Consider the following 72,089-nt stretch of genomic DNA (forward strand, 5'->3'; position numbering starts at 1 on the left):
TCAGAGCTGGATGTTGCATGGGCCGCTGTTCTTGGCTCTGGTGCTTGGACTGTGGAAACCAGCCTGGTGTCCAGGCCTCAATCTTCTCAGGGAAAACCCCCCTGCAGCCAAGGGATTCCTTCTCACTCTGCCTGTCACCCATGGGAGCTGGGCCAGCCCCTCTCTTGACCTCACTCTTCCTGCCAGTCTCCAAGTGGTTTCTGCCCTTCCTTGTTATGTCTCCTCCTCAGCTGGACCTCAGTTGGTAATTCCAGGTGAATACTCCCCAATTTAGTTTTATTTCCAGTCTGGCCTAGGGAGGAGGTACAAGAAAGATCTGCCTACTCTGCCACCATTTTCCCCTCCCAAAAACCCTATCCACATTCATCCTTCTTTTCTTTCTTACTAACAGAACCCAAGTTTAGGGGTGGATGTGTCCAGCCAAAGTACTTACCTCCCCAAACTTATTTACAGAGAAGAGTGGTCATGTGACCCCACTTCTTGCCAATAAGATATACTCAGAAGTTCCTGGGTGAGGTTCCCAAGAAGCTTTTAAAAGGAGAAGACCTGGTGGGTATCACTGCTTTTGCCATTCCTTCTTTGTTTTCTTCTTGGCTAGAATGTACACATGATACATTTAGACACAGCAACCGTGTCATGAGCAGAGCAGGAGGATCCCTGATGGCCTTGTGGAGCAGCTATACTAGACTCGCACTGCCTATCTATGGACTTCTTGTTGCTTTTGAAAAAAACAAATCCCTATTTGGCTAAGTCACTGCAATTAGGTTTCTATTATATGCAGCTGACAATAATTTTAAATGATATACCCATGACACTAATTAAAAAAAAAAAAAAAAGCAATGTAATCCTTGTGTAACCAGACAACCAAGGAGTCCAGGCTGCCTGTCACTACTTGAGCCAATTAAATGAGACAGGGTTAAATCATACGTGAGCATTTATTCCAATAATGCTGGCAGTATAGAAGAGTAGCAGGTCTTCCACAAAAATCTGCTCTGCACCCCCCCCCCCCCCCCCCCCCTGCCATAAGCCAGCTGCTTATATTGGGTAGGACAGTTTACATGGGGAAGTAGGAATCACAGGCCTGGGGAAGTAGGCAATGGGGGCTGGGGGCAGAACTCCATTATTTTGGGCAACAAGGTTGTTAATCTTCCCATGATAATAGGCAGTTCTTGAATGAAAATGGACTGCATTCCAAGGTTGACTCCCAGGTGTTGGGGGCATACAACTCCCAGCCAGGTTAGAATGTTCCTTAATCAGAATAAGGCAATCATGGTTAACAGAACATGATTAATATTTCTTATAACTATAGCTAGTCTCCAATATTCTATTTTTGCCCCTAAAACTTGCTTCAGAACCAACCCTCTCCTTATAAAAAGATAGATGTTTTTAGTGGGTTTTCATTTCAATCAGTTTATCAAAGAAACAAACATGTACAGGCAAATAAGTTTTTAAATATACACTTTCTTCTTGTTCTATACTTAGGAATCTAAGTTCCCTAGCTTGGTTTTAAGTTTCAAAAAAATTTCTGGGTGTTTTTTCCCCACAACTTTTCTTCTAATACATTTGGAAGAGGGCATAGAGGGGATAAATGGTGATGAAAAAAATTAAATTAAAAACCAGAAACAACAAATATTCTTGAAGAATTTGAACATCAACTGCATTTAAAGTACTATCTAAATCTAAGAAATACAGGAATTAAATAACACAAGTCCTCTGTTCTCAAATAGCTCAAAATAGAGTAGAGAGTACAGACATATTCAAAAACTTGTTAAATACAAAGCAGAATGACTTATGGTAAAGTGAGTTACAGGGAACATGCTTAGATCATACAGGGGACAAGGAATAATATTACAAAAATATTTCCCAAGAAGCAACCAGATGTCTCTGTCCAGGGTATGATGGGGGCCGGAAAAAAACACTTTTTCACAGCAGATAGACTCTCACCTCAGTTTAATTGGTTGTCTGACCTTGGTCAAGTCACTTCCTTTCTAGGACTTGGACTTCAACATTCTCAATGAGGAGTCTGGACTAGGAGACTCTACAAGATCACCTCCAGTCCTGATACTTGATGGGTCCGTGGCATGGAGTTTCTGTTACTAAGCCTCATCTTGCATTCTATAAGCCTGAAGCTTGAGTTTCTGCCTTCTAGGTGGCTCTGATGTATTTTTTTAAATTGAGAAGCTCATTCCATGTCAATAAACATAACACTAATTCACAATTTTAATGCCTTTGTAGTAGTATATTGAGTATGTACTCAATTCATTTAATCAATCCTGTTTCATTCGTTAGATTGCTTCTGAATTTGCTTTCATGAATACCTTTGTACCCACATAATTGTGCCTTGTTCAATTATTTTCTAAGAAAAAATTCCCAGAAGTGAATTCTCTAAGTCAAAGAAAAGCCTTAATTTTAAAGATTTTGTACATATTGTCAGATTTCTTCCAAAGAGATTGCTCCAATTTACACTCTCAATAGGAACATATGAAACCCCATTTTCTCATAAATTCATCAACCTGAGTATTATCTTTTAAAAAAATGTCAGAATTGGAAGAGGGAAGATGGCAGCCAGCAGGATGGCAGTGAGGAATAGAGTATAAGTGAGTGAGGGAGCAGAAGGGGAGTGTGTGGACATGTGTGGTGTGCATGTGTGTGTTTGTGTGAGTGAGGGACAGTGAGACCCTGCAGGACATTCTGGAGCTGGAGAACTGGGCTCTCTTAGATGGAAAGCCCGGCTACCACTGCAATCACTCCCAGGCGGCCATCTCTGACAGAAACCATGCCATCTTAAAAAGGAAAGCTGCTGTAACTAATATCCCAGCCTCATCACCATCCAGACTGGCCTCAGACACCACCCTGGACCCTACAGCCACTCCGGCCAAAGACCTGCTACCTCAGCTACAGACCCACAGTCACCTCGACTCCAACCTCCCCAGATGTGGGCTCCTGTGAGTCCCAGAGTGTGTTCCCCTCCTGCCGGCCACTATGTCATTCCTGAGCATCCCACCAGTGATTCTTGAACTGTGCCCCCCTGCCCGCCAAGCTTGCAGCATCACCCCAGCCCCACATGTACTGCTAGCAAGCCTGGGACTGCACTCCCTGACTGCCAAGACAGTGGCATTGGCCGTGGCCCCACACTTCCTGCAGGCAAGCTTCTGACTGAGTTCCCTGCCTGAAAAGCCTGCAGTGTCAGCCTTGGCCCCCAGGCAAGCCCCTGTCTGCATTCCCTTCCCACCAAGCTGTGGTTTGGGCCCTTGCCCTACATATCCCACCAGTGAGCCTTGGACTGGTGATAGCAAGAATGGGGAGACAAAGAAACAACCCACAAAGGAAAGAAAAGGAGAAATCGCCAGAGAAAAAACTAAATGAAATGGAGGTATGCAATGTGTCAGAAAAAGAATTCAGAGTAATGGTCATACAGTTCACAAACCAGATGGATGCAAAAATCAATAACTTATGTAAGAATAAGGAGGAAATAAAAAAAAAGTTATATAACTACAATAAAAAACACTATGGGAGGTTTCAACAGTAGACTAGAAGAAGCAGAGGACCGAATTAGTGAGTTAGAAGATAGGGCAGCAAAACACACCCAATCTGAACAGCTATTGTAGAAAAAAATTAGAAAGCAGGAGGAGAGCCTAAGGGAGCTTTGAGACAAGATGAAACAAAGTAACATATGTAGGGGTGCCAGAATGACAAGAAGAGGAGCAAGGAATAGAAAACATATTCAAAGAAATAATAAGAAAATAACTTCCCTGATTTGGGGGGTGGGGGGGAGTTACACAAGCATGGGGAATCCCAAACAAGAGGAACCCAAAAAGACCCATGTCAAGACACATTGTAATTACAATGGCAAATGTTAATGACAAAGAAAGAATCTTAAGGGCTGCAAGAGAGAGACAGAAAGTTACCTACAAAGGAACTCCCATTAGACTATCAAATGATTTGTTAACAGAAACACATCAGGCCAGAAGGGAATGGGATGAAGTATACAAAGCATTGCAAAGCAAGGGACTGAATCTGAGAATATCCTATCCAGCGAGGCTGTCATTCAAAATTGAAGGGGAAATAAGGCGCTTCACAGACAAAAAAAAAGGCTAAGGGAGTTTATCACTACCAAACTGGCAGTGCAAGAAATGCTAAAGGGACTGTTGTAAAAAGAAGAAATAGAAAGGTCAGAGGGAACACAGGCATAAAGAATAAAAATGGCTACAAACTAGTACCTATCAATGATAACTGTAAATGTAAATGGATTAAATGCTCCAATCAAAGGATATTGTGTGGTGGAGTAGATAAGAAAACATGACCCATACATATGCTGTCTACAAGAGGCCCAACTCAGAACAAAGACCTCACACAGACTGAAAGTGAAGAGATAGAAAAATATCTTTCATGCAAAAGGAAATTTAAAAAAAAGAAAGCTGGGGTGGCAATACTTATATCTGACAAAATAGACCTTAAAGTGAAGGTCATAACAAGAGATAAGGAAGGCCCCTTCATAATACTAAAGGGATCGATACAAGAAGAAGATATAACTCTGGTAAACAAATATGCTCCCAATGCAGGAACACCCAAATATATATTTTAAAAAAAAACTTCTGGAAGACATCAAAGAAGAGATTGACAGCAATACAATCATTGTCAGGGACTTTAATACCCTATTGACATCACTGGATAAATCCTCTAGACCAGCAGTCGCCAACATTTTGGACCTCACGGAGCACCAGTAATCCGAGGACCACCGGTTGGTGACCACAGCTCTAGATAAAAAATCAGCATGGAAACAGCAATCTTAAATGACTCACTAGATCAGATGGACTTAATAGACATCTTCAGAACAGTTCACCCCCAAGCTAGAGAATATACATTCTTCTCAAGCACTCAGGGGACATTCTCAAAGACAGACCACATACTGGGATACAGGAAAAGTCTGTCCAAATTAAAAAAACATTGAAATCATATTAAGCATCATCACAGATCACAATGGCATAATGTTAGAAAGCAACTACAATAAAAACAATCAAAAAAATTCAAACACTTGGAGGCTAAATAGCATGTTATTAAACAATGACTGGGTTACCAAAGAAATCAAAGAAGAAATTAAAAACATCCTGGAAACAAATGACAATGAAAACACAGCAATCCAAAATCTATAGGACACAGTGAAAGCAGTCCTGAGAGGGAAGTTCATGGCAATACAGGCCTATCTCAAAAACAAAACAAAAAAACCACAAAAAACAAAAGACAACAACAACAAAAAAAACTTTTAATAAATTAGCTAACTCTACAACTTAAAGAATTAGAACAAGAGCAGCAAGAAAAGCCCAGAGTGATCAGAAGGAAGGAAATAATAAATATCAGAGCAAAAATAAATTACATACAAACACAAAAAAAGTACAAAAGATCAATAAAACCAAGAGCTGGTACTTTGAAAGTATAAACAAGATTGATGAACCTCTAGCCAGGCTCACCAAGAAGCAAAGAGAGAGGACTCAAATAAACAAAATCAGAAACAAAAGAAACAAAATAACAACAGACCCCACATAAATACAAAGGATTGTAAAAAAAAAAAAAAAAAATACTATAAACAACTCTAATCCAACAAACTGGTCAACCTAGAATTACTGGACATATTCCTAGAAAAATACGACCTGCCAAAACTCAATCAGGAAGAATCAAAAAATCTGAATAGGCTGATAACTATGGAGGAAATTGAAGCAGTCCTCAAAAACCTTCCAGGAAACAAAAGCCCTGGGCCCAACAGCTTCACAGAGGAGTTTTACCAAACATTCAAAGAAAAACTAAAACCTATCCTTTTCAGACTATTCCAAAAAATTCAAGAGGAAGGGAGGAAGGCCCAATTCCAAGCTCTCTCTATGAAGCCAGCATTACCCTAATACCAAAACCAGATAAAGACACTACAAAGAAAGAGAATTACAGGCCAATATCTCTGATGAACATAGATGCTAAAATCCTCAACAAAGTCCTAGCAAATCGGATCCAGCATTACATTAGAAAGATCATACACCATGACCAAGTGGGATTTATTCCAAGGATGCAAGGACAGTACAATATCTGCAAATCTATAAATGTGATATATTATATAAACAAAATGAAAGATAAATGTCACATAGTCATATCATTCAATGCAGAAAAAGCATTTGACAAAATCCAACATCCTTTCTTGATAAACACCCTCAGCAAAGTGGGAATACAGAAATCATACCTCAACATAATAAAAGCCTTATATGACAAACCTACAACCAATATCACACTCAATGGACAAAAACTAAAACCATTGCCCCTAAGAACAGGAACAAGACAGGGATGCCCACTTGCACCACTCCTGTTTGACATAGTACTGGAAGTGCTAGTCATAGCAAATAGACAACAAGAAGAAATAAAAGGCATCCAAATTGGAAAAGAAGATGTAAAACTGTCATTATTCGCAGATAACATGATATTGTACATAGAAAACCCTAAAGACTCCATCAAAAAACTATTAAGACTTAACAAATGAATTCGGCAATGTAGCATGATACAAAATTAACACCCAAAAATCTATGGCTTTTTTATACACCAATAATGAACTTACAGAAAGAGAAATTAAAAAAAAAATCCCATTTACCATTGCAACAAAAAAAAATTAAGATACCTAAGAATAAACTTAATTAACGAAGTAAAAACTGTACTCAGAAAACAGAGGACATTGAAAAAAGAGATAGAAAAAAAAATAAACAAATGAAAGGATATATCGTGTTCATTGATTGGAAAAATCAACACCATTAAAATGTCCATGCTACCCAAAGCAATCTAGGTTCAATGCAATCCCCATTAAAATACCAATGGCATATTTCACAGACCTAGAACAAACACTACAAAAATTCATATGGAATAAAAAATAAATAAAAATTTAAAAAAGACCTTGAATAGCTGCAGCCATCCTGAGAAAGAAGAAAAAAGCAGGAGGGATCTCAATACCAAATATCAAGATACATTACAAAGCCACTGTCCTCAAAACTGGCTAGTACTGGCAAAAGAACAAACATATAGACCAATGGAACAGAACAGAGAACCCAGATATTGACCCAAGCCAGTATGCTCAATTAATATTTGACAAAGGAGGCAAGAGCATACAATGGAGTCGAGACAGTCTCTTCAATAAATGGTGTTGGGAAAATTGGACAGATACATGCAAAAAAATGAAACTTGACCACCAACTTACACCATACACAAAAATAAACTCAAAATAGATAAAGGCCTTAAACGTAAGATGAGAAACCATAAAAACCTTAGAGCAAATCACAGGCAGCAGAATAGCAGACATTTGTCATAGCAATATCTTTACCAATACAGCTCCTAGGGCAATGGAAACTAAAAAGAAAATAAACAAATGGGACTACATCAAAGTAAAAAGCTTCTGCACAGCAAAAGAAACCATCCACAAAACAACAAGAAAGTCCACTGCTTGGGAGAGCATATTTGCCAATGTTATCTCTGATAAGGGTTTAATCTCAAATTTTCAGGGAACTCATACAACTTAACAAAAGGAAGATAAACAACCCAATCAAAAAATGGGCAAAGGACCTTAATAGACACTTATGAAAATAGGACATACAGAAGGCCAAGAGCCATATGATTCTATGCTCAAAGTCACTAATCATCCGAGAGATAAAAATCAAAACAACAATGCAGTACCATCTCACACCTGTCAGAATGGCTATCATCAACAAATCAACAAATGACAAGTGCTGGCAAGGATGTGGAGAAAAAGGAACCCTTGTGCACTGCTGGTAGGAATGCAGACTGGTGCAGCCACTGTGGAAAACAGTATGGAGATTCCTTGAAAGATTAAAAATGGAACTCCCATTTGACCCAGTAATCCCACTTCTAGGAATATACCCCAAGAAATCAGAAACACCTATCAGAAAGGATATATGCACCCCGATGTTCATAGCAGCACAATTTATAATAGCTAAGATTTGGAAACAGCCTAAGTCCCTATCAGCAAATGAATGGATTAGAAAACAGTGGTACATCTACACAATGGAATATTATGCTGCTATAAAAAAGAAGGAACTTTTACCATTTGCAACAGCATGGATGGACCTGGAGAACATTATGCTAAAAGAAATAAGCCAATCAGAGAAAGATAAATATGACATGATCTCACTCATTTGTGGAATATAGTGAACATAAACTGATGAACAAAAATAGATCAAGAGACAGAGAACCATTGAACTGACTATCAAACCTCAGAGGAAAGGCGGGGTGGGGGTGGGGGGTTAAGAGATCAACCAAAGGACTTGTATGCATGCATATAAGCGTTACCAATGGACACAGTCACTAGAGGGGAAGTGAGGGCAGGTGCTGAGGAGAGGTCAATGGAGAAAAAAATAATGTAATGGCTATGTATGGGCTGGGGGGGGCGGGGTACTTGAAATATCAGGGGAACCACTCTGTAAAATATATGATTGTCTAACCACTATGTTGTGCACCTGAAACTAATCTATAACAGTAAAAGCATAATATGCTACTTAGACTGGGCGTCCTTCTGGGCTACCTTCTGGACAAAGCTGGGGCTGTGAGGGAAGCTGAGGTCCTGGGTGCCAGAGGGAAGCTGGTGCTGGCAGCCAGGGGAAGGAAGGCCTACTCTTGCATGAATTTCGTGCATCGAGCCTCTAGTACAGAATAATATTGAATGTGAACTATAATTTTTTTAAAATATATTTTATTGATTTTTTACAGAGAGGAAGGGAGAGAGATAGAGAGTTAGAAACATCGATGAGAGAGAAATATCGATCAGCTGCCTCCTGCACACCTCCTACTGGGGATGTGCCCACAACCAAAGTACATGCCCTTGACCGAAATCGAACCTGGGACTCTTCAGTCCGCAGGCCAACGCTCTATCCACTGAGCCAAACCGATTTTGGCAATATAATTTTTTTTAAAAGATGAAAAATTGTATTATATGTTTTTCATCATAATAAAAAATATTTCTAAGATCAATATCAAAGATATTAATGCCTATGTTTTCTTCTAGGAGTTTTATAGGTTTCATGTCTTATATTTACGCCTTTAATCCATTTTGAGTTAAATTCTGTATAGGATGTAATAAAGTGGTCTGGCTTCAGGAAAAAAATAAAATAAAATAAAAATTGACAATTTACTGACAAAATGGTTTTATTATTTAATTTGTATTTCCTGGATTATTAGTGGTATTATATATTTTTCATAAAATCATAGTTCTTCATTAGTGAATTGGCTAATTGTTACCATTGCCTATTTTTCTGTTGGTACCATTTATGTTTTCCTTATTGATTAAAATATTAATATTTTTTATATATTACATTTTATAGCTGTTATATTTTATAGCTATTTTAAAGCTACTAACCCATTATTTATTACAGACGTTACAAGTATTTTCTCTATTTTACCATATTGTTAGGCTCATTTATGGTTCCTTAATTGAACAAAATTGTTTAATTTTTACCTAGATCAGGGTTAGGCGAACTTTTTCTGTAAAGCAAAAACTTAAAGCTTTGTGGGCCATACAGTTTCTGTCACAATTACTCAGCTTTGCTGTTGTCACATGAAAGCAGCCATTGACAATACATAAGTAAGTAGACGCAGCTGTGTTCCAACCAAAGTTTATTCACAAAAGAACAATGGTGGGCAAGGTTTGGCCTTCAAACTGTGATTTGCCAAGCCCTAATGTCGAGTAATTTATACATCTGTTTCTTTATTTTTCCCAAGATGGTTCTGGTGCTCAGTCCTTCTAACTTCAGCCATATCTTATCTTAATTCAGACCTGCATTTTGAAGAGTGGGTTACGAAAGCTAGCAGTGCACTTTCTCTATCATTTAGTCAGTGCTGCTTTATTCAGAGAACCAAATACTGCCCTGGGTCTAGGCATTCCCTTCTATTGTGTCACTTAATGAAATAAAAATACAAGAGCATCCCTGGTTTTGTATTTATTTTGAATTTGTCTAAAACATATTTTAGAAAAAGAGTATTTCCTGTATTTCAAAAAAATATATATATATGGCCCTCTCTAAATTATCTGAATTTCTGTAATTCACTGTTTTATTTAAATACATGTGGCATTTGCCATCATTTGATAGGTTAAGTTTGTCAGATTGGCTCTTTAGAGATGCATATATTCTGTTTGGTATTCCTCTCATAATGAGGAAGATTACCAACAAGTAAAATATGGGGCTTTGTTAGCCTCTGATTTGAATTATTGGATTTCCTCTAAGTATATTGAAGTGAGAAAAAAAAGAGAGCATCATACTTTCTCTCAATTATACTGTTCATTTTTATGTTACAAAAATTATAAATTACTGAAACATGAAGCACAAGTATTCAAAAGAACCAAAATCACTAAATTTAAATTGATAACACACCACTGAAAGTATTCTTTGAAGAAGAAAGATAAAGAAATAGTAATGATATAAGAAACACAGTTAATATTTTTGAGCATATACTATGCATTAGGACTATGCTAAGCATTTATCAGTCATTAACTTATTTAACTCTGACAATCTACAGTATGTTTACTAGTATCACCCCTATTTCATAGACAAAAAAAATCAGACTTAAAGATATAAAGTTTCTTGCTGAAGTTCACAAAGCTAGTGGCAGAGCCTGAACTTAAAACTTAGTGTGACTAAAGTCAGGGTTCATGCTCTTTAAATTGCTTTTGTCAATAATTCTACATCACAATTCTTAAAAATTGATCTCCTTCCCCACTCCCAATAACAGGAGTAGTAATAGCAGCAGCAGCAGACACTTATACAATGTGTGATATGTGCCAGGCCTTGTTGTAAGAGCTATTCATGTACTAACTCTATTTATCCTCCTAAAGACTTTTAATTAAGTATCATGACTATCTGCATTTTTGTAGGGACTGTATTCACATTGAGACACAAATAAGTTAAGTTAGTAAATTTCAGATCCAGGATTAAAGCCCAGGCTACAGAACCCATGCTATTAATCACACCAATTCAGTTACAGGATTATTAGGAAATCACATAAAAACAGCAATGAATTCAATGCCATAGCTATTGATGTTTTTCACAGAAATAGAAAAAACAATCCTAAATTTTGTATGGAACCACAAAAGATCTCAAATAGCCAAAGAAATCTTGAGATAGAAGAGCAAAGCTGGAGACATAACACTTTCTGATATCAAATTATACTACAAGCCCATAATAATAATAAAATCAGCATGGTTCTGGCATAAAAACAGATATATAGGCCAATGGAACAGAAAGGATAGACCAGAAATAAAACCCTACATATGAGTCAACTAATCGTTGACAAGGGCACCAAAAATACACAATGGGGAAAAGGCAGTTTTTTCAACAAATGATGTTGGAAACACTAGATATCCACCTGCAAAAGAATAAAATTGAACTCTCCCATCATACACAAAAATCAACTCAAAGTGGAATAAAACCTTCAATGCAAGACCTAAAACAATGATACTCCTAGAAGAAAACATAGGGGGTAACCTCTTTGGCACTGGTGTTGGCAGTGTGTGTGTGTGTGTGTATCCTATCTAATAATAGAGAAACATGGTAATTAACCATACCTCCGCTACCCTTCCCATTGGCTAATCAAAGTGATATGCAAATTAACTGCCAACCAAGATGGCGGCCAGCAGCCAGGCAGCTTGAAGCGAACAGGAGGCTTGCTTGCTCCAGTGATGGAGGAAGCCAAGTTCCCCGCCTGCCACTGCTGGCCTCTGAGCTTGCAGTTTAAGAAACAACGTTACAATTATAGAAGCTAAAAAAAAAACCCAGAAACCTGCTTTCAGCCAGCCGGGCTCTCAGAGCTGGAGTTGCAACAAAGTTTCAAATACAGAAGGTAAACCAAGCCCAGAAATCTGCTTTCAGCAGCCAAGGTCTCAGAGCTGGAGCCGAGCCTCAGAGCTAAAGGCGGCTCTGAGCTCCTGTGACAGCCATAGAAGGTAAATAAATCCCAGAATAAAAAAGAAAAGGAAAAAAGGAGAGGTTGGGAGCTTCAGTAACCTGCCATCCTGAAAACGGCCCTCAGCCCCTCACCCAGACTGGCCAGGCACCCCAGTGGGGACCCCCACCCTGAAGCAACAAGATGGCGGTGGCTAATTTGCATACTGAAGGCAGGTGGCAGCGGGCAAGGCTGTCCGCAGTCCTGGGACCCAGATCTGTGACCCTGCCGGGCAGGGGGCAGTGCTTGAGGCTGTCCACAGTCCGGACCCGGATCCATGACCTGGCAGGCGGGGGGAGGGGCAGTGCTTGAGGCTGTCCCCGGTCTGGGACCTGGATCCATGTCCTCCCGGGCGGGGCGGCAGTGCTCGAGGCTTTCCGCAGTCCCAGGACCTGGATCTGTGACCCTGCCAGGCAGGGGGCACTGCATGAGGCTGTCTGCAGTCCGGGACCCAGATCTGTGACCCAGCCGGACGGGGGGCAGTGCTTGAGGCTGTCCGAGGTCTGGGACCCGGACATGTGACCTGGTGGGCGGGGGGGGGGGGGGGCAGCACGGGAGGCTGTCCACAGTCCGGGACCGGATCTGTGACCCTGCCGGACTTGGGGCAGCACTTGAGGCTGTCCGGGGTCTGGGACCCAGATCCGTGACCCTTCATGGCAGGGAGGCAGCTGCACATGGGCGGATCGGCCAGGGTTGGGCAGGGCAGGACACCTGGCTTCTGCCCAGCCCCAGTCACTCTGTGCAGGTGAGCAGCACAGAGAGCCTCTGGACAGGGGAGGCAGGCCGGCGGAGGGCGGCCTGTACTCCCACTTGGCGGTAGTGACAGCTGTGAGCAAGCCAGAGCCTGCAGGCTGAGCTGAAGTAGAGCCTGCAGGCCATCAGCGCCCAGGAGTGGCTGCGCAAGATCCGCCTCCTGGCCCAGAAGGTGCAGGATCGCAGGGACAGCCACCATGGCGGGCCAGACTGACATCCTCCTGGCTGCACCACGGGGGTTTGCGGATCTGCAAAGCCAGAGGCCTCCGGTGTGCACACACACCCCTGGCGTGCGAACATCCCCCAGCACACTGTCACCCTCCCACACCTGCAATAGTTGCAAACCAAGGCGTGCACAAGTTCCCTCCGCCTCTCCACCGCACTTCCATCAACCCGACATGCCTAACACCCCCACAGGATGTGCACACATCCCCTCTGATGAGCTCACGTCCTTTGGAGAGTGTCTGGGTGTTCTGGGTGCTGAGGGTGGGCGCCTGTGAGATGACAGTGAGAGGGCGAAGTGGTGATGCCCTGTTCCTACGGCGGCCAGTGCAGCTATGAGATCACCTCTGGGGGGTTAATGCAGGTGCTGAGACAGGAGCAGGTGCAGACGGACACACCTGGTGGGTGTGGGCGGCCCTCTCTGAGGTGCCTTCGGTCAGCGTTCAAGATCAAGAGCCCAGAGGCAGAGAGGAATTCCGTCCTCTCAGTGAAACAGTGGGATAGTCGGGGCAACTGTAGAGAGGAATGGGCACTTTGGGTGCCAGCACCCATGAGCGAAGGCTGCCCTGACTGAGCCTCGCTTGCTTGGGGCCTAGCACACTCCTGCCGGGCAACGGGTGACAGGACATGCTTTTCCGAATTAATGAGAGTGAACATTGATTCTCCTGCTGCCCACGAAGGTGGAAAGTGAAGTGGGGAGACATGTTGGGCATGAGCAAGGTTCCCTGTCTGGGGGTTCCAAATCTGCTGTTGGTTTATTTCACCACTGACTAGAGATATACAGGATGTCCCCCTAAAATGTATACACACTTTGAATACCTACTAATTCCAATGGTTTTAAGCATAAGAAAGGAACAACAATGGAGCTGTTATCTGTTAAAAGTGTGGGCACAAACAGGTAGTTGGACATTTCCTGAGGGGTCTCAGATTGGAGAGGGTGCAGGCCAGACTGAGGGGCCCCTTCCCTGCCCCACCCCAGTGCATGAATTTTGTGCACCGGGCTACTAGTATATATATATCACACCATGCCCTAATCGGTTTGGCTCAGTGGCTAGAGTGTCGGCCTGTGACTCAAGGGTCACAGGTTTGAATCTGGTCAAGGGCATGTACCTTGGTTGCGGGCACATACCCAGTAGGTAGTGTGCAAGAAGCAGCTGATCTATGCTTCTCTCTCATCGATGTTTCTAACTCTCTATCCTTCTCCCTTTCTCTTTGTAAAAAATCAATAAAGCCGAAACTGGTTTGGCTCAGTGGATAGAGGGTCGGCCTGCGGACTGAAAGGTTCCAGGTTCGATTCTGGTCAAGGGCATGTACCTTGGTTGTGGGCACATCCGTGGTGGGAGATGTGCAGGAGGCAGCTGATTCAATGTTTCTAACTCTCTATCTTTCTCTCTTCCTCTCTGTAAAAAATCAATAAAACATATATTTTTTAAAAATCAATAAAATATTTTTTAAAGCAAAAATAAACAAGTGTGACTCTATCAAACAAAAGTGCTTCTGTGCAACAAAGGAAAAAAGCCACAAAATGAAAAGGCAACCTATGGCATAGGAGAAAATATTTGCAAATTACATACCTAGTAGGGTTAATAGCCAAAACACAGTACATAAGGCACTCATACAACTCAATAGCAAAAATAACAAATAACTCAATTTTTAAATATAGGCAAAGGACCTGAATAGTCTTTTTCCCAAAGGAAACATACAGATGACCTACATGTACATGAATAGATGCTCAATATCACTAAGCATCATGGAAATGCAAATCAAAACCACAATGAGATATCACTTCACATCTGTTAGGATGTTCATTATCAAAAAGACAAGAGATAACAAATGCTGGCAAAGATGTGGAGAAAAGGAAACCTTTGTATATTATTGGGGGGAATGTAAATTACTATAGCCACTATGGAAAACAGTATGGAGGTTCCTCAAGAAATTAAAACTAGAACTACCATCTGATTTAAGACACCCACATCAGGGTAACTATCCAAAGAAAATTAAATCAGTATCTCAAAGAACTGTCTGCACCTCCATGTTCATTTGCAGCATTATTCACAATAGCCAAGATAATGAAAAAAAACCTAACTCTCCATCAATGGATGAATGGATAAAGAAAATTTATACACAATGAAATATTATTTAGCCATAAAAAGAACCCTGCAATTTGTGACAATATGGACAAACATAGAAGACATTATGCTAAATAAAATAAGCTGGTCACCAAAAGACAAATACTGAATGGCATCTTATATGTGGAATAAAAAAAAAAAAGTCTAACTCATAAAACAGAGTAGAATGGTGGTTACCAAAGGATGGGGCTGGAGAAAATGGGGAGATGTTGGTCAAAGACTTGAAACTTTCAGTTATAAAATGAGTAAGTTCTGAGGATCTAATGTACAGCATGGTGATAGTTAACAACACTGTATTATATACCTGAAGTTTTCTAAGAGAGTAGATCTCATATTCTTACCACAGAAAAAAACAACAAGGTAACTAAGGTGATGATTGTGGTAATTTCACCACAATGTACACATATAAGTCATCATGGTTTTGCCTAAGAAAAACCATCACATTGTACAACCTTAGAAAAAAAGAAAACCACTAACCACTATCAATCACAGCTTAATTTATCTCATTGATATCAGGAAGCTGAAGCTGGCAAATCATGTAAAAATTTTTAAGATCGAACCCAATCATTAATTTTCATGGCAAAAACCCTTGCAAACAACTTTCTTTCAGTCTTAGAACCTCTTTGGGCAACGAAGGTCCCCCGACTTCTAAATAAAGGGTATTGTGTTGCCTTCTTAGAAATCCCCATCATTGCTTTGACAACCAAATGTTCTTGAATTTTTTATATTTTATATGCAGATAAAAATGAGAAACACAATCCCTGCACTTAGATTTGTGCTAGCAGGCAATCCAGTGATTTCCAGGTTAGAATTATCTTCCTTCCAGAAAAGAATCATTTCCCTTTCTTTTAATCTGAGCAATTTTCCCTCTGAAGTTGTCACTTAGATTGGTGCAAAAGTGTGTCCCTTGGGAATCATCAATTTTTGACTCAACCTGCTTTAACAAGAAAACTTTCAAAATAATGTGGGCTTATTAGTTGATAACTTTTTATAACACTCTTAAAATGAACGTAACAGCCCTAACTGGTTTGACTCAGTGGATAGAGTGTCGGCCTGTGGACTCAAGGGTCCCAGGTTCGATTCCGGTCAGGGGCATGTACCTTGGTTTCGGGCACATCCCCAGTAGGGAGTGTGCAGGAGGCAGCTGGTCGATGTTTCTCTCTCATCAATGTTTCTAACTTCCCTATCCCTCTCCCTTCCTCACTGTAAAAAAATCAATAAAATATATATTTTTTAAAAAATGAACATAACAGTTTAAAACAAGATAGAGGTTAGTCCAGCCCCATTTCAAGTTTGCAATCTGGAGAGGAGAGGACTGCTTTTTAAGATACCAACTGAGCAATCATTGCCAGTTAGTTGTTGCCCTGACACAAGTTTAAGAAGTATTCTAAAACCTTCATTGCAGCCTCTTTTGTCTGCATCACCCCTGCCATCACTAAATATGAATCTACTCAAATCTCTGAAGAAGCTAGGGCTATTCATAAAGGACCATGTTTCTGACTTTGCCAAGTTTCTTAAAATGAGACCTAAGACAATTATACTGGGACTAGAGACCCAGTGCACAGATTTGTGCACAGGTGGGGTCCCTCAGCCTGGCCTGTGCCCTCTCGCAATCCGGGACCCATCTGGGGATGTCAGACTGCCAGGTTTTGGCCACTCCTCTGGCCTATGGGGATTAGCTGAATCCCAGCAGTCCAACATCCCCCTGAAGGATGTAGCAGTGAAGGATGAAGCAGCAGGCAGCTGGGGAGAAGCCCCAGCTGGGGCTGGGTGCAACTCCACTGCTGCTCATCCCGACCCCGCTTCACCTGCTGTCGCCGCCACCACCACCCAGTAGCACTGCCACGGAGGTGGGTGAGGCTCCTGCCGCCGCAGCTGCACTTGCCAGCTGTGAGCCCGGCTTCTGGCTGAGCAGCGCTCCTGCTATGGGAGCACACTGACCACTAAGGGGAAGTTTCTGCGTTAAGCATCTGCCCCCTAGTGGTCAGTACACATCATAGCGACTGGTCGTTACAGTCGTTATGGTCATTACAGTCGTTCAGTCGTAACGGTCACTTTGGCTTTTATATATAGAGACTAGAGGCCTGGTGCATGAAATTCATGGACTCGGGGAGGAGGGGTCCGACCCTCAGCCCAGATTTCGAGAGGGCACAGGCCAGGCCAAGGGACTCCACTGGTGCACAATCAGGGCCAGGGAGGGACGCGGGAGATTGGCCAGCCAGGGAGGGACCACGGGAGGGCTCCAGGGCATGTCTGGCCCATCTTTCTCAGTCCCAATTGGCCGGGCCCCAGCAGCAAGCTAACCTATCGGTTGGAGCATCTGCCCCCTGGTGGTCAGTACATGTCATAGCGACTGGTCGACTGTCTGCCCCCTGGTGGTCAGTGCACATTATAGTGAGCAATTGAGCAGCCTCAGCATATCATTAGCATATAATAATTTGATTGGTTGAATGGATGATTGGATGACCAGACACTTAGCATATTAAGCTTTTATTATATAGGACTAGAGGCCCGGTGCACAAAAATTTGTGCACTCGGGGCGGGGGGGGGGGGGGTCCCTCAGCCCAGCCTGTGCCCTCTAGCAATCTGGGACCCCTCAGGAGATAACGACCTGCTGGCTTAGGCCTGTTCCTGGGTGGCAGAGGGCAGGCCCAATCCCTAGGTGCAGCCCCTGGTCGGGCTCAGAGCAGGGCTGATTGGGGAGTTGGGGTGTTGCCCCCTGTCATGCACAGAGCAGGGCGGATCAGGAGGTTGTGATGCCACCCTCAGTCACGCTCAGGGTGGGGCCGATTGGGGGGGTTGGGGCACCGCCCCCTGTCACACTCAAGGCAGGGTCAATGGGGAGGTTGCGGCACCACCCGTTGTGACGCACAGAGCAGGGCCAATCAAGGGGTTGGGGAGCTCCCCCCTGTCATGTACAGAGTAGGGCCGATAGGGGAGTTAGGGCACCGCCCCCGTCACCCACAGAGCAGGGCCGATCAGGGGGTTGGGCACTGCCACTGTCACACTCAGGGCAGGGCCGATGGGGAGGTTATGTCTCTACCCCATCACACTCAGAGCAGGGCCCATGGGGGGGGGGGGGGATTGGGGCGCCGCACCCTGTCACACACAGAGCAGGGCCCATCAGGGGATTGGGGCGCCTTCCCCTGTCACGAACAGAGCAGGGCGGATAGGGAGGTTTTGGCCCTGCCCCCTGTCACACACAGAGCTGCAGGGTGATTAGGGGGTTTGGGTGCTGCCCCCTGTCACGCTGATCTCGGTGCTGGGAGGCATATTACCCTTTTATATAGGATAGAGGCCTGGGGGCCGGCTGGTTTGCCCTGAAGGGTGTCCTGGATCAGGGTGGGGGTCCCCACTGGGGTGCCTGGCCAGCCTGGATGAGGGGATGATGGCTGTTTGCAGTTGGTCACACACCCTTCAGGGTGGGGGTCCCCACTGGGGTGCCTGGCCAGTCTGGGTGAGGGGCTGAGGGCTGCTTTCAGGCTGGCGGTTGTTAACTGAAGCTCCCAACCGCTCCTTTTTTTTCTCTTTTTTTATTTTATTCTGGGCCAGCTTTAGCTCTGGCTCTAGCTCTGAGGCTTCATATCTGGTTTGTTTGCTGTTCTATAATCAAAACAATGTATAACTTCAGCTCTGAGATCCCAGCAGGCTTAAAGCTGGTTTCTGGGGGTGTTTTTAGCTTCTTATTTGCAACATAGTACATAGTTACTTAGAGTTGCAACTCAGAGGCCAGTAAGTCAGGCGGGGAAAGTTGGAGTCTGCAGTCCCTGGAGCAAGCAAGCCTCATGCTCGCTTCCAGCTGCCTGGCTGCCTGGCTGCCTGCCGCCATCTTGGCTGACAGTTAATTTGCATAAGGATATGCTGATTAGCCAATGGGAAGGGTAGCGGTTGTACGCCAATTACCATGTTTCTCTTTTATTAGTGTAGATTAGAGGCCCAGTGCACAAATTCATGCATTGGTGGGGTCCCTTGGCCTGGCCAGCAATCAGGGCCAATCGGGGGGGACTGGCTGGCTGGGGGGAGGGGCCTCAGGAGGTTGGCTTGCTGGCTCACCCCCCATTGGGGCCAACTGAGGGGGCCAGCGGCCAGGGGGAAGGCACTGCAGGAGGTTGGCTGGCCGGGGAGAGGGGAGGTGGGAAGTTGGCCAGTTGGCTGCAGGAGGTTGGTTGTGGAAGCACACTGACCACCAGTGGTCAGCTCCTGCATTGAACGTCTGCCCCCTGGTGGTTAGTGTGTGTCATAGCAACTGGTCGACTGGTCGTTCAGTCATTCAGTCATTTGGTCACTTAGGCTTTTATCTATATAGACTAGAAGCCCATTGCAGGAGGATTCCTGCAAGATTAGGGCTTCCTTGGGCCGATCACACCGCCAAGCCCCTCCACCCAGGGCCGCAGATGGGGTTCCCAGCTGGGGGCAGGGCTTAGGCAGCACACAGGGGCCCGGATGGCGGCTTGTGCTGGCCCACCCTGCCTACAGTATGCAAATTATCCGCCATATTTGTTGGTGGTTAATTTGCATATCACACTGATTAGCCAATGGGAGGCATAGCAAAGGTACGGTCAATTACCATGTTTGTCTATTATTAGATTAGATGAGGTACTGTCAATGTGAGGGTCTAAGGAATGCCCAGAAAGCTGTTAAAATGCTATTTCTGGGTTTGCCTGATGTTTTTGGAAGAAATTAGCATTTGGTTCAGTAGACTGTGTAAAGAGATCTGCCCTTACAGATCTGAGTGGGTCTCATCCAATTCACTGGGGGACTGAGTAGAGCAAAAGGGCAGAGGGAAGGAGAAGTCAGTCTCTTCTGGAGCTGGGACATCCAACTTCTCCTGCCCCCAGACATCAGAGCTCCTGGTTCACAGGCCTTTGGGTTCTAGGACTTATACCAGTGGTCCCCTGAGTCTCAGGCCTTTGGCATGAGCCAAGGAGTTACACCATTGGTTAGCAGGCTTTCAAGCTCAGACTTAATTAAAGCAGGGGCTTTCCTGGTTCTTCAGATTGCAGACAGAAGACTGTGGAACTTCTCAGCCTCCATAAAGGTGTGAGCCAATTCTTATAATAAATTTCTTTCTCAAGATGATAGATAGATAGATAGATAGATAGATAGATAGATAGATAGATAGATAATGGATAGATAGAATCTTATTCTGTTTCTCTGGAGAAACCTGACTAATAGAGTCACTATGAGGAATGGTTGGAAAAGGAGTCTTTGATGAGAATCTTAGTTCTGTCACAAGAAGAAGTTACTGTTCTGACTGTGGCCTATTCCCTCACCCCTTCAGCCAAAGCCTTTGACAACTACACAGAGGAGCTGCTGCGAGGCAATCACTGCAGCTTTGTGAGAATGAAGCTGTCATTCTCTTGGCTGACAAAGTATAACCTGCTAAGCATTCCACCAAATAAGTATGCTCCTCAAAGGTGCTAACCACTCTATTATCTCGGTTTCCACCTTCTGGATATAAAGGCCCCAAAAGCTATTTCAATGAGATCTCTCATCAATTCCAACATGTCAGAAAATCCAATAAGAAGAGACACTGAAATTTATGTTTTTATTTAAACTTTGCTGCTAAACAATTACATTCATCTTATTTATAACCATCTACTGCAGTTTATAAGTTATTAGCCACAGCAGATTATGGGGGTTTTGAGATAAGAGAATAAATGAGTCCAAGGTAAGAAGCTATGTAAGCAGCATAACCAGGGGATGTACGACTTGCTGGTGTCACGTGTGTGTGAATGCATGTGTGTTTCTTTTTCACTTTAGGGAAAGGAGAGCGTAGCTATGGAACAGGATGCTGTGTTATTTACTGATATCTACTTCGTACAAGGCAGTCTGCTAGATACCCAAGGGCTGCACAGAAGCCAAGGCAGCAGCACCCTTTCAAGAAGCTGAATATCCATCTGAAAATAACAGTAATACCACAAGACAGAATGTGCTAATTGTCGAGGAAACATTGGGTAGTAGATGTTGTTGGAGTTCAGAGGAGAAAGATGTGTTCTGCTGGGTGACCAGGGAAGGCAACCTAGAGAGGATGCATTTAATGAGTCTTGATTATGGATAGCATTTGGGAGGCAAGGACGTGGGAGAGAGGACATTTAGAAGAGAAACCATCTGAGCAAAGGCACAGAGCTGGGAGGGCCAAAGGTGTGCTGGGGAAGAGTGATGGCTCCACTGGGGCCAGAGAGAATGAGAAGATAAGGCAAGAGGCCAGAAAGTGAGGAATCAGAATGCTACTCTTTCTTGGAAATGATGTGCTAATTGGTGCTGATCTAGAGTACCTGTCAAAATAGCTTCATGCTGGGAGGTACTCTGGGGGAAACTTCCTTCAGGAGCCTCCTTCACTCTCTAGCTCCTGAGTGACATTGGGCACCACACAGTCCCAGCATTACTAATTGGTTCCCTGGTGCCTTTAACGAGTGAATGGGAAATTAAGATATCATCCACCCTAGCACAGGGATCTTAAATAGGAATTCCACTTTCCCCTCTTTCTTCCTCAGTACTATTTTCAAAAATAAAAGCACTGAGAAGCCAAGAGAGAAAGAAACCTCAAAAAGTCTGCCCTCACAGAGATGTAAAGTACAGCATAGAGAACATAGTCAGTAATATCGCAATAACTATGAATGGTGCCAGGTGGGTACTAGAAATATCGAGAGAAGCACTCTGTAAAAAGTGCGTGATTGTCCAACCACTACACTGTTCGGCTGAAACTAATACAGGATAATATTGAATGCAAACTATAATTAGAGGGGGGAAAGTCTCCCCTCATGCACAAGGAACAAACTAAAACAGTTTTGGCACTACCACTGCAAGGAGAAACTTCATGCACTAAATTGAGCTCCTGTTCTTTGCCAGGCATTTGTGTAGGCCCTGAAGACAGAGCAGTGAACGAACCAGACAGGATCCAAGGCCTCATAGAACTAACAAACCACTGAGGAAGGCAGATATTAAATAAGGGAAACATGGAGGACAAGTTTAGGGAGCTATGAGGGACTACACCAAGTGGGTTCAGGGAGTGCGTGTCTAAGGAAATGACTCTGGGCTGAGATCTGAAGGAGCAGCCAGCATTGGCCAAGTGAAGATGAAGTTGGGAGTGAAGGAGATCCCGTTGCCCTTCATTCATTCTTCACCCTCTATGTCCAGAACCCTCCTTTAGTTATCTGGACAACTTTTCTCACAGTGACCTTGGGCTCTAACTTATTCCCTGAAGGATGAGAAGCATATGCAAATGAGGTGAGTGTGCAAATATTTTTTTCTCCTCATAATACATAGGCACTGTCCAGATCCCAAGGTGTAGCTCAATTGGTGGGTCTTGAGTATTTGCAGATACTGAGAGGAAGCTTTACATATGGTTTGGTTCACAGTTAGCTTGGGACAATGTTAACTTAAAACCACCAGTGACCCCTGAGCCATCTAATATAGTGTCTTTGTCCTCAGGCCTCATCCTCCTCCACTGTGGGTCACATCCTCTCTGACTGGTTTCCATGGCACTGTATCACTCCTGTTCAAAGTCTCTGGCACTTCTTCCTCACCTGCTGTTCCTGTGCTATGTCATTTGGGATTAGGTTTGGCTGCAAGCAACCGAGACCCACAATAACAGTGGCTTAAACAAGATAAAAGCTCATCTTTCCCCAATGTCAAACCTGGGAATCAGCAACCCAGGGGCTGGAATAGCAGATCTAGAGCCCTGGCCCCATGCCAGCCTCTACTGCTCCATCCTTAGGGTGTAGCACCCATACTCATGGCCCAAGGACACTGCTACAACTATAGTCCTTTCTATCAGAATTCCTGGAAGCAGGATGGAACATGAGACAAAGAATAAGGGGACAAAGGGCAAGTGCCAAATGCCTGTTAGGTTCCTGAAAGCAACAACATGACACTGATTCTTAAATCTCTTGGCTAAAACTTAGTCCCATGGCCATGCCCAGAGACAAGGGAAGTTAGATACATAGTTTTTATTTTGACAACTCTGTGCCCAATTAAAAATGTGGGGTTATTATGGAAAAGGTAAGAATGGATAATAATGGAAACCACTAGTCTCTGCATACACCCACAGATGTGGGCACCATGAGAGATTCTAACTGGCCCTCCTCCATAACCCCATACACAGCAGTCTCATCCAACTCCGACCTGTGTGCCAATGATGCCCATATTCCTCATTTCTTTAATTTTCTCCACAGCTTAACCACTGTATTTCTAACTATTGGTTGCATACCTAGATACTTATAGACCTTAAACTCAATACCTCCAAACTGTAAATATTTTTTAATTAACAAAATATTTATTGAATACTTATGTGCAAAGCATAATACTTGACTGTATGAGACTAAAAGTTGGGTGAGACACAATTCACAGTAGAGTGGGGCAGTGCAATGAGGAGTACCTGAGAGGCAGGCAGATAAAGGGCATGGATGCTGGTGCTAAATCCAGGTTCCAATGTAGACATTGCACAATTCACTTAGCCCCTTTTTGCTTAGCTTTCTTCTTCTGCATTATGGGAATAATTTAAAATATTTATCTCTGAGGCCAATTTTATATTATATCTTAGCAGAATACATGTGTATGTTTTTAAAAGTTATATCAAGGATAGTCTTTTTTTCAACTTTACTGAGGTAAAGTTGACAAAATTGTATGTATTTAACGTGCAGAATGTAATGATTATATATATACTAAAGGCCTGGTGCATGGATTCGTGCACCGGTGGGGTCCCTCGGCCTGGCCTGCCGGGATTGGACCAAAACTGGCTCTCCAACATCCCCCCCACATTGTGAGACCCCCTCCTGCAAGCCCAGCCCCCAGAAACTTGATGCCCACTGGCTCTTTCTTCCCTCCTCTCTGGTGCAGGTGAACCAGATTCAGGGCCGACAGTGGACAGTGCCCCAGCAGCAACCTAACCCACGGCTGATTCCATGAGGAATTGGGCTCCCTCCTATACTGGTCGGAATGTCTGCCACTGGTGGTCATTGTGTGTCATAGCTACTGAGAGAATGGTAGAACAGTCAGATGGTCACTTAGGCTGTTATATATATACTAGAGGCCCGTTGCACGAAGAGATTCGTGCAATAGGCCTTCCCTTCCCCTGGCTGCTGGCACTGGTTTTCCTCTGGCACCTGGGACCCAGGCCTTCGCTCAAAGCCTTCAGTCTTCATGGCTCCGGATGGAGCCTTCAGTCTTCGCTCCGCCACTTCGCCCCTACATATGCAAATTAACCACCATCTTTGTTGGGTTAATTTGCATACTCTCCTGATTGGCTGGTGAGCATAGCAGAGGGACAGTTAATTTCATGTTTGTCTATTATTGGGTAAGACTAGAGACCCGGTGCATAAAATTCATGCACTGGGGAGAGGGTCCCTCAGCCCGGCCTGCACCCTCTATACTCCAGGGCCCCTTGGAGGTGGTCTGACTTCCTCTTGCAATCCGGGACCGCTGGCTCCTAACCGCTCATCTACCTGCCTGCCTGATCACCCCTAGCTGCTCCCCTACTGGCCTGATCACCCCTAACTGCTCCCTGCTGGCCTGATTGCCCCTAACTGCCTCTGCCTCACCCCACACCTGGAACCCAGGATTCCCTCCTTTGACCAGTCACAGGTACCCAGGAGCTGGGCTTCCCTCCCTCTGGACAGCCACAGGCACCCAGGACCTGGGCCGGCTTCACCCAGGCCGACCGCAGCCACAGGGGACCATGGGCGGGCAGCTTTGCCCGGGCTACAGCTTCAGGTGCCTGAGACCACGGGGCAGGTGGCTTGTCCTTTTCCCTGGCCGCAGGCACAGGCACTGGCACCCAGGACCACGGGGCATGCAGCTTGTCCCTCGTCCCTCTCCCGAGCCACAGCCTGGCTGATCCCCATTCCTCTCTCGTGAGCTCATTTGTGCCTGGCTGGTCCCCATTCCACTCTCCCCAGTGTTGAGTGTCTGAGCCATTATGGCGTGATGGCATGATGACCATTTGCATATTCGCTCTTTATTATATAGGATGTTGTAAAATGGGTACCACAAACCACATATCCATCACCTCACATAGTTTCCTTGTTGTTGTTTTCTTTTTTGAGGTGAGAACATTTGACATCTATTCTGTTAGCCAATTTGAAGTATACAATACAGTGGTGTAAATATAGCCACCATGCTGCACATTAGACCCTCAGAACTTATTTAACTTATACCTTAAAGTTTGTACCCTTTGACCAACATCTCCCCATTTCCTCCACTCCCAAACCCCTGGCAACTACCATTCTACTCTCTGTTTTTATGAGCTCAACTTTTTTTTTTTTTTTGTAGATTCCACATATAAGTGATACCATTCAATATTTGTCTTTCTGTGTCTAGCTTATTTTACTTAGCATAATGTCCATGTTTTTGCAAATGGCAAGATTTCTCTCTTGTTATGGCTTAATATTATTCCATTGTTTATATATACACCTCATTTTCTTTATGCATTGATGTGTTGATTAACAATTAGGTTGTTTCAATATCTTGGCTATTGTGAATAATGTTGCAATAAACATGGACATGCAGATAGCTTTTTTAAAAAAGTTATCTTTATTGTTGAAAGTATTACAGATGCCCCCATTTTTTCCCATTGACACTCTCCTCTCCACCCTACCCCTCACCTCCAGCCTTCACCACACTATTGTCTGTGTCCATGGGCTATTCATATAAGCATGTAAGTTCCCCAGTTAATCTCTCCCCTCCCACTTCCCTACCCTAGCCTGCCCTCTGAGATTTGTCAGTCTGTTCCATGCTTCTATGTCTCTGGCATTATGGAAAATAATGTGGAGTTTCCTCAAAAAATGGAACTGCCATTTGACCCAGTGATCCCACTTCTAGAAATATATCCTAAATAATCCAAAACACCAATCAGAAAGAATATATGCACCCCTATGTTCATAGCAGCACCATTTACAATAGCTAAGATCTGGAAACAGCCCAAGTGCCCATTAGTAGATGAGTGGATAAAAAAGCTGTGGCACATCTATGCCATGGAATACTATGCAGCTGAAAAAAGAAAAAAAAGGATCTCTTATCCTTTGAGACAGCATGGAGGGGCCTAGATTGTATTATGTTAAGCAAAATAAGCCAGTTAGAGAAAGACAAGTATTACATGATCTCACTCATATGTGGAACCCAGTGAACAAAATAAACTGATGAACAGATAGGTTTTTGAAATACTGATTCCATTTCCTTTGAATGTATACCCAGATTACTAGATTATATGCTACTACTATTTGTGGATCCTCCATACTGTTTTGCATAGTGACTGTGGCAATTTACATTCCTCCCGATAATGCACAAGGGCTCCTTTTTCTCCATTCTCTCGCAAACTAACACTTGTTATCTCTTGTTTTTTTATAATGGCCATTCTAACAGGAAGTGACAGTTCATTGTGTTTTTGATTTGCATTTCCCTGATAATTAGTTGTGTTGAGCACCTTTCCATGTGTCTTTTGATCATTTATATATCTCCTTTTAAAAAAGTCTATCCAGGTCGTTTGCCTATTTTTTTAATTAGGATATTTATTATTTTTGCTATTCATTTGTATGAGTTCCTTATGTATTTTGGAATTAACCCATATCAGATATATGTTTTTCAAATACTTTTACCCATTGCCTAGATTGCCTTTTCATTTTCGTTTATTGTATTCTCTGCTGTGTGAAGCATTTAGTTTGATATAGTCTGACTTGTTTAATTTTGCTTTTGTTGCCTATGGTTTTGGTGTCATATCCAAAAAAATCATTGCAAAAACCAGTGTCAAGGAACTTTTCCCTTATGTTTTTTTCTAAGAGTTTTATGGTTTCAGGTCTTACATTTAGGTGATTAATCCATTTCAAGTTAATTTTTGTGAATGGTGTAAGATAGGGGTCCAGTTTTATTCTTTGGCAAGTGGATATTCAGTTTTCCAACACCATTTAATGAAGACACTATGTGTACCATTTTATTGTTCTTGGTGCCCATGTCAAAGATTAGCTTGGCATATATGCATAGATTAATTTCTGGGTTCTCTATTCTGTTTCATTGGTCTATGTGTCTATGTTTATGTTAGTGCCATATGGTTTTGATTACTGTAACTTTGAAAATAGTTTGAAATTAGGAAGTGTGATGTTTCCAGCTTTGCTCTTCTTTCTCAAGCTTGCTTTGGCTATTCTGAGTCTTTTGTTGTGCCACATGAATTTAAAAATTTTTTTTTCTATTTCAATGAGCAAGTCTTTGGAATTTTTATAGGGATTGCATTGAACCTGTAGCTTGCTTTGGACAGCGGGGATACTTTGACAATATTAATCTTTCCAATACAATAACACAGATTATATTTTCATTCATTTGTGTTTTGTTTAATTTCTTTCATTAATATCTTACAGTTTTCAGTGTACAGGTCTTTCACCTACTTGATTACATTTAGTCCTCAGTATTAGGTTGGTTTGGATGTTATTTTAAATGGAATTTATTTCTTAATTTTTCTTTCAGATAGTTATTAAGGTATAGAAATTCAAATGCTTTATGTATGTTGATTTTGTATCCTGCAACTTTAGCAAATATGTTTTCACTTCTAAGAGTTTTTTGGTACAGTCTTTAGGATTATCTATATATAAAACCACATCATCTTTAAATAGATTATTTAATTTCTTCCTTTCTTATTTAAACACCTTTTATTTATTTATTTATTTTTGCTTAATTGCTGTGGGTAGAACTTCTAGTACTGTATTGAATATAAGTGGCAAGAGTAGACATCCTTGTATTGTTACTGGTCTTAAAGAAAAAGCTTTACACTGTTGAGTAAGATGTTAGCTGTGGACCTGTCAAATATGGCCTTTATTATGTACATTTTCTATACCAAATTTGTTGAGAATTTTTAATAATGAAAGGTGTTGAATTTTGTCAAATTCTTTTACTGAATTTACTGAGATGATCATATGCTTTTTATCTTTTACTAGAGACCCGGTGCATGAATTCATACATGGGTAGGGTCTAGCAGGCCCACCCCAATGGGGGCCAATCAGGGTCAGGCCAGTAGCGGGAATGGGACATGGGAGGTTGGCTGGCCCTCCTTGCCCCCAACTGGGGTAGGGGTAGCCAATCAGGGGTGGGACTGGCTGGGGGGAGGGGCCGCAGGCAGTTGGCCCGCCAGCCCCACCTCTGATTGGGCTGTTTGGCCGCCGCAGTGCACGTCATAGCAATCGGTCATTCCGGTTGTTCCGTCATTCTGATAGCTTGGCTTTTATATATAGAGATTCCAATTAATGTGGTATATCACATTTATTGGTTTGCATATATTGAATCATCTTGATCCCAAGCATAAATCCCAATTGGTTATGGTGTTGATACTTTTAGTGTGCTGTTGAACTTGATTTGCTAGTATTTTGTTGAATATTTTTACATCCATGTTCATAAGGACTGTTGGCCTGTAATTTTTTTTTCTTATAGTAGCCTTGTCTGGCTTTAGTAACAGGGTAATGCTGGCCTTATAGAATGAGTTTGGAAGTGTTCTCTTCAATTTTTGAAAGAATTTGTGAGGATTGGTGTTAATTCTTCTTTAAAGGCAAAATATAAATAATTAAATTATTTCCCACATTCCCTCTGTGTTCTCCTGTGTTCCTTTCTTTTATGCATTGCCATTCTTTCCATAACCCACAGTCAAATCTTTATTTCCATATGTAGCTTCTTCCCCTCTAACTCCTCCACATGGTATCTGTGACTAAGCCGCTATTATCTCTTGTCTGTACTCCTACAACAGCATTTTGGCAGTTTTCTTACCTCAGAGGTCATTCCCGCCTCCAATCTCCCAGACTTATGGCTGTCTGATTAATAATTGTGATATCTAGAATGAGTTGTTTCCATTTATTACTCCAAAACATTAAAATGTCTTCCTATGACTTACAATGAAACCTGTACTCCTCAACTCAGTGTTCAGCACTCTATAAAATTATGCTAGACTCTCTTCTACTTAGCACAGTTGAATGTTAACTATGTGGCAGACTTTATTCCAGGTGCTTGGGATCCATCATGGAACAAAACAGATACACACACCAAGCTTCCACTCTGTGGAATTTATGCTCTAACTTTCCTCTGTTTTGCCTCAGAGTCCTCTTCACACATAATTCCAGGCAAACTGAATCACCTTCAGTCCATGCAGGGCATGTCCTTTGCTCATGCTTTCTGCTCTTTCTGGAATATTATTTTGCCTTTTTCTTTATAGCAGTGGTTCTCAACTGGTGTAATTTTCCCTTTAAAGCACATTCAATAATATCAACAATACATTTTTGGTGGTACAACGGATGAGATCTCACTGGCATCACACAGGTAGAGGCCTAGCATGCTGTGAAATATCCTACAACATACAGAACAGGCCTCACAATGAAGAGCTATCTGGTCGATAGTGCCCAGGTTAGAAAACACTGCTCTTGAGCCAAGTTACACCCATCCTTCAAGGTGAGCTCAAATTTCACTTTCATGAAATGTCCATGATTCTTTCTCTCATTCCTGTTTACTGGAACCTTCCTACACCCTGGCTGAGTGACCCCCCCAACACCCAGGTAGTTTTTTAGTGGCATCATCACTTTTCATAGGATAAGGGTAGATTTATGCCTGGTTCATCTGAGTTCTCAGAGACTAGCCTGGAAGCTTAGTCCACAACAAAAGGAAACTCAGATATTTGTTAGATGCATGAACAGAGAATACCCAATGTCTATCTCTTCTCCCGGACTTCAGTTCCTAAGAATTCGGCAGCCTGAAAGTTCTTACTTCAGAGGGAAACGGATCTTCAGGCCCCTTCCAGACATACCTGGCATTGAGCTGCAAGAAAGACTGCCTCTATCAGCCTGAAGGGAAGGAGCCAGTGGAAAAAGAAACTGAACAAACACAGCGATAAATATGACTGTGTGCAAACAGAGGTTCCCTACAAAAATAATTGAAAGCAGGAAGGACCTGTGGTTGGATGGGAGCTTGCCCAGTTTTGTAAGTGGGTTAGGACAACTGTAACTTCAGCTGTCCTCAAAGTCCCAGTTCTAACAGTAAAGAAACCAGGAGCCACATGCAGCCACACCCAGGGGCTGGCTCCCAGCCAAGGGGCTTTGGGCTGTCCTGGACCATCTCCCATGGAAGGCCTGAGCACAGACCCACTGTTGCTGCAAGGTTCAGGATTGTGTGTCAACCATCACTCATCAACTCAACTTTTTCTGTCCAAGGCCTTGAGTTGTCTAGGAGACTTGCAGTGTCCTCGCAGGCCCACAAAAGTGCTGAATCTAAAGAAAATGGCCCAGTTATCTCAGGCTCTTCCTAAATCCAAATGTGCCAGCTTCAGCCTTTTCCTCCTCAAGCTGCTCAGAGCAGGGAGCTCTGCTATGCACCATTTTTTTTTTTCATCTGGCTGGCAGCTGAAATGGCAAAATGGTCTATACTGTCCCAGCTCTGAATCCCTGAAAGCAGGCACAAGGGAGCTTTGGGGCTTTTGCAAAAAGAGTGATTGAAGTCAGGTTGGAGGAGAAGAAAATGGCTCAAAGCTCCAATCAAAGCCAAAGCCACAAAGCATTTGGTGAGCACTTTACTGCTAGTCCTTTTCCACTTGGGAGTATCTGCCACTCATAAAACTTAATGCAGAATGGACCATATAATTAACAAAATAGCATAACCAACCAACCAAGTTAGTTCTCTCATTCATTACCTAATCCTTTGTTTCCAATCCTGTGGTGAGCTAGGATATTAAGAGAGGATAGCAGGAAAAAACCTGCTGATCCCCACTCCCCACCCCTGCCCCTTACCTGAGATTCTGGAGGCTTGGGCTGGGAGAGGGCGTGCTTTCCAGAGAGGGAATGTTGGTGTGGGGCCAGGCTCCAACTTTAGCCTCTAAATTGGCCTCTCAAACAGAAATACAATACCAACCACAAATGTAATTTTACATTTTTCTAGTAACCACATTTAAAACATATAAAAAGATTAATTTTAACAAAATATTTTATTTAATCCAATATATCGAAAATATTATCATTCTAACATATAATCAATATTATTGATAAGATAATTTACATTATTTTATCATGCTAAGTCTTTGAAATTTATTCTGTATTTTACACTTATAGAATATCTCAAATTGAACTAGCTACATATCAAATGCTCATCTATAGGACAAATCGAGAAAAATTCAGCATTTTTACAAGGTACCAATTGGTGCCTCAGGCACTAATGTACCATGTATACAACAGGGAAATAGCACCTGAAATATAATGAGGTAGGAATGTTATTTATTTATTACTAGAACTCCCTCCAAAAGGATTACATACCACATATGCTTGGGAGATATTTTTTGAAAAGCTTGTTTTAGAAAACATGAGTGCAGGAGTTAGAAGTGAAAAAACCCATGGAGAATGTTGGGGTAACAGTGAATTGATGGCTGAACTTCAGCCTCGCCGATTTCACTGACACTTGAAATTGAAAGCAACATTTCATTATTTTTCTAGAACCAAGACAAAGGGCACAGAAAGAGATAACAACAGTGACTCATTTTATCACTGGAAATTTTGTAACAACTTTAATGTTTAATGAGAAGTAATTAGGGAAATTGCAAATATCCCATATAATAAAGAGGTAATATGCAAATTAACCCTCACACCATCACAAAGATGACTGCGCCCACAGCAGAGGCAGGGACCTGATTCTGGGTCCTGCCGCATGCCCCAGACTCTGACAAGAGGAAGATTATCATATACATTTTACTAATTTTCTTTCATCTCTGACATTTCTATAATAGAGAATGGACAAATAGCAATATTAAAATATTTCCTCTAATTAATTCCCTTTTAATGTTCATGAATTTCATGCGCCGGGCCTCTAGTGTGTATATATATATATATATATATATATATATATATATACACACACACTGTATATATATACTGTATATATATACATATATGTACATATATACTATATATATGTACATATATGTACATATATACATATCCATGATTGAAATACTATTTAGAAACAGGATGTACCTAATATAGAATTATTAAGTGGGAGAGAAAAGCAGGATTGAGTCTAATTGCTTGTACAGCTGAGTTCTATGTTTAATAAGTGCAAAGAAAAGAAATGCACCAAAATGCTGCCATTGTTTTTACTAGGAAGTAGCATTAAGGATGTTTTTTCTAAACTTTCCAATGTTTTTTTTTTTAATATGTTTTTATTGATTTCAGAGAGGAAAGGGAGAGGGAGAAAGAGATAGAAATATGAATGTTGAGAGAGAATCATTGATCAGCCACCTCCTGCTCACCCCCTACTGGGGATGGAGCTGCAACCCAGGCATGTGCCCTGACTGAGAATTGAACCTTGATCTTCTGTTTCATAGGTTGATGCTCAACCACCGAGCCACACCCAGCCGGGCTCCAATGCTTTTTTAATGAACACATTACTTTGAGGATTAACAGAAAGGTTATAAAATAAAAAAAACAATATCCAATGACTCACTTGCCAGAATTCCTCTTTTTGTGTAACTACTTAATTACATTTGTGTAATTGTAGTGTGTGTACTACATAGAGGTGCAAGAGTGTGTGCATGTGTGTGCATGGGTATATGTGTATCTTTCTGAGCCATTTCTGAATCTGATCCCATACTAATGCTCAGTAGACATGGGGAAAGGCAACCCTCTTCCACTCTAATATAATTATGTCTTTGAATTTTGTTAAATTGGATGAAATAACCTTTCTATAGCCATTCTGGACTTATTTCTAATCCTTACATCTCCAATTGCTTTTTGAGAGACATCGCTCATTAACATTTCAGCTAAGTGTAGAATGGTTTTCCCCTTCTCTTTATGTGTAAATAAGACAGTAAATCACCTTTGATCTCCAGGTTCTCATCCCAGAGGCAAAGAACTGGAGATGATTATACAGTCAAAAAATTTAACCACATTACTGTCATGGCATCTAATTAAATCAGGCTGACTGCACAGCTTTTTAGAGGGTCATTTTCCAATTGCCTATTTCATATTATAGGGTTAAGAGAGAGAAAGCTGATGCTGAATTCAAAGAAATTTTAAAGTATTCAAGAAAATAATCACCAAGAAATGATTAAAAAATGTTTAATTGTTAAATATTTTGACTGCAACATATTCAGCTAAGAGACCTAGGCTAAAAAGATAAGAGTTTATCAAAGAAAACCATATATGTGGGAAATCTCTTTTTCCAGCAGTATGGCAGATTGGATAACCTGAGCAACCCACCCAAATAAAATAACTCAAATACTGGATAAGAAATCTTTTGAAACCTTTTTTGAACATTAAGCTTGTGTAAAAGTAAAGTATATGCTGATCTCCAAAGTGAAGTGAATCCAGGAACTCTGAAAGTGCCAAACCCAACGTCCATCCTGGAAATGTTTGGCAAAATCTGGAATCCGTGAGCTTGTATTTTAATGACTGCACCAGGTATGGGGGGAGGGGGGCAGAGGGAAAGCCTAGAGCACACTGAAGGTGGGAATGAAAATGGGGTTCTCATAGAAAGCTGGGCTCCAAAGAACTTTACCAACAGTGAACCCCCACCAAGACCGGCAAGGAAACTAACTGCCTCAATCCTAGGATGAGAAAGAGTAAAATTAATAATCTCCTGGCAATTGTTAACCACAGTTGAACTTCATGTGGATTTGAGTTCCTGTTACTTATATATTCTGAAAAACCTCAAGAGGAAATTTTAACTTGAGGTGGTCAGAGATTGGTAGTGCTCCAAAGTGACTGGTGAGGAATAAACCCAGGCCTCAAAGAATCTCCATAGATAATAAAAATAAAAAAATTAGCAGTTCACAATAAAAAATAACAAAGCACAAGAAAATAAGGTACATTCTAATGCATTTAAATAATAAGTTACAGACAAATCCTTGTTCGCTGTGAGGGAAAAATCTGGCTTAAAAAAACACTGGGAGAATCTCGTGCCAACAACACTGAATTGATTAGAAAAAACTCTTTCCCACAAAAAATATTTTTCCCAAGAAAATAAAAAACAGATGTGAGAGTATGGGGAATGTAAAATAATAAGGATATATGTTTAATGTGCTCATGGGACATCCAAGTGAAGATGTCCAGTGACATCAGAAAATAAGGGACTGAAGCTCAATTGAGGAAGGTTGGGACTGGAGACATGGCTCTAGGAGTTGAGCGCATAAATAAAACATGGAGGCCAAAAGGATTCAGCACAATATTTTTAAGAGCTGAAAGAAACAAAAAAGCGGTCAACATGGAATCCTATACTCAGTGAAAATATCCTTTAGGAATAAAGGAAAAATCAAGACAAAAAAAACAAAGAGAATTTGTCACCAGCACACTTATCTCAAAAGAATGGCTAAAGGAAATTTTCTCAATAGAAAGGAAATGATTAAAGAAAAAAACTGGAATATTAGAATAAAAATATAAGAATATAGTAAGACAAAATATGGGCAAATACAATAGATTCTGCTCTTTCTGAGTTTCCAAAATTATGTTAGTCAAAGCAAAAATTATAGCACTGTCTGATATGATTCTAAAAATATTTGTAAAGCCATTACAAATTTGTCAAGGAAGCAAGAAATTATGGAGATTTCTAAAATTCATATCTTTAAATAGAGGTTAATCGACATGAAAAATTAAAAGGTCTTATCATCTGTCTACTCAAAATTCTAGAAGAAGACAATAGGGTAATAAGAATGTTCTACCAATAATAGCTGAGAATTTTTCATTATTGTAATACATTAATTTTCATGTATAGGAAGCCTAACAAATATATTCTCAGACTTATTATAGTGCTATTTCATAGCATATTTAGAATAAGATCTTAAAAGGAGAGCCAAATAAATCATCAACAAATAAATAGCAATTAATAAATAGCTAACCTCTCATAGAAACAATGGAAGTAAGAAGATAATAGAATAAATATATTTAATAAGTCAAAAGAAAATAATTGTTGACCTAGAATTCTATAACCAAAAAACTGCCAGTGAAGAGGAAAACAAACTATTGAGATAAAAATTAAAAGATTTGTCACCAAGACATTCTTGCTGACTTAAATACTAAAGGATGTTCTTCAAATAGAATAAAAATGATCACAGATAGAAGACCAGAGATGCAAGAAGGAATAGTGAACAAATATTTGGGTGAGCATGTAGGTGAATTAAAGCAAGCATTGACTTTATCAAACAATAATGATAATAAGTGTGCTAAAACAGGCCAGAAGTAAAACATTGAAAATTGTAGTATATGAGTTGAAATGGAGATAATAAGAGTTAATGCATTTCAAGGTCCTTATATTAGTGAAAAAGAGTAAATAATGTAAAAATACAAATACTTAAAATTTAATTATGGAAAATAATAAATCAGATAAATGCTAACAAAAACTCTGAAGTAGCTATATTAATATCACAAAATATAGAATTTATGGCAAACAATAAATCAGATAAATGCTAACAAAAACTCTGGAGTAGCTATATTAATATCACAAAATATAGAATTTATGGCAAAAGGCATTTCTAGTCATAAAGAATGTAACTTAAAAATTATTAAAAGCCTCAATTAACCACAACTACACAATTTTAAATTCCTATGCAATGAATAACATAGCCTCAAATTATATATGTAGAAAGTGACAAATCTACAAAGAAAATTGACAAGCCCACATTTATAGTGGGAGATTTTATTCTCCTTTCAGTATTTGGTAAATTAAGGAAACAAACAAAATCAGAAAGGATATAGAACTTGGAACAGCACAATAAATAAACTTGTTCAAATAGATAGTATGTAACATTCAAAAACATGAAGCACTTACGAAAATTTATCATATGCTATACCTCAACATATTTCAAAAAATCAGTATTATACAGATCAAATTTAATGATCATTTAAACTATGAATGAATGACACAAATAAGATGCAATTACATGCTGTTTACAAATTTAGAAGTAAAAGGATGGAAAACTATACCATGAAAACACTAATTGAATGACAACTGGAGAGGATCTATAATAATAAAAGCCTAAGCAAACATCACAACCGAACGGATGACCGAACAGGCTGTGTGGGGTGACTAGGCTGCAGGGGGGTTAGTGAGGGACAACCAAAGGACTGAGCAGCAGGCTGCATGGGGTGACCAGGCCCACAGGGGGGCAGTTGGGGGCAACCAGGCCAGCAGGAGGGGCAGTGAGGGGTGACCAAATGACTGAGTAGCAGGCTGTGTGGAGAGACCAGGCTTGCAGCAGGGGGCAGTTGGAGGCGACCAAACCACCAAACAGCAGGCTGCTTAGGGCGACCAGGCCCACAGGGGGAGTAGTTGGGAGTGACCAGGCCGGCAAGGGAGGGCAGTAAGGGGCAACCAGGCCGGCAGGGGTGGGCAATTAGGAGTGACCAGGCCAGTGGGGGGGGGGGGGCAGTTGGGGGCAACTAGGCAGGCAGGGGGGCAGTTGGGGGTGACCAGGCCAGCAGGGGGGCCAGTTAGGGGCAATCAGGCAGTCAGGCAGGTGAGCAGTTAGGAGCCAGTGGTCCCGGATTGTGAGAGGGATGTCTGAGGGGTCCCAGATTGGAGAGGGTGCAGGCTGGGCTGAGGGGACCTCCCAGCCCCGTGCACAAATTTTGTGCATAGGCCCTCTAGACTATTAATATTAGACAAAGTAGTATTTAGGGCAAGATGTTTTACTAGATAAAGAGAGACATTTTATAATGATAAAAAGATAAATGAATAGGACAATACAGAAATCATAAATTCGTATTCATATTAAATACTTAGTTTCAAAATATAAAAAGCAAACAACTGAGCTAAAAGGAAAAATGGATTCTCTTTTTCAATCATAATTGGAGATTTTTTTCATGAGTATACAGTTTAATGGATTTACAGAAAGTAAACACACCCTGTTCAGAAAGAGAACATTACCTGCACTACAGAAGCTCCCATCAAACTCCTACCCAGTCAACTCTCCCTCCTTTGATTTTTTAAATTGACTTTATTTCTTAGAGCACTTTAGGTCCATAGCAAAATTGAATGGAAGGTACAGAGATGTCCTATATACTGCCCCTTTGCTCCACACATTCGTAGCCTCCCACATTATCAACTTCCCCCATCAGAGTGGAACATTTGTTAACAAAAGATGAACCTACTCTGATGCATCATTGCCACCCAAAGTCCATAGGATTAAATTAGGATTCATTCTTGGTGATGTATATTCTATGGGCTTGGACAAATGTATAATAAAGTGTATCCATTAACGTGTCATACAGAATAGTTTCACTGCCCTCCTCTCCCCCCCCCACCCCGCCCCCCACCGAATCCTCTGTGTTCTGCCTATTCATCCCTCCCTCCTCTAATTCCTGGCAACCACTGATCTTTTTTTTTTTAATCTTTATTGTTGAAGGTATTAGAGATGCTCCCTTTTATCTCCCCATTGCCCCTCTTCACCCAGCCCCCACCCCAAGCCTTCACCACCCTAATGTCTGTGTCCATAGGTAATGCATATCCTATCTAATAAAAGAGAAACATGGTAATTAGCGTACAACCGCTACCCTTCCCATTGGCTAATCAGGGCGATATGCAAATTAACTGCCAGCCAAGATGGCGGTTAACCCCCAACAAAGATGGCGGATAATTTGCATATGTAGGCACAATGCTGGGAGGCGAAAGGGAAAGGACGGAAGAAGCCCCCTGCCACTGATGGTGATCGGAAACCCAGGGGGGAGCTAAGAGCCGGGGGCAGGGCAAAGGTGGCCCCCAGGGCCGCCTTTGCCCTGCCCCCAGCTGTGATCAGAGAACCAGGCGCCTTTGCTGCCCCAGCCAGTGATAGCGAGAAGCAAGGGTGGAGCTAGCAATGGGAGCTGTGCAGGGAGCCTTGGCCAAAGATGTTAGGACTGGGCAGGGGTGGAGCCTGCAATCATGGGGAGCTGGGGGTCCCCTACACAGACCTAATGCCTTGGCCAGAGGCGTTAGGCCTGGGCAGGGGCAGAACCAGCCATCGCAGGGAGCAGGGGCGGAATCAGCGATCCTGGGCACCTGGGGGTCCCCTGCCCAGGCCTAAGGCCTCAGTCAGAGGCATTAGGTCTAGGCAGGGGCAGAGCAGGAGATCGCGGGGAGCTGGGGGTCCCCTGCCCAGGCCTAATGCCTTGGCCAGAGGTGTTAGGCCTGGGCAGGGGCAGAGTCAGCAATCGTGAGCAGCTGGGGGTCCCCTGCCCAGGCCTAACACCTTGGCCAGAGGCCTTAGGTCTTGGCAGGGGCGGTGCCAGAGATCGTGGGTAGCAGGGGCGGAGCCGGGAATGGTGGGAGCTGGGGGTCCCCTGCCCAGGCCTGACACCGCTGCCGGAGGCCTCAGGCCTGGGCAAGGGGCCGATCTGGTGATCGGCGATCTGAGGGTGATGAGGGTCAACTCCTCTGGCCGAGGCATCAGGCCTGGGCGCGGGGCAGAGCCAGCAATCAGAGGGGGCTGGGGGTTCCCTGCCCAGGCCTAATGCCTGGGCCAGAGGCATCAGGTCTGGGTGGGGGGCAGAGCCGGTGATTGGGGGGATATGAGGGTCCCCTTGCCCAGGCCTGAAGCCTGGGTCAGAGGTATCAGGCTTGGGCGGGGGTTGGAGCAAGCGATCAGAGGGAGATGGGGGTCCCCTGCCCAGGCATGATTCCTGGGCCAGAGGCATCAGGCCTGGGCAGGGGTCAGAGCCAGTGATCGGGGGGAGATGGGGGTCCCCTGTCCAAGCCTGACACCTCTGGCCGAGGCATCAGGCCTGGGCGAGGGCGGAGCCGGTGACCAGGGGGAGAGGGGGGTCCCCTGCCCAGGCCTGAATCCTGGGCCAGAGGCATCAGGCCTGGGCCAGGGGCGGAGCCAGCAATCGGAGGGGTCTGGGGGTCCCCTGCCCAGGCCTGACGCCTGGGCCAGAGGCATCAGGCCTGGGTGGGGGGCAGAACCAGTGATCAGGGAGAAATGAGGGTCCCCTGCCCAGGCCTGACACCTCTGGCAGAGGCATCAGGCCTGGGCAAGGGGCCGATCTTGCAATTGGAGGGTGATGGGGGTCAACGCTTGAGGGCTCCCAGTATGCGAGAGGGGGCAGGCTGGGCTGAGGGACACTCCCCCCCACACACCCAGTGCACGAATTTTGTGCACCGGGCCCCTAGTCTATATATATAAAAGCTCAGCAACCCAAAAGGCGGAATGACCGGAATGACCGATTGCTATGCCAGGCACTGCAGCAGCCAACCATCCTGATCTGGGCCCCGATTGCACCCCCCCAACCACCTGCAGACCCTCCCCCTGGCCAGCGCCACCCCCAATCCCCCCCACACACACCCTGATCGGGGGCGGGGCTTGCGGCCAACTGCCCATGGCTCCTCCACCCCGCCTACCAGCTCCCCCATAAGCCCCTATGGGGGGGCCGGCTGGCCAACCTCCTGGGGTCACTCCTGCTGGCTGCCTGGCCCCCGATAGGTCTCAATTTCTGGCCAGGTCAAGAACCCCACCTGTACATGAATTCATGCACTGGGCCTCTAGTATGTATATAAATTCTTTGGTTAATCTCTTCCTGAACCCCTCCCTCCTTCCCTCTGAGATTTGTCAGGCTGTTCCATGTTTCTATGCTTCTGATTCTATTTTATTCATCATTTTATTTTGTTCATTAGATTCCTTGTTTGTTTATTTTTTATTTTTAGACTCAATTATTGATAGATATTCTTCTTCTTCTTCTTCTTCTTCTTCTTCTTCTTCTTCTTCTTCTTCTTCTTCTTCTTCTTCCTAACTACTTTTCTCTTGTTGCTTTTAGGATTCTCTCTTTGTCTTTCCCCTTTGGAATTTTAATTATGATGTGTCTTGGTGTGGTTCTCTTCAGGTCCGTCTTGTTTGGGATCCTCTGCACTTCCTGGACTTATAAGTCTATTTCTTTCACAAGGTAGGAGAAGTTTTCTGTCATTATTTCTTCAAATAGGTTTTCAATATCTTGCTGTCTCTCTTCTCCTTCTTGTACCCCACAAAGTGAATGTTGGTACACTTGAAGTTGTCCCAGAAGCTCCTTACACTATCTTCATATTTTTGGATTCTTTTTTCTTTTTGCTCTTCTGATTGGGTGTGTTTTGCTTCCTCATATTCCAAATCATTGATTTGATTCTCAGAATCCTCTACTCTTCAGTTGAATCTCTGTAAATTATTCATTATTTCAGTTAGTATATGCTTAATTTCTGACTGGTCCTTTTTCATGTCTTTGACATTCTCATTAAGATTCTTAAAAGTCTCACTAAGTCCCTTGAAGCTCTCATTAAAATCTTTGAGCAACCTTATAACCTTTGTTTTGAACTCTGTTTCTCGTAGTTTGTTTGCTTGCATTCCATTTGTTCTTTTTCTGGAGATTTCTTCTGTTCTTTCATTTGTGACATGTTTCCTTGTCTCCACATTTTGACTGTTTCCCTGTGTTTGTTTCTATGTATTAGGTAGAGCTTCCATGTCTACTAGAATTGGTAGAGTGGCCTTGTGTAGTAGGTGTCCTGTAGTGCTCAGCTCAGCCTCCCCAGTCACCTGAGCTGAGCACTCTAGGTGGGCCCATGTGTGGGCTGTGTGCACAGTCTTGTTGTAGTTGAGCCTTGATTGCTGTTGGCATCACTCAGAGGAATTGACCTCCAGGTCAATTGGCTGTGAGGACAAGATGCAACTACAGTGGGAGAGCTGCTGTGCAGGAGACACCCTTATGGAGCAGGACTTGCTTCAGTGGGGCTTTGGTGCTCACTGAGTCTGTCCCTTGAGTGTGTCACTCATGGATGTATAAAGTTGTAATCTGGCATGGTCTGAAACTGTCCACTGGGTGTACTGGCTCTGGGGCCTCTCAGGAGGTGCAAATTCAGCCACTGCCTGGGGTCACCCAGCAGGAGACACAGAGTGACCTGTGGATGGCTGCCACTTGTGTTGGGCCTGGAAGTGCGCAGGTGAGGCCAAGCTGTCTTGGGCCTCTTATTGATAGGTATGGGACATTCTGATGCCAGTTGCTGCTTGCTTGAGAGAAGCCTGAGCCAGGACAGGCCATTAGTTTGGAAAAGAGCTTTGGTGAAAAAATTGGATGGGGTGGGGCCTCAGGGAATCACCAAGATGGAGCAAACAATGTGAGCCAGGCTGACGGAAACTCAATTTTGGCTGCCAGTCAGCTCTGCAGTGGGGGTAGGTCAGCATAGGAACAATGACCCCTGGGAGCAGTCCTGTCTGGGAGAAAGCCACCCCTGAGCTCTTGTCCCGATACCAGACAATCCATTTCCTCCTTGTATGTCCCTGGGTCTACCCACCCCCCTCCACCCCCAGCTGTTGCCTGGCACTGAGGTTCAGAGGGAGCGAGTCCATGTAAGTTCATACACTAGCCCTTTAAGAGGAACTGCTTGGGTCTCAAGCAGCCTCCATGTCACTCAGCCACAATCCCTACTGGTTTTTACAGCCCATGGTTACAGGGATTTCTCTTCCAAGCTCTTGAACCCAGGACTGAGGGGTCTGTTGTGGGGCTGAGACCGCTTGCTCCTCACTGGAGGCCTCTGCAGCCGAGATATCCCTCACATGGGTGTTGGACCAGCCCACTCCATGCCTCCACCCCTCCTACCAGTCTCCATGTGCTTTCTTTCTTACTTCTCTAGTTGTAGGACTTTCATTCAGCCAAATTTCAGGCAGTTCTGAATGATGGTTGTTCTGTATTTTAGTATTAATTTTGATGTGATTGTAGGAGGCAGCGAGTACCAGCATTTACCTATGATACCATCTTGGTTCTCCACCACTGATCTTTTTATTATCTCCATCATTTTGCCTTTTCTAGAATGTCATACAGTTGGAATCAAACAACATGTAGCTTTTCAGATTGGCTTCTTCCACATATTAATAGGCATTCAAGTTCCCTCCATTTCTTCTTATGACTGGAGATCTCATTTATTTTTAACATTGAATAATATTCCATTGTCTCCATGTACCACAGTTTATTTATCCATTCACCTACTGAAAAACATCTTGGTTGCTTCCAAGACTTGGCAATTATAAATAAAGCTGCTATCAACATCTATGTGCAGGTATTTGTGTAGAGTAATTGGGAATTTAAACACATCTCTCTCAGTACCTAACAGACCAAGCAGGTAAAAATATCAGTAAGAATAGACTAGAAAAGATTTCAACAAAATGAAGAAATCTTTAACCAATTAACCAATATGACTTAATGAACTTATATAGTGCCCAACACCCAACAATATAGACTATAGATTCATTTCAAGAACACGTGGAACAGCCTGGCCAGTGTGGTTCAGTGATTGAGCATCAGCCTATGAACCAGGAGTTCACGGTTCAATTCCCAGTCAGGACACATGCCTGGGTTGTGGGCTCAATCCTCAGTGTAGGGTGTGTAGGAGGCAGCCAATCGATGTATTTCTCTTATCGATGTTTCTATCACTCCTTTCCTCTCCCTCTTTGAAATCAATAAAAATATATATATTTTAAAAGGAACACATGCAACACTGATCAAGATGAGCTGTAGTTAGGCCATAAAGCAAGTCTCAACAAATTTCAAAGGACTGAAATGATATAAATTATGAAATTAAACTAGAAATCAAGTGTATTCGAAATTTGTTAGTAAATACCGAGAAACTGGGCAAGGTATCACAACATTTTTGGATGATGAACACCCTCAGTCACCTTTTCTTCCATTCCTGCTTCCTTTTGAATATACTATATGTGTATGTATATATTTACACTAATAAAAGACAAACATGCAAATTGACTGTACCTTCGCTATGCCTTAAGCCATGCCCACCAGCCCATCAGAGTGACTATATGCAAATTAATCCAACCAAGATGGCGGCTGGCAGCCACAGAGCTGGAGCAAGCAGGAGGCTTGGTTGCCACAATAATGGAGGAAGCCAAGCTTCCCACCTGCCGCGCGGCTCTGAGCTCCACTCAAAGCAACAAAGTTTCAATTATAGAAGGTAAATAAACCCCAGATACCTGCTTTCAGCCGGCTGTGGCCATGGAGCTGGAGTGAGCAGAAGGCATGGGTTGCCCCTAGTGATGGAGGAAGCCAAGCTTCCCTCCCGCCCACACTGGCCGGCTCTGAGCTCCTCTCAAGGCTACAAAGTTTCAATTATAGAAGGTAAATAAATCCCAGAATAAAGAAAAAAAAAGAAAAAAAAGAGAGGCTGGGAGCTTCCGTGGCGGGGGGGGGCTTGGCCAGCCTGAAAACGGCCCTCAGCCCCTCACCCAGACTGGCCAGGCACCCTAGTGGGGACTCCTGACCCTAAAGGGGGTGTGACCAGCCTGAAAACAGCCATCAGCTTCTCACCCAGGCTGGCCAAACCTCCATGGGGTGAGGGTCCCCACTGGGGGGGGCTTGACCAGCCTGCAAACAGCCATCAGCCCCTCACCCAGGCTGGCCAGGCACCCCAGCAGGACCCCCACCCTGATCCGGGACACCCTTCAGGGCAAACCAGCTGGCCCCCACCCATGCACCAGGTCTCTATCCTATATAATAAAAGGGTAATATGCAAACTGACCCTAACAGCAGAACGACTGGGAATGACTGGTCACTATGATACACACTGACCACCAGGGGGCAGACGCTCAATGCAGGAGCTGCCCCCGGGTGGTCAGTGCACTCCCACAGGGGGAGCTCTGCTCAGCCACAAGCCAGGCTGACAGCTGCCAATACAGCGGTGGTGGTGGGAGCCTCTCCCACCTCCTCAGCAGCACTAAGAATGTCAGACTGCAGCTTAGGCCTGCTCCCCGCTGGTAAGTGGACATCCCCCTAGGGCTCCCGGGCTGCCAGAGGGATGTCTGACTGCCAGCTTAGGCCCAATCCCCAGGGGAGCAGGCCTAAGCCAGCAGGTGGTCATCCCCCGAGGGGTCCCACACTGCGAGAGGGCACAGGCCAGGCTGAGGGACCCCCAGAGTGCACAAATTTTTGTGCGCCGGGCCTCTAATATATATATATATATATATATATATATATATATATATATATATATATATGTGCTTGTGTGTGGGTAGGTGTGTGTGTATATGAATATAAACATATATGCATATACCTTTGTAGGCTGCCAACTATTTTGTCCCTAGGAGTGCCGTGTTTCATTAATATCACCATATCTACAGATCAAGAAGTTATTCTACATCGAACCATGATGCCAATTTGATCCCAGTCTTTGCACCCCAAATGTTTCAGAGGAGAGGTTGCCTGTTAGAAGAGTCCTGTGTTAGGTGGAAATGGCTAGCCTTTTGTCCCACCATCTAATTCAGTCACTGGATGGGAGAGCCCCTGAGAAAAGAATACAATCAACTACCACTGCTTTGCTCAGACATTGCCCAGGAAGAGCATCACTTGCCTTGAAATGAAAGTGAGGGGGTAACAGTTGGAGGCTGTTAGGTAATTCTAGCTGCTAGGCAGTTTCTTTCTTGAAAGTTTATCTGAGTGGCATTTCTCCAGGTCTCCTGCAGCCTATCCTAGAAAAGAAGAAAGTTTGAAAAGTCAATAATCCATGTATCCATATCAAGAAGCTAGGGAAAAAACTAAGTGTCCATCAATAGATGAATAAATAAAGTTGTGGTATATATTATTCACAATGGAACAGTATTCAGCTTTAAAAAAAAATAATGAAATCTTGTCATTTGCCAGAACATGAATGAACCTTGAAGGCATTATGATAAGTAAAATAAGACAAAGACAAATACTTATACATAGAATCTAAAAACAACAAAAGATGCCTGGCCAGTGTGGCTCAGTGGTTGAGCAAGGAGGTCATGGCCCATTCCTGGTCAGGGTCCATTCTGGGTTGCGAGCTAGATCCCCAGTAGGGGGTGTGCAGGAGGCAGCCAGCTGATCAATTATTCTCTCTCATCATTGATGTTTTTATCCCCTCTCTCCCTCTCCCTTCTTCCTTTTAAAATAAATTTTTTTAATTGTCTAAAAACAATAAAATAAATAAATAAATAAAAACAACAAAGAACCGAGGTCCGAAAGTTGAAATATTGAACAATTTCCCCTGACTTTCAGACTGAGCCAAACCATTTTTACTTCTTTCAACTTCATGTTAGTGGTCTAAGTCCCTATAATGTGGTCACAGAAGTAAGTAAAAGGCATAAAGTTTCTATTAAAAAATGTAAACTCATTTTAAAATAACTGTGCACATAAAATATTCAAATCAAAACAATCTACAAACTATTATAATTAATAGCTGAATTTCAAGAACAGATTGGTAGCTGCCAGGGGCAGGAGCACGGGAGGGTGGGCAAAATGAGTGAAAGAGAGGGGATAAAAGGTACAGACTTCCAGTTATAAAATAAGTCATTGGATGTGATGTACAGCATAGTGACTATAGAGATGATACTATATTACATACTTAAAAGTTGCTAAGAAAGTAAATTTTAAAAGTCATCTTCATAAGAAAAAATCTTTTAAACTGTGTATGGGGATGGATGTTAACTAGATTTATTGTGGTGATCACTTTGCAACACAAACAAATATTAATAATTATGTTGTACACCTAAAGCTAATACAATGTTATATGTCAATCATACCTCAATTTTGTAAAAAAATTTAAAATCTATATAAAGAATAGAAAATTAAATACAAATTAAAAAAGAAGGGAGGGAGCAATAAAGACAAGAACACAAGCAATAAAATAGAAAGCAGCCTTAACCGGTTTGGGTCAGGGGATAGAGCGTCAGCCTGCAGACTGAAAGATCTCAGGTTTGATTCTGGTCAAGGGCATGCATCTTGGTTGCGGGCACATCCCCAGTAGGAGGTGTGCAAGAAACAGCTGATTGATGTTTCTCTCTCATCAATATTTCTAACTCTCTATCCCTCTTCCTTCCTCTCTGTAAAAAATCAATAAAGTATATTTTTTAAAAAATAGAAAGCAGATGAATGAGAGAGAAAATCCACAGTCAAAAGTTGGTTCTTTGGAAATAGTAATAAAAGTGATAATCCTCTAGCAAGGCAGAGAGAGAGAGAGAGAGAGAGAGAGAGAGAGAGAGATATGCATTGCCAAAATCATGATTCAATATATATTTAAAAGGTAATTAGAGGTTATTATGAACAATTTTAAGCCAATACATTTGACAACTTAGATATAGAATAGACTAATTCCTAGTAAAGTACAACTTGCTAAAATAGTCACAAGAAATAGAAAATTATAGTCCTTCTCCTGTTAAAATAATTGATGCATAATTAAAAACCTTTCCACAAAGAAAACTCTCATCTGAGGTGGCATCATTGGTAAATTCTTCCAAACATGTAAGGAAGAAACCATACCTCTCTTAGACAAGCTCTTTAAGAGGAGGGAATGAAGGAACACTTTCCAACTTGTTTTATGACACCATAATCTGTTAAAAATATTACAAGAAAATAAAATTATAGTCCAATTTCTGTGATTCTAGGATGCAAAGTTTCAAAATAAAAACCAATCAAATCCGGCAAGTATGTTTTATCCCTGGAGTGCAACATTAACATTCAGAAATCAATCAGTGTGATTCACCACATTAACAGAATAAAGGACAAATGTATAATTGTCCCAATAGGTTAAAGAAAGGTATTTGACAAAATTCCATTAAAACTCTCAGCAAACTGAAATAGAAAGAAACTTTCTCTTTTTTAAAATATTTTTATTGTTTTCAGAGAGGAAAGGAGAGAGATAGAAACATCAATGATGAGAGAGAATCATTGATCAACTGCCTCCTGTACACCCGCTACTGGGGACTGAGCCTGCAACCTGGGCATGTGCCCTTGACCGGAATCAAACCCAGGACCCTTCAGTCCACCGGTTGATGCTCTATCCACTGAGCCAAACCAGCCGGGGCAGAAGGAAACTTTCTTAATCTGATAAAGAAAATATCTAAAGAGGAGAATCGAAGATGGCGGCATAGGTAAACACCGGAGACTGCTGCCGCAAACAACCACTTCAAAAATACAACTAAAAGACAGAACGGACATCAACCAGAACCACAGGAAGGCTGGCTGAGGAGAGACTCTTCAACTAGAAGGAAAAACAACAGCATTACGAGGCTCAGAGTAGGCGCAGTATGGAAAATTTAAAGGTACGGTGGTGCGGTGGTGCGCGCGCAAAGCGGGCTGGTGGCTGAGCGCGCGGTTGTCGTTTTCAATCAGGAGGGAGTCTCAGACTCTGGGCTACAGATCCGGGCGAGTCTCTAGGGACCCAGACTCAAACGGGAGAAGCGGGACTGTCTGGTTACGGTCCCTCCGAGGTTTGAAGCGGTTGCTGGGACAGAGAGGCAGAGCCCCTGGGGACGGACTGAGAGCAGCCATAGCTGCTCCCTCCGCCCTCCCTGTTGATCCCGCCCCGCCCAAGCCCTGCGCAGAGCCATTTGCCAATCGCCTCAGGCAAAGGCTAGATTAGCACCTCCCCAGAGGACAGAAGTTTTCCACACAGCTGATTCCCACAGCCAGTTGGCCTGGTGGTCAAATCCCTCTAGTATTAACTACAACAATTAAGGCTTAACTAGAACAAGACTGCACACAAAGACCACAAGGGGGTGCACCAAGAAAGCATAAAAGATGCGGAGACAAAAAAACATGACAAAAATGGAGGATATGGAGCTAAAAATGGCAATTTTGAGGGCTTGCAATAAACTTGAGCAGAGCCTCACGAAAACTAATGAGACCCTCGATGCTACGATAAAGAAATTAGAAAGCAAGCATACACGGACTGAAATAAAGAATATTATACCCAATAGCAGACCAGAGGAGCACAAGAATCAAACCAAAGATTTGAAATTCGAAGAAGCAAAAAACACCCAACTGGAAAAGCAAAATGAAAAAAGAATCCGAAAGTGTGAAGATAGTGTAAGGAGCCTTTGGGACAGCTTCAAGCGGACTAATATCAGAATTATAGGAGTGCCAGAAGATGAGAGACAGCAAGATATTGAAAACCTATTTGAAGAAATAATGGCAGAAAACTTCCCCCACCTGGTGAAAGAAATGGACTTACAGGTCCAAGAAGCGCAGAGAACCCCAAACAAAAGGAATCCAAAGAGGACCACACCAAGACACATCATCATTAAAATGCCAAGAGCAAAAGACAAAGAGAGAATCTTAAAAGCAGCAAGAGAAAGAGACTCAATTACCAATAAGGGAATACCCATACGACTGTCAGCTGATTTCTCAACAGAAACTTTGCAGGCCAGAAGGGAATGGCAAGAAATATTCAAAGTGATGAATACCAAGAACCTACAACCAAGATTACTTTATCCAGCAAAGCTATCATTCAGAATTGAAGGTCAGATAAAGAGCTTCACAGATAAGGAAAAGCTAAAGGAGTTCATCACCACTAAATCAGTATTATACGAAATACTGAAAGGTATCCTTTAAGAAGAGGAAGAAGAAGAAAAAGGTAAAGATACAAATTGTGAACAACAAACATGCATCTATCAACAAGTGAATCTAAGAATCAAGTGAATAAATAATCTGATGTACAGAATGAACTGGTGATTATAATGAATCAGGGACATAGAAAGGGAATGGACTGACTATTCTTGGGGGGGAAAGGGGAATGGGAGATTCGGGAAGAGACTGGACAAAAATCGTGCACCTATGGATGAGGACAGTGGGTGGGGAGTGAGGGCGGAGGGTGGGGCGGGAACTGGAAGGAGGGGAGTTATGGGGGGGGTGGGGAGAAAGAGGAACAAATGTAATCTGAACAATAAAAATTTAATTAAAAAAAAAAGAAAATATCTAAAAACCTGCAGCCAACAAAATACATACAGTTGAAATGCTGAGCACTCTCCCCTGACTTGCACACTGAACCAGACAAGGATGTTCACAATTGTCACTACTTTCAACTTTGTGTTGGTGGTCTTAGTCTCCATAATGTGGCCAGAGAAATAAATAAAAGGCATAAAGTTTCTATTGAAAATGTTAAGCTCATTTAAAAATAATAATTGTGTACATAAAATATTCAAAATAATCTACAAACTATTAGAATTAATGGTTGAATTTATCAAGATGACACATGGTTACTATACAAAAATCAAATCATGATGCTTAGAAAGTTAGCATCAAATTTTCTAAAAGTTAGCTCAAAGTCTTTCCTTCCTTTGGCAATGTATTGGATTCTTCGTTCAGGTAATATTTTTAGGGAAGGTGGGCAAAATATAATGGCTACAGAAACATCTACACTGCTTGGAGGAGCGTAAGGGGGTGCTTCCAATAGAGGAAGTTGGTCTTTTGTTTAGGAAAACAATATTTAAAGGGTTTCTGAATATAAAAGGGAAGACCCAAGATAGTGGCTAGAACAGGGGAGTTCCAATAAAAGCAAACTAAAGTTATCTTTATAATAAACTAGAGGCCCAGTGTATGAATTTGTGCATGGGTGGGGTCCCTCTGGGTGGCCTGCAGGGATCAGGCCAAAACTTTCACTCCAATGCCGCCTGCAGCTCCTACCTGCTGCTACCGCTCATCCCAGCCCCACTGTGCCTGCCAAGGGCTCGCGCCCAATCAGTCCCTACCGGGAGAGGCTCACACTGCCTCAGCAGTGCTTGCCAGCCATGAGCCATGTGTCTGGTGCCCTCCCAAGGGGAGTGGCCTGTGGGATCGGGCTGAAACCGGCTCTCTGACATCCCCCGAGGGGTCCCAGATTTCGAGAGGGCGCAGGCCAGGCTGAGGGACCCCACTGGTGCACGATTGGGCTGGGAAGAGACAGCGGGAGGGCTCCAGGGCATGTCTGGCCCATCTCGCTCAGTCCCAATCTGCTGGACCCCAGCAGCAAGCTAACCTACCAGTCGGAGCATCTGCCCCCTGGTGGTCAGTGCACATCATAGCGAGCGGTTGAGCAGCCTCAGCCTTAGCAGTTGAGCAGCCTTAATCATTAGCATATTATGCTTTGATTGGTTATTCGGTTGTTCTGCCATTCGGTCTACTTGCATATTACCCTTTTATTATATAGGATAATATCAAAGGTTATTCTCTGTGAGGTGGAGTATGAGATCATTTTAAGTGCTTATCAGCTCCCTTTGGAAAAAGGGCAAAAAGAGATGGAGGAAAAGACCCTGGCAAGGAAAAGTGGACTCCAGAAATATGGTGAGAGGCATGCCTGAGAAAGAGTATTTTGAGTTGTTTCCTATTTTGTATCTTAATTCCTCTTTATGGTTTCAGCAGACCTTTACTAACTACTAAATTAGCATCAGATTCATTTTAGCATTTTCTTGGGAAATTAAGGAAGGGCTGTGGTTATGTCGACAGGTGAATTAGACCAACAAAAAACAGAAGGCAATGGTGAGGCATAGGGAGGAAATGGAAGAGAACCCAATAGTCAGGAGCAGTCCAAAATAAGCTGACGACTGGAGTTTGCAGTTGACATACGCTCACTGGGAATCTCAGAAACATTTAAGAGGGGACAGAATTTACTAAATAAAATCAAATGTGAGATGTTATTTTATTTAGCTATGAAAGGAATGATGATTCCCTCAGTGATAACTGGAGATTTTAGGTTACATTTAATCCCAAAATTTACGCAAGAAGTAATTTTGATAGAAAACACAGGTTTATAATTAAAAATTGTAAATTTTTTGATTCATAAAGTATACAGTATAGGGTTATGTATGGAATAGCATATCGGGTAAATGGCCTCCACGGCTTTGCTGGCACATACGCACTCTTTTGTTGAAATTTTCCATGACCGTTTTGCATAAATGTGGCTGAATTTCATTGATACAGCCCTCAATTTCCTCCTTCAAGGAGTGGGTGGTCGTGGGCTTGTTGGCATAAACCTTAGGCTTCAAAAAACCCCAAAGAAAAAGTCCAATGGCGTTAAATCGCATGATCTGGGCGGCCAATTCTGATCACCAAAACGGGAAATTACACGACCAGGAAATGACTCATGCAGTAATTGAATTGTTTCTCAAGCTGTATGGCATATGGCACCATCTTGTTGAAACCACATGTCGTCCACATCCATATCTTGCAATTTAGGCACAAAAAACTGGATTATCATGTCGCGATAGCGAGCACCATTAACTGTTATTGCCCGAGCAGCCGCATTTTCGAAGAATGGTCTGATGATGCCTCCAGCCCAAAATCCGCACCAAACAGTGACATGTTGTGGATATTTTGCCCGATATGCTATTCCACACATAACCCTATACTGTATACTTTAGGAATCAATAAAAAATTTACAATTTTTAATTATAAACCTGTGTTTTCTATCAAAATTACTTCTTATGTGATTTTTGGGACACCCTTTATATTGATAATAAATGACATTTGTGTCAAAATATAATACTACATAGTTTGCAAAGCATTTTCACTTTTTACTGTATCATTTTGCAGACAATTCATCACTATTTTATTTTCCAAACCTATCCCAATATTTGGTAGAGACAATATATTTTTCATTTAAAAATACATCTAAAGATATTTAAACAGAATCTGACACTATTTTAAAACAGAGCTCCCCTGTGATTTCTTTACAATTATTAAATAATGGATACTTTTTACAATAAAACAAATTTTCCAGCTCATTTGACTATTTTTTTACTTTAATTTATACCAAACCTTTCAGGAACATCTTTGTTAGAAAGCCTTATTTTATTGATGCTTCCTAGTAGAAAAGGCCAGGTAGCTTTCTGAGCCTCTCTCCCCTTCTCAGATCCTATGATGTGTGAAAATGGAATAGAGTAGATGAAGGGAACTTCAGAAACATTCATGTATCAGGAGAGAAATGCAGCAAATATTCTGCATCCCCAGCAAACGTGAGCCTGTGGTTACTATGGTAATTGACCAGTTATCTCTTTCTTAACAAAGTGTTCATCTTGTCCATTAACTACAGTTCACGACAACCAAGAAGCTCTGTGTGTGAGCAGCAGATTGGGACTACCTAGAATTACTTTGGGGCCCTGGCCAGTGTCACTCAGTGATTAGAGCCTTGGCCTGCGCATTGAAGGATCGTGGGTTCGATTCCCAGTCAAGGGCACGTACCTGGGTTGCAGGTTTGATCCCTGCCCCAACTGGGTTGCCTGTGGGAGGCAACCAATTGATATGTCTTTCTCACATTGATGTTTCTCTCAATCTCTCTCTTTCTTACTCTCTCCCTCTCTTCCTTTCTTCCTTCTGCTCTCTCTTAAAAAAAAAATCAATGGAAAAATATCCGTGTGTGAGGATTAATAAAATCAAAAATTTCTTTGGGGGATAAGGCTAGTGTCAACGTATAATTTTTTAAAGTCTAAAATATGGCTCTCATAGAAATATAGAATGGATGGGCTGCAAAAATTTGCTTCGCTCATTAACAAAGGAACTAGCAAAATTGTAAAGCTGGTTCAAAGAGAATTGGAGAGACTGAACATATCTAGACACTGAAAGAAATAATGCTATACTAAGGTTGTTAGGTTAGCTGCACAACTGGTTACTGATCTACAGCACAATGAAACCATAACTTTTGTCACTATCTTTTCTAAAAGAGAAAAAATCATGTGCATCTCTACTGGACAAAAATTATTTCTAGCATATAAATCTACAAGTTAACATCTAATGTAATAGAATCTGAGCCCTAACCAATAGTAAATAGTAAGTGAAACAAAGATGCAAACTCCCTAAAAATGCTTGGGTATGACAACAAATGGGCAAGGTTATCTCTTTACCTTATATACAAGTTTTGAGTATTTTTTCTTAACACTTAGAATATATAAAAGAATGAATAAAATACACTTCAAGTACATGGCTATAAAAATTTAGAATTTTCAACCTATAAATGGAAACAACTTTCCCGGAGATTCATGTACTAGTATTTATTGGTGTGTTTCTTTAATTACTTATTTATTTTTACAAGAGGCAAAGAGACTTCAAGATTGGCTTGCTCTTCCCGAAGGAAACACTTTATAAAAAACCTGATCTTCACCCTAACCAGTTTGGCTCAGTGGATAGAGTGTCAGCCTGCAGACTGAAAGGTCCCAGGTTCGATTCCAGTGAAGAGCATGTACCTTGGTTGTGGGCACATCCCCAGTAGGAGGTGTGCAGGAGGCAGCTAATCAATGTTTCTCTCTCATCGATGTTTCTAACTCTCTATATCTCTCCCTTCCTCTCTGTAAAAAAATCAATAAAATTTATTTTTTTAAAAAAAATATGATCTTCTTTCCTTTGCTTTAACAGATATCTTTAGGGAGGACAGGCCCTACCAGAAGATGTACAAAGTTCAGAATATTTAGCCCTTTCCCTAAACTGGTCAGCCAAATTTAAAGAACTTGATTACTATATCTTTAAAGAAAAAATACAGAAACAAACCTTCAGTAAAATAAGCTAAGACAACTCTAAAAAGGGGGGGGGGGGGAGCTTATCCTTTGGAAATTCATTTTACTTTTTTTAGTAATTTACCTATCAAAGTTTACTAGGAAAGGTGGTTAAGATAAGGCAAAACATGCTGTGTAACTGGCATGTTTTGCCTGTTATCTGATGCCAAGAAGGGGTAGTTATATGGTTATGCAGGAGTTTCCATGATGTGACACCATGGGGGATGCATCCATCCCCTGCACAGACTCTGAGAAGAAAAAGACTCAGAACATTGAATGCTGACTATGCAGACAGATCACAAGCAGGAGAGAACACAGCAGGGCAGAAGGCAGCACTTAAATGAAAGAGAGGTAAGGGGTGTAGCACTGTGCAGCCAGTGCAATGAACTAATGGAACAGGCAGCCATAACATCTTGTAGGGATATTTGGACAGAAGCAAAGGCTACCACGAAAATCAATAATAAAAACTTAGTGTTCAAGGGCTACTTAATATCCAGGCTGGTTTGAAACCTTAAATCAGAAGTCACAAATTCCAAAAGATGTCAGTATTGGCAGTCACATCATAAATAAGTGTTGTGAGCCCTGGAGGGGCTGTGAGGAGCGAGACGCCCTGGCCTGCTGAAAGTAGACAGCCACTACCCAGGGCAACGGATTGTAGTTTAGTGTTGCCAAACCTTCAAATTTTTTTAAAATCTGGAATTTAATTTGTATGTTCAATAACCCAGTTTTAACTTTGATTGAATGTTTTTGAAATGTCAGTGAAAGGCAAACAAAACACAGCTATGAGCCAACAGTTTATGACCTCTGTGTTAATCGTGTTCCCTTTCTTCTCATAGCCAATATCACCAAAGCTCTATAAAAATTCCTATCCCCAGATGCCTCATCCCCACGTTTTCTCTTTCTGTCTTGCTTCTTTAGGTGCAAGGCACCCTGCCAAACTTTTGATTCAGCTTCTCCTACGATTTGCCTTTCAAATCCTCTCTCTTGGTTTGGTCCACTGTGAGCTTTGGATAAGTGATAGTCTACCTCTGTGTTTGACCTTGGCATCTAGAGAATACACCCCAGTTAGAATCTGGCATTTCTACTACTGCTTGTGTGAACAGAGATTCTGAGCTAGTGTGTGTGTGTGTGTGTGTGTGTGTGTGTGAGAGAGAGAGAGAGAGAGAGCGAGAGAGAGAATAGTAGGTAATAAGAATGCTAAATTGACTGGAGAGAAAGGGACTTGTTCCAACACACAGGTTAAGATATCAATAGCATGGAACATTGAGAACTAGAATTTGACAAATCAAGACTATTTCCTTAGCCACACTGGCTAATAATTACTAATAGCAGTTCTCCACCCTGGCTGCAGATTACAATTACTTAGGAAGCCTTTATGACAGTGGTTCTCAACCTTGGCTGCACATTAGAATCACCTTGGAATCTTTTTAAAATCCTGATTTCTGGGCTTCATCCTCCAGAAATTCTGTTTCTTTGTTATGGGGTGGGGCCACAACATTAGTAACAAAGAAACAGAATTTCCGGAGGATGAGGCCCAGAAATCAGGATTTTAAAAAGATTCCCAGGTGATTCTAATGTGCAGTCAAGGTTGAGAACCACTGCCCTAGAGCATAATAGTTCAGAAGGCAGACTTTAAAGTCAACTTTAAAGTGAGCTTTAGTTCTGGCTTTATCACCCAATAACTATTTAACCCTGGCCAACGTGCCTGGGATGTCTAAGGCTCACTCAATCATGTAAAACACAGAATCAAATGCCTACTTCCTGAGGCTGGTAAATGAGGCAATGTTTGTAAAGTGCTTGGCAAGTATAAAATAAATGATAGCTATTATTTTCAGCAGCTGTAAAAGAAAATTTTGTGAGCATTCATTATTTAACAATATTTTAAGTACCCATATTAAAATCCTATCGGAGATTATATAGATAATGTGTACTCAATCAATATATTGTTTCAGCAAATTATCTTGATAATTACATAGATTGCAATTGAAGAAGTCTTTTAAGCATTATGACATATAGACACCTGGGCAGAATAGGTCCTTCTCACTCATTATAATCATGTGCAAGGAGATAACACCAAAAAATACAAGTGGGTATTATGTATATGGTAAGATATTAAACCATCTTAGCAATCTAGCAAACTCTAATTAAAATAACAGTGAAAAACGCCTTTGTGGTCTATCAGCATAGCAAACACTTTTTTTTTAACAGCAGCATGAAGAAATCTTGAAAAGTGTCCTCTACTGGAAATATGTAGCATTCTTCCCATTTTTGTTCTGTAGTTCTTTTATATTTTTCATGATGACTTTTATTTATTTTTTTTAATTAAATTTTATTGGGGTGACATTAGTCAACATGAACATAAAGGTTTCATGTATGGATTACTAAGTTACAAAATCTGTATATAGAACCATGTGCCCACCACCACCCAATTTCAAATCTTCTCCTGTCACCTCACATTAGGATCCCTTTCTCCCCCCACCCCCTACCTCTGGCAGCCACCACACTGCTGTTTGTGTTCATCAGTTTCAGTTTTATATTCCACGTATAAGTGAAATCATATAGTTCTTAGCTTTTCTGTCTGACTTATTTCACTTCGCATAATGTTCTCAAGGTCTATTCATGTTGTTGTAAATGACGCTATTTCATCCTTTCTTATGGCCGTGTAGTACTCTGTTGTGGATATATAACACATCTTCTTTATCCAGTCCTCTGTTGTAGACTGTTTCCAAGTCTTGGCCTCCGTGAATAATGCTGCAATAAACATAGGGGTGCATATATCTTTGCGTATAAATGAGTTCGAGTTTTTCGGGTATATGCCCAGGAGTGGGGTTGTTGGGTCATATGTTAGCTCTATTTTTAATTTTTTGAGGAATTGTCAGACTGCTTGCCATAATAGTTATACCAGCAGTGAGTGAGGATTCCCTTTTTTCCACAAACTCTCCAACACTAGTTGTTGCTTGTCTTGTTGATAATGGCCACTCTAACTGGTGTAAGGTGGTATCTCATTTTAGTTTTAATTTGCACTTCCCTAATTGGCAGTGAATATGGAGAGCAGCTACAGTGTTTGGACAGGTTCAAGCCTCGGACTAATGAGAGGGCACAGTCCCAGCTTGGAGAGCAGAGCCCTCCCAGCACAATTATAGCCAACAGCTATAGTTGTAAGCTTGAACCTATGGTCCGAACAGTTGGCCCCACGTGTCTGAGAAATGTGGGCTTGATAGAGTTCAGGTGCATATAATTGAATAGGATCAAAACCCACGAGAATGTTGTAAACATCTTGACCACGCCCTTACTTTGCCTCATGGAATCTGGCTATAAAATAAAGACATGGCTTGTAGTCTGTGGTGCTGTTGCTAGCTCTCCATCAGAGAGGACAGCGTCCCACCCAGACCCAGATTTATCCTCTTGTCTGTCTTTTCTCAATCCCTCACCACTCTGTTTCAGGTTCACCAAACCTGTCTGAGCTGGCTCGGCACAAGTGAGGTTGAACATCTTTTCATATATCTATTGGCTGTTTGTATGTCTTCTTGGGAGAGGTATATTTTCAGGTCCTCTGCCCACTTTTTTATTGGATTGTTTATTTGTTTGGTGTTGAGTTTTACGAGTTCTTTATATATTTTGGAAATTAAACCTTTGTCGGAGCTACTGTTTGCAAATATCATCTCCCATCTGGCTGGCTGCCTGTTTGTTTTGTTATTTCTTTTGCTGTGCAGAAGCTCTTCAGTTTGATATAGTCCCATCCATTTATTTTTGCCTTTACTTCCCTTGCCTTTTGGTCTCTACCACCCAGGTCCATAAATTTGGTACTTATGTTTAAGATTTTTATCTGTTTTGAATTAATTTTTGTACATGGGGATAAACTGCAATCGTTTAATTCGTTTGCATGTGGCTTTCCAGTTTTCCCAGCACCATTTATTGAAGAGACTATCTTTATTCCAATGTGCATTTCTGGCTCCTTTGTCAAAAATTATCTGTTCATATACGTGTGATTTTATAGCTGGGCTCTCTATTCTGTTCCATTGATCTGTATATCTGTTTCTCTACCAATACCATGCTGTTTTGATTATTGTAGTGTGAAGGCAGCTTGAGCCCTCTTGTAAGGGCAGCTTAACTCAACCTCTGCAGTATCAGGATGTTTGCTTATCTATAATCAGCCTGGCCCCTGCTTGCTGCACTGTGCAGACCCACATCCTGGAACAATGAGTTTGCAGAGGCTTTGCCAAGACTAAGTCCCCATGTGTTAGCAGCTGGTGTCATCCAGAGGTCTGTTATAACCTACTTTTCAGCAAAATAGCTTTTATAAAAACCCACACAAAGACCTGGAAGCAAGAAATAGAATCTGGGGCTCTATAAGACTGGGTTCAGCAGGATAAAAATGCTCAGCTTTTGGGAACTGATTCCTCTGAGCCAGCAGCACTGCTTTTGGAATAAAGGTGAATTTCTACATCTTCTGAGTGCTTGGTGGTCTGACTTCCCATCTCTGGTTACTTTGCCATAACAGTAGCTCTGTAGTATATTTTGAAGTCAGGTACGTGATACCTGCAGCATCATTCTTTTTTTTTTCAGGATTGCTTTGGCTATTCTGGGTCCTTTGTGGTTCCATACAAATCTGATGATTTCTCGTTCTATTTCATTAAAACATGACATTGGGATTTTGATGGGGATTTCGTTAAATCTGTATATTGCTTTTGGTAAAATGGCCATTTTAACTATGTTGATTCTCCCAAACTATGAACACGGGATATTTTTCCATTTCATTGTGTCTTTTTCAATCTCTTTTAATAATATTTTATAATTTTCAGTGTATAGGTCTTTCACATTCTCTGTTAAGTTTATTCCTACGTATTTTATTCTTTTGGTTGCTATTGCAAAAGAAATTGTTTTCTCCATTTCTTTTTCTGAAGTTTTGTTGTTGGTATACAGGAAGGCAATGGATTTTTGCACATTTATTTTGTACCCTGAGGCTTTAGGCCTTGGTCAGGGAGGAGCCAGCCAGGGATTGTTGATGGCTGCGGTGGCGGGACCTGGGGGTGCCCTGGCCCAGGCCTAATGCCTCGGCCAGAGGCTTTAGGCCTGGGCCGGGGAGGAGCCAGCCAGTGATCCTTGATGGTGGTGGCGGTCCGAACCGGGGCGCAACCATCCAGCGATCTTTGATGGCCACGGTGGCCTGGAGCTGAGGGTGCCCTGGCCCAGGGCTAATGACTCGCCAGAGGCATTAGGCCTGGGCAGGGGCCAAACCAGCAATTGGTGTGAACTACAGAGGAAACACCTTTTCTGACCGCTGATTGGTTAAGCTCCCTGTATGCCACTGGTAATATTCTTAGTAACTTGGGTAATAAGAGTCCAAAAAGTGATCTAGGGTTTTTTTTACCACACTCCTGGAGAAAAAAATGAGGGTCTGCTGCTGGAGGATTGAGAAATGTCATATCCTGTCCTAGCCAGTTTGGCTCAGTGGATAATGCCTTGGCCTGCCCAACGCAGATTCTGGGTTCAATTCTGACCAAAGGCATGTACCTAGGTTGCAGGTTCCTCCCTGGCTCCGGCCCAGGTCAGGGCTCATGCAGGAGGCAACCAATCAAAGTGTTCCTCTCACTTTGATGTTTCTCTCTGTCTTTCCCTTTCTCTTCCACATTCTCTAAAAATCAATGGAAACATATCCCCAGGTGAGGATAAAGAAAGAAAGAAATGTCATATCCTATGAAAGACACTTCTTGAAAATGCCTAAAGAAAGTTGTCATTTTTTCATGGTAAAGGGACTGGAGTCCGTGTTGATGAAAACACCTTGGTGGCTGCGGTGACTGGCAATGGTTGCAACAGTGCAGTGATGGGGCTGGTGCCTTCCCCTGATCAGCCCGGTCGACTCCCACAAAGGGAGGCCAGACTGTGGCTTAGGCCCACTCCCCAAGGGGAGCAGGGAGCAGGTAGTAGGACATCCCCTAGGGCTCCCAGTATGTGATAGGGGGCAAGCTGGGCTGAGGAACCCCCTCCCCAGTGCACAAATTTTTGTGCACCAGGCCCCTAGTCTAATCTAATAAAAGAGAAACATGGTAATTAGCGTACAACCGCTACCCTTCCCATTGGCTAATCAGGACGATATGCAAATTAACTGCCAGCCAAGTTGGCGGTTAACCACCAACAAAGATGGCGGCTAATTTGCATATTGAAGGCAGGGTAGGACAGCTTAAGCCACCATCCAGGCCCCCCGTTTGCCATGGGGTCTGCCGGGGGCTGGGGCCAAGGCAAGCGGTGCTGATCACTGCACCGGAGCCCTCCCCCGGCCACCGGAGTCACAGGGCCCACCCCCGTGTGCCATCGGGTGGGGGCTGGGGCCAAGGCAAGTGGAGCCAATCGCTTAGCCCGCCTACCAGAGACAAGACACAACACGGGGCCAGCGGGGGCTGGGGCAAAGGCAAGCTGTGCTGATCACTGCACCGGAGCCCTGCCTGTCCACTGCAGACATGTCCCAATGTGATCTGGGGGGCGGATGGGGGCTGGGGCAATGCAATCTGTGCAGATGCCTCACCCAAACCCTCGCCTGCCCACCAGAAACACATCTCAATGCGATCTGGGGGCGGGTGGCGTCTGGGGCAAGGCAAGCAGTGCCCATTGCCTCGCCGGAGCCCTTGCCCGCCCACCGGAGACACGTGCCAATGCGTGTGGGCTGGGGTGAAGGCAAGCGGTGCGGATCGCCAAGCCCGAGCCTTCACCTGCCCACTGGAGACATGTCCCAATGCAATCCGGGGTCGGGCAGGGACTGGGGCCAATGCAAGCAGTGCCCATTGCCTCGCCAGAGCCCTAGCCCACCCACCAGAGACACGTCCCCATGCGCGTGGCCTGGGGCTAAGGCAAGCAATGCGGATTGCCTCGCCTGAGCCCAAGCCCGCCCACCGGAGACCCATCCCAATGAGATCTGGGGGCAGGCGGGGGCTGGGGCAAGGCAAGCGGTGCAGATCACCTTGCCAGAGCCCTCGCCTGCCCACCGGAGACATGTCCAATGAGATCCAGGGTCAGGCGGGGGCTGGGGCAATGCAATTGGTGCAGATGCCTAACCAGAGCCCTCGCTTGCCCACCAGTGGCGCCGCAACCTGCCCATCGACCCTGCCTTGAGTGTGACAGGAGGCAGCGCCCCAACCCCCTGATTGGCCCTGCTCTGCACATGACAGGGGGTGGCGCCCCAACCTCCCCATGGACCCTGCCTTGAGTGTGACAGGGGGTGGCGCCCCATCTCCCCAATTGGCCCTGCTCTGAGCCTGACCAGGGGCTGCACCTAGGGATTGGACGTGCCCTCTGCCACCCGGGAGCAGGCCTGAGCCAGCAGGTTGTTATCTCCCAAGGGGTCCCAGACTGAGAGAGGGCACAGGCCCGGCTGGGGGACCCCTGTCCCCCTCGCCAGTGCACAAATTTTTGTGCACTGGGCCTCTAGTTATATATAAAATCTGTATTGTGGACAAAAAAAAAAGAGGATTCTATAGAAAGTAACCTCACAGGATGATCTGATCATAAATGTCTAATTGGGCAGGTCATGGAGGGTAGTTATGCTCCAGGCCTATAACTTCTTCAGTGAAAGGTTTTAAGCCAGCCCTGCATATTGTTCTAGGTTAACACAGCTCAGAAATACCAGAAGTAATACTGCAAAGGAGAAAGTAATTCTCAAGAGAACAAGTAATCTTGTTAACTATCCTGTAATTCAATCCCCATCTTGCTTTCTCCAATCTTCCTTGTGTCCCCTCCTTAAATCCAAATGCATAAAAGAAGCTGCAAAAGAAGCTGTTATTTTATGGAGCATTTTAAATCTTGCTCCCTAGCATATGTCATCATTTTGGCTCAAATAAGCTCTTATAATAAAAATTCTCCACAGGTTTGGATATTTTTTACATCTACAGGACCTTGAAGACCTTATCCTAACAATCAGAGTTAAAAATCCAAAGTCTAGTGGCAGCAGAGCCAGAAAAAGGGCACCCACATTGAATTCTTAACACTTTTTATTTTATTAAAGAAAGAAACTGGCCAAAATGGAGACACTTTTGCTAGGCAGCATCACCAAACAAAACTTAACAACTTAATTGTCATTTCAGCCTCTCCCAGGTTGGGATTTGAAACCAGTCTGGATTTTCTGGTCAGCACTAGTGAGGTCATCTGCCTGATAAGACTTTCCCTAAAGGAAGGTGACCTTGCCTGAAATGATCCACTCTTTTTAACTTTCTGCCTATAAAAATTGTCTATTTTATACAACTCACTGGAACAATTCATAAATCACTTAATAAAACCAATGAGATCTTCAGGTTTACTCTGTTGAGTTTTGTTCTTTAACAATTTCTGTCTGGAAGAACTGCACATTACTACAGTGCAGTGAAAGAATTTAGAAAAGGAAGTGACTATACAGTTATAGGAAGTGGTACTCATATCAGGTAAGGGGCTTGGTACAGAGATATTAAAGGTAAAGAAGAGCCATCTAATATATTTTTCGGTCAGGTTTAAAAGAATGTTTTTATTGATTTCAGAGAGAGAAAGGGAGAGGGATAGAAACATTGATGATAAAGAAAACATTGATAGGCTGTCTCCTGCATGCCCCTTACTGGGGATTGAGCGTGCAACCCAGACATGTGCCTTGACCAGGAATTGAACTGTTACCTCCTGGTGTGCTAGGGTGAGGGACTGCGGCATGGAAGGGTTATGGAATGTGGGAGGGGGAGGGACTGCGGCCTGGAAAAGGTTACCGATTGTGTCAGTGTCAGGAACCGTGGCAGAGAAAAATTGCTAGATTGTCTTAGAAAAAAATGTGTTATGATTAAATCCAGCCAGGTATGACTCCGTTTACCTCCCCTCCGTTCTCATGAACTTTTTGTGAACTTCTAACGAAATACTTTGTATTTTTTTAACACTGTTTTGCTATAAAGGATCATACTGCACCCTTGGTCTCTGCCACATGCCGCGAGGCTTCCCAGAGGGGGAAGGTACGGGCTGTGGTCAGCTGGCCAGCTTAATAAAGGCTCTTAAATTTAAATTCCGAATCGGTGGTCTATCTCGTTGAGCCAACCCATAACAGCCCTGGTTATAACACATAACACTAAGTTGGGGAGCAAACATATTAAGAACAGTATGCCATATATGCCAGGTCCCTTGGAACATATGCTGTGCAGATGTTTCTTCCCTGCAGCGACTGTGTCAAGCAGTAAGGATGGAACGGCTTCCGGCAGATGTCCACTTCACAGTGTTGTGCTCAGTTGTGGGGCTAAATGTTTATTTTTTAAGATCACAGAGTAGAATTTACCATTTATGACACTCCCATCAGTCACAATGATTATTTTTATTTTCGATATTGAAATATCATCAGGTGCTGTTACTATAACATAAAAAGCCTGTTGCATTCAGTCATAAGGAACTATTTGTCATCCTTGTTCAATTAGCAGTGCGGACTAGGAACCTGGAAGCATCCTGGACTCCTTCTGTCTCACTGACACCTCACTTCTATCAGTTTCCAGGTCCTTGGGCTTATGTCTCCTAAATGTTTCTTCATTTCTTTTCTCTCTTTTCCCTCTACCACTATCCTAATTCAGGCCCTCATCATGTTTGGATTACTGTTACTTGACTTACCATTACTTAAGTTGCAAAACAGCCACTTAGAAGTTTTTTCTGACTTGAGCCCCACATGTACAGTCCATTCTCACCCTGCTTCCTGGCTGATCTTCCTAAATTGTAAACCTGACCCTACACTCATAATTCTTCCCCCATGATTGAAAATCCTGTGGTTTGCCCCTTTGCCTTCTAAACAAATCCAAACTTCTTAGCCTGACCAATAAAGCCCTCAAGGTTTGGCCCTTGCCTGTCTGCCCAGTTCATCTCTCACCAAGGTTCACATTTGAATCTTTCACTTTGTATAAACTTGAGGTTCTCTAAGTCTCTGTATGTCTATGTTCAGGCACCACCTTATCCAGGATGTCCCCTCTGACCTTCCACTGGGTATGTTCTCTCCCTCTGAGCTCCTGTAATCTCCCCAGGCTTCTCTTTCTCATAGTACCTGGTTAGTAATGTCTCCTTAGTCACCCAAGGGCACACCCTGAGAGGAATTCTACCCTTTCCAGTAAACCCCATTTCCCATCTCCTGGCACATTTCTTGACATAAAATATTCTGTGTGTGGAATGGTGAATGAGCTGTTGAAAGTTTCTATCTAGACCATGTTTTCCACATTTAATGATAAGTTGTGAGTAAATTGTCATCTTTTTATTAAGTTGTCAGAAGGGATAAATTAGTATTTTTGTGCTTTGAAATATTTCTTTCTCAATGAGGGTAGCTTGAGGAGAAGTAACTTAACTATAGCCAGCTTCCTGCACAAAAACAAACTAGAAAAAGTGATACTAAAGTAGCTAAGTATTATTTAACTATAAATTTCTGAGGAAAAATCTATGATGTTTTCTATTAGTCATGAAAGGTATTAGTCTCTGTTTTGTGTTCTCTGTCATAACTGTTTTGGGCTTTAGCTATATGCCACTGTTGGAGATGAGTTACACCTGTACTATTATTATGCTTTCTTCACCACATTATCTCCTCCACTACCCCCACCCCCGGGTGGGCTTTGCGGCATCTTCCTATTTAGCCTTATATGTTCATGTCAGCAAAATTTAAAATAATATTTGGAGTCTCATGTGTTTTTTCTTACTCCTAATTGTTATAATTTAGGGAAGAAAGACATTTCAGAAATAAACATTTGACTCACTTGTATCACCCCAGCTTTAATTTCCTATAGCCAGATAATTTGTTCATTCACCCAAAGCTATTTTATCCACACTTTTTGTTTTGTGTTATACAAACATTAATTCCACCTTGTTCTCAAGGATTATTTTTCAACTATTCTTCTCTAGCAAAGAGATCTCTCTCAGGCATTCTGCTCTGAGCATGATTGAAACTGATAGATATTAATCTACAAGAAATGCCTGATTTTTCCAGAGTCATTCCACTTTTTCTTGTTACCAAAGCTTAACTTATACCCTGTCTAAGTGCTTAGACAAGAGCAATGGCTACAGTGAAATTGAACTGAGGAGAGAGAGCCACAGAAGAATCCTAAGCTTTGCAGTCAGCACAGTGTTTTATAACGCACCTTGATTCCAGGCTGAGAAAGAAGTCAGAGGATGGCATCCAGGGTGGTGGAGCGGCTGTCACCCTTGTGGACCAGCACAGGCGCCCTGGCCTCTCCTTTTCATATATAAAAGGAGTAAATTAAAAGTTCTATCCATAAATGTTCAAATTAAGATCTCGAAGAGACATAGCTAATACTCATTATTCTCAGATTCCGTATCTGAGAATTCACCTACTTGCTAAAATGTGTTTGTAACCTCAAAATCGATGCTTCCCGGCCTTCAGCCGTTATTTGCAGATGTGCACAGAGAATGGAAAAATTTGAGTTTCTCCACATGCGTGCTCTCAGCTGAGGTCAATAAGGTGACGCTCTGCCTTCTTGTTCATACTGTAAACAAGTGTCCTTTTCATGGTCTCTTTAGTGTCAGGTTTTCTACATTTTTGTGTTTTTGGTGATTTCACTGCCTCCAAATGCAGCACTTAAGTGCTGCCTGCCCAGCTTACGTAGGTGCAAGAAGGCTGTGATGTGCCTTACAGAGAAAATACAAGTGCTTGATAAGCTCCTTTCAGGCTGAGTTGTAGTGCTGTTGGTCATGAGTTCAATCTTATTGAATTGACATGTTGATTCATTACATATTAAATTGATGTATTGAAAAGAAACACTCATAAAGCAAGGTTATGTAGTGATCAGTTCATGAAAATGTTGTGACCAGAGGCTCATAGGAACCTAACCCTGTATTTTCCCTAGGAGCAATGGTTCTGGATTCATTAACTTAGTGTTCCCTGCAACTGTAGAGGATCTAACTTCCACCAATAATGAGAATTAACTGTATATATGCAGCTGACCAATCAGTTTAGATGGAAAATATAAAGAATGATTCACTGTTTCCAGACTGCAGTTGTCTTCGGCTCCATCTCGCCCTTCTCCAGAGTAGATCGTGTTTTACTTTTGTCCCTTGACCACAGTCCCTGTGTATGTGACTGTCTCTCCCTCATATGAACTATATGTCCCCTACAGCCTGTAAATATGTTTCCTACATGGCAGAAGGGATTTTGCCATATGACTAATTTAGGGATCTTGAAATGGGAGATTATCCTTGTTTATCTGAGTGGACCCAATGTAATCATAAAGGTCTTTAAATGAGGGAGACAGGAGGGTCAGAGTCCTGGAAAAAGACAATGGAAGCAGAGATTGAAGTGATAGGGGCAGCCTAGAAGTTGTAAAAGGCAACCATTTTCCAATAGATTCTTGAGAAGGAATTCAGACTCACTAACACCTTGTTTTAGCCCACTGGGATTGATGTTGGACTTCTGACTGCCAAACTATGTAATAGATTTGTTTTAAGTTACTAAGTTGTGGTAATTGTAACCGTTGTGTGTATATTTATTTGTTTTATTGTTTGTATAACCATATTGAAAGATATTTTTGTTGGGTAAAGAATTATAGATTGACAGAAGTTTCTTTTTCTTTTCCCCCTTAGTACTTTTTTTAAAAAAATATTTTTATTGATTTCAGAGAGGAAGGGAGAGAGAGATAGAAACATCAATGATGAGAGAGAATCATTGATTGGCCGCCTCCCGCACTCTCCCCCCCCCACTGGGGATAGAACCCACAACCTGGGCATATGCCCTGACCCGGAACCGAACCAGTGACCTCTTGGTTCCTAGGTCGACGCTCAACCGCTGAGCCACACCCGGCTGGGCTCCCCCTTAGAACTTTAAACCTCTTATTTCACTGTCTTGCATTGTTTCTGGTGAGAAATCTGCTGGCATCCTCATCTTTGTTCCTTTGCATAGAATGTGTTTTTCCCCCCTCTATCTGCTGTTAAGATATTCTGTTCATTACTAGTATTAAGCAATTTGATTATGGTGTGCTTTGGTATAGTTTTATTCATGCTTCTTGTTTGTGCTGAAAGTTTGTTTGCCCTTCTTGAATATGTAGACTTATAGTTTTAACAAATTATTTAAATCTTTAACTCTTTCTTTAAATTTTTTTCTGTTACACCCTCTTTTTTTCCTTGGAGACTACAACTCCATGTATATCAATCTGCTTGAAGTTGTCCAACAATCTACTTGTACTCTGTATATTTTTTAATATCTTTTCTCTCCGTGTGTTTTATTTTAGGTCATTTCTATTGCTTTGTCATCAATGTCACTTATGGTTTCTCCTGCGATGTCTAATCTGCTGTTATTTCATTCAGTATGTTTTTCATCTCAGACACTGTATTGTTGTCTCTAGAACTTTGGTTTTGGTTTTAACATGTTTACTGGTTGCTCTCATCCCCTGAACATATGAAAAACAATAATAAAGACCGTTTTAAATAACTTTATCTACTATTCTATCATCTACATCTTTTCTGTGTTAGTTTCTATGGATTAGTTTTTCTCTTCATAATGAGTTATATTTTTCTGCTTCTTTGCATGCCTGCTAAATATTAATTGGACCCCAGATATTGTAAATTTTATCTTGATAGGTGCTGGATATTTTTATATTTCTGTAAATATTCTTGAACTTTGTTCTGGAATGTGGGTAAGGTATCAAAGAAATACTTTTTTATGTTGCTTCTAAGGGATGATCAGAACAGGGTTTAGTTTAGCATTAATTTCCTCCACTATTAAGACAAAACATTTCTGAGTACTGTACCCAATCTCTCTGAATTAAAATGTTTTCCAGCCCTAGCCAGCGTGGCTCAGTTGATTGGAGCATTGTCCGGTACACTGAAAGGTGGTGAATTTGATTTATGGTCAGTGCACATATCCGGATTGTGGGTTCAAACCCTGGTCAGGGTGCCAGGAGGCAACCCGTCGAAGTTTCTCTCTCTCAAAAACAATCAAATAAAATTTTAAACAGCATGTCCTCGAGTGAGAAAAAAAAAGTTTTCCACTCTGAATGGTGGGAGCCGGCACTATTCCTGCCCCAGTGTGATCATCGGAGATTGTTCCTTCTAATCCTTTTGGGAAATTATTTCCCTGACCTAGGCTAGTTTCTCATGTTTGTCTACATGGGGAGAAGCACCTGCGCATTAATGAGAATGTCCTCTTGTTCAGCTCTCTCCTTGTTGATATTCAGCACTGTGAACTTCAGCTGTCCTGACCTTCCTGACCTCCCAACTCGAGAAACCACGAGGTTCTAAGTTCCACCTTTCTGTGCCACGGTCTGAAATATTTATCAAAGCAGTAAGCTGGGGTATTGCAGGCATCACTTTATTTTTCCCCCTTCTCTCTGGAGAATTGTTTTTGCGATGCCTGTTATCCAATGCCTGAAAACCATTGTTTCGTGTATTTTGTCCATTTTTTTATGTGTTTTGGGTGAGCATGTAAATCTGGTCTCCCTTATTCCATCTTGTCTAGAAGAAGTTTTATTCTTTTTTTAAAAAAATATATTTCTGCCGAAACCGGTTTGGCTCAGTGGATAGAGCGTCAGCCTGCGGACTGAAGGGTCCCGGGTTCGATTCCGGTCAAGGGCATGTACATTGGTTGCGGGCACATCCCCAGTGAGGGGTGTGCAGCGGGTGGCTGACCGATGTTTCTCTCTCATCGATGTTTCTAACTCTCTATCTCTCTCCCTTCCTCTCTGTAAAAAAAATCAATAAAATATATTAAAAATATATATATATATATATTTCTTTATTGATTTCAGAGAGGAAGGGAGAGGGGAGAGAGAGAAACATCAATGATGAGAGAGAATCATTAATCAGCTGCCTCCGGCACGCACCCTACTGGGGATGGAGCCCCAAACCCAGGCATGTGCCCTTGGCCGGAATGGAACCTGGGACCCTTCAGTCTGTAGGCTGACGCTCTATCCACTGAGCCAAGCCGACTAGGGCTGAAGTTTTATTCTTTCCACATATAATGTTTAGTTGAATGGCTAAACTGTAGTTTATTAAAGAAGTCTTTGTTTTCCATACTGGTGGCACCAGTCTGCATTCCCACCAGCAGTGTACTAGGGCTCCCTTTTCTCCACATCCTCTCCAGCACTTGCTGTTTGTTGATTTGCGGATGGTAGCCATTTTGGCAGGTGTAAGGTGATTCATTGTTGTTTTAATTTGCATCTCTCTGATATGTCTTTGATCATTTCACATGTCTCTTGGCCATGTTTATGTCCTCTTTGAAGAACTGTCTATTTAGGTCCTTTTGCCATTTTTTAATTGGATTGTTTGTCTTCCTTTTGCTAATTTGTATGAGTTCTTCATATATTTTGGAAATTAACCCCTTATCGGATGTATCATTGGTGAATATGTTCTCCCATATAGTGGACTCCCATTTTATTATGAAGATGGTTTATTTTGCTGTGTAGAAGCTTTTTATTTTGATACTAGAGGCCCGGTGCACAAAAATTTGTGCACGGGGGGGGGGGGGGGGGAGGGGGTCCCCAGCCCGGCCTGTGCCCTCTCACAGTCTGGGACCCCTCGGGAGATAACGACCTGCTGGCTTAGGCCTGCTCCCGGGTGGCAGAGGGCAGGCCCAATCCCTAAGTGCAGCCCCTGGTCGGGCCCAGAGCAGGGCCAATTGGGGAGTTGGGGCACCACCCCATCATGCACAGAGCAGGGCGGATCTGGAGGTTGCGATGCCACCCTCAGTCACGCTCAGGGTAGGGCCAATTGGGGGGTTGGGGCACTGCCCCCTGTCACATTCAAGGCAGGGTTGATGGGGAGGTTGCGGTGCCACCCCCTGTCACCCACAGAGCAGGGCCGATCAGGGGGTTGGGCCGCTGCCCCCGTCACTCACAGAGCAGGGAGATCAGGGGGTTGAGGAGCTCCCCCTTGTCACTCACAGAGTAGGGCCGATAGGGGAGTTGGGGCACCACCCCCTGTCACACACAGAGCAGGGCAGATCAGGGAGTTGGGGCACTGCACCCTGTCACACTCAGGGCAGGGCCAATGGGGAGGTTATGGCTCTACCCTGTCACACACAGAGCAAGGCCCGTGGAGAGGGGTTGGGGTGCCACCCTCTATCACCCACAGAGCAGGGCCCATCAGGGGGTTGGGGCACCGCCACTGTCACACTCGGGGCAAGACCGATGGAGAGGTTATGGCTCTACCCTGTCACACACAGAGCAGGGCCCGTGGGGGGGCGGGGGTTGGGGCACCGCACCCTGTCACACACAGAGCAGGGCCAATCAGGGGGTTGGTGCGCTGTACCCTGTCAAACACAGAGCCACAGGGCAATCAGAGGATTGGGGAGCTCCCCCCTATCAGGCACAGAGCAGGGCTGATCAGGGGGTTGGGGTGCCTTCCCCTGTCATGAACAGAGCAGGGCGGATAGGGAGGTTGTGGCCCCGCCCCCTGTCACTCACAGAGCCGCAGGGCGATCAGAGGGTTTGGGCGCCTTCCCCTGTCATGCTGATCCCGGTGCCGGGAGGCATATTACCCTTTTACTATATAGAATAGAGGCCTGGTGCATGGGTGCGGGCTGGCTGGTTTGCCCTGAAGGGTGTCCTGGATCAGGGGGGGGGGGGTCCCCACTGGGGTGCCTGGCCAGTCTGAGTGAGGGGCTGAGGGCTGTTTTCCTGAAGCAAGTGACTGAATCTCCCAAAAGCTCCTTGTTTTCTTTTTTTTTTTTATTCTGGGCCAGCTTTAGCTCTGAGGCCTCGCTGCTGAAAACATCAATACAATGTTGTGGTCTGGCTGGATGAATCCCGGCTGAATGAAAGCCGGTTTCTGGGATCTTGTTTAGCTTCTTATTTGCAACATAGTACATAGTTACTTAGAGTTGCAGCTGAGAGGCCGGCAAGTCAGGCGGGGAACGTTGGAGTCCGCAGTCACTGGAGCAAGCGAGCCTCCCTGCAGGCTTCAGTGCATGGCTGCCGGCCGCCATCTTGGCTGACAGTTATTTTGCATATACTCACTGATTAGCCAATGAAAAGGGTAGCGGTCGTACGCTAATTACCATGTTTCTCTTTTAGTAGTGTAGATAGTCCCATTTGTTTATTTTTCCCTTGCCCTAGGAGATGTACTGGCAAACATATTGCTATGAGAGATGTCTGAGATTTTGCTGCCTATTGTTTCTTCTAGGATTTTTATGGTTTCACTACTAGAGTTTCCTCAAAATATTAAAGATGGAACTTCCATTTTACCCAGTGATCCCACTTGTAGGAATATTACCCGAGAATCCCCAAACATCAGTCAGAAAGAATATATGCACCTCTATGTTCATAGTAGTACTATTTATTATAGCTAAGATCTGGAAACAGCCCAAGTGCTCATCAGTAGATGAGTGGGGAAAAAAAGCTGTGGTACATTTACTCCATGGAATACTATGCAGCTGTAAAAAAGAAGAATCTCTTGCTCTTTGAGACAGCATGGAGGGACCTGGAGAGTATTATGCTAAGTGAAATAAGCCAGTCAGAGAAAAGCAAGTATCCTATGATTTCACTCATATGTAGAATCTAATGAACAAGATAAATTGATGAACAAAATAGATCCAGAGACATGGAAGTATGGAACAGACTGATGAATCTCAGAAGAAAGGGGGCAAGGGAAGGGCAGGAAGAGACTAACCAAGGAATTTATATGCATACTAGAGGCTCGATGCATGAAAATTTGTGCAAAAGTAGGCCTTCTTTACCCAGGCTGCTGGCACTGGCTTCCCTCTGGCATCTGGGACCCGGGCTGGCTTGCCACTCGGGATCCGGGCTTTACTCTGGCCCCGGCTTTCTCTGGAAGGGTGTCCAGAATGACACCCAGAAGGACTCCAGTCTAATTAGCATATTACCTTCTTATTATAATTAGATATGCATAACCCTCTTCTATTATAGATATGCTTAACCCATGAACACAAATAATAGTGCTATGAAGGCCTTGAGACAGGGGGTGGGGGCCGGGGTGGAGGCGGTTAATGGAAATAAAAGAGGGCATCTATAATATTTGCAACACTTTGTAATACAAAGATAAATTTTAGAAAAAAAACCTTTGTTTATAATTGCTAAATAATATTTCACTATACTGATGTGTTATCAATTATTTTTTTTTTAAATCTTTATTGTTCAGATTATTACATTTGTTCCTCTTTTTTCCCCCCATAACTCCCCTCCTTCCAGCTCCCACCCCACCCTCCACCCTCACTCCCCACCCACTGTCCTCATCCATAAGTGCATGATTTTTGTCCAGTCACTTCCCGCATCTCCCACACCCCTTTTCCCCCAAGAATAGTCAGTCCATTCCCTTTCTATGTCCCTGATTCATTATAGTCACCAGTTCATTCTGTACATCAGGTTATTTATTCACTTGATTCTTAGATTCACTTGTTGATAGATGCATATTTGTTGTTCATAATTTGTATCTTTACCTTTTTCTTCTTCTTCCTCTTCTTAAAGGATACCTTTCAGCATTTCATATAATACTGGTTTGGCGGTGATGAACTCCTTTAGTTTTTCCTTATCTGTGAAGCTCTTTATCTGACCTTCAATTCTGAATGATAGCTTTGCTGGATAAAGTAATCTTGGTTGTAGGTTCTTGGTATTCATCACTTTGAATATTTCTTGCCATTCCCTTCTGGCCTGCAAAGTTTCTGTTGAGAAATCAGCTGACAGTCGTATGGGTATTCCCTTGTAGGTAATTGAGCCTCTTTCTCTTGCTGCTTTTAAGATTTTCTCTTTGTCTTTTGCTCTTGGCATTTTAATGATGATGTGTCTTGGTGTGGTCCTCTTTGGATTCCTTTTGTTTGGGGTTCTCTGCGCTTCTTGGACCTGTAAGTCCATTTCTTTCTCCAGGTGGGGGAAGTTTTCTGCCATTATTTCTTCAAATAGGTT

The sequence above is a fragment of the Myotis yumanensis genome, unplaced genomic scaffold, assembly GCF_028538775.1.
Source record: "Myotis yumanensis isolate MYYU_CA2020_CCGP unplaced genomic scaffold, mMyoYum1.0.hap1 SCAF_2, whole genome shotgun sequence".
NCBI classification, from domain to species: Eukaryota; Metazoa; Chordata; class Mammalia; order Chiroptera; family Vespertilionidae; genus Myotis; species Myotis yumanensis.